Source organism: Lactuca virosa, chromosome 3 (assembly GCF_052849685.1).
Source record: "Lactuca virosa cultivar CGN04683 chromosome 3, Lactuca_virosa_CGN04683_v6, whole genome shotgun sequence".
Classification (NCBI taxonomy): domain Eukaryota; kingdom Viridiplantae; phylum Streptophyta; class Magnoliopsida; order Asterales; family Asteraceae; genus Lactuca; species Lactuca virosa.
Genome location: NC_136428.1, coordinates 140,431,168 through 140,491,775, shown reverse-complemented (window position 1 = coordinate 140,491,775; position 60,608 = coordinate 140,431,168). Strand labels below are relative to the sequence as shown.

The 60,608-nt window shown below is 35.8% G+C and overlaps 1 long non-coding RNA gene and 1 pseudogene across 1 annotated transcript; one reads left to right on the top strand and one right to left on the bottom strand.

Moving 5' to 3' along the window:
* The first annotated feature begins 20,833 nt into the window (after positions 1 to 20,833).
* LOC145162647 (uncharacterized) lies at positions 20,834 to 21,531 on the top strand. The gene is made up of 3 exons (XR_013739225.1): positions 20,834 to 21,128; positions 21,187 to 21,271; positions 21,361 to 21,531. It is a non-coding gene; the product is annotated as an uncharacterized LOC145162647 (long non-coding RNA).
* A 5,936-nt stretch (positions 21,532 to 27,467) lies between these two features.
* Positions 27,468 to 28,831, bottom strand: LOC145164123 (uncharacterized; annotated as a pseudogene).
* Between the last annotated feature and the right edge of the window lie 31,777 nt (positions 28,832 to 60,608).

Here is a 60,608-nt window from a genome sequence, read left to right as displayed (position 1 = left end):
ACTACCACTGGTAGCTTCTGTAGTATGAATCATCTGCGGTAATAATAACATCGAACAAAACGGAACACACTGAAAAGAAACACAAGATACTCTATCACTCTAATGAGCATTTCTTGCGAATACAGCTTAACACATGTTTTACCTAAAAAGATACTGTTTTCGTCATTCGATTTCGATTGATGAAGTCCTCAATTTCCCGACTAAACAGCTACGAAAAGACCTTTCACCTAGTCTCGAAAACCTTCGTCTCTCATAAACACAAATCCGACACGAACCTCCGGGTCATCTCTCGCTGCGAAACCTCAAAACACTCACCAGAGGAGTATTATACCTTCCGAAACCTTACCACAAGCATTTCTAGAAGACCCTTCGGGAATGTCACGCATGCAACAGATAAGGTTCAAGCTCAGAAGCTTGGGACGAATACGGTTAGTCTACCACTACTACGTGTATACGCGAGGATAATGTATAATTAAGATTCTACGGACATTGGATGTGTGCTTCCGCCCTATTTCATGTTCCTTGTCTGGTTGTGGACTTGGGGCAGAGTCACCTCCAACTGTCTTGCCAACCTTAAGTACATACGACCTATATGCGCAAGTTAATGATTGATGGACCAGGTACGAGTCCTGCCATGAACTTCGGGACCAGGTTATCCAGGAGTGCGAGTGGACACCCTATCATATGAATAAGTTAGTCGTGTAAACCGAACCCATATGTTGCCTACCGATCTAATCAGACGAGAAACACTAAAGCAGACCCTATGCAGCGCCCCGAGGAGAGGCTATCACTTATGACTTAGTGCAAATTCGAGAAAGGTTGAAAGCATCTCGGGAACACGGCGAAACCCGAATAAGTCTTATCATCTATATAAATTCGCAGGGTTTTTACTAGTGAATCTATGATGGCTAGTGTAAACATTGTGGCCATATATCATTAAGATTCTATGGACTTAGAATGTGTGATTCCGCCTCATTTCCTGTTCCTTGTTTGGTTGTGGGCTTAAGGCGGGGTCACCCATCCGAATGCCTTGCAATCTTAATGATATACGACTAGTTTACATCAAGCGATTATAAAAGAACTGGTAGGACTTATAATGCAAATTTCATCACAAATTTTTGAAGCATTCGTAATGCTAGTACTTACACATTACATTATAAAATATTCATAGTGGTAATACCAAGTATAAAGCAGAGAGCATAAAGGCACACGTAGAATACACTATCATTCCAAAACAATAACTCCTTTAAATCGACTCGGCTCTAGTTACAATAAGAAATTCCAAGGTCGTCATTTAACACCAGGCGGATTGGTCCCCACCATATCAATTTCTTGTACTACGAAGAATTCCCCTATCTTTCCTCCAAATTCTTGAAGTCCCAGTCGAAACGCTAATTTCGAGACGAAATTCTTTCTAACAGGGGGATGATGTGACAACCGTCAATTTTTGGCCAAGTCAAAGTCAACTAAAGTCAACAAGTCAAACCGGTCAACTCATCTAACCCTTGTATATTAGGGTTTCCATTATGATTCTTATTGTATTACTCGCAATCTTAATATAAAGTATCACTTAGAGTTTTCACGTGTTCGGAAATTTTAAACCCTAATTAGGGCAAGTGATGAAACTACTCGATAAAACATTATTCCTTAACCCTCGGGGGCATATAACAATCATAACAAGACTTAACGAGGTTTACAAACCTTGCGTTACAAAGCCAAACACTCAAAAAGGTCACAAAAGAAGTCTCTCCCAATCTCTTTCGCTCTATCTCTCTCTATCTCAAATCTCTCCCAAATCTCTCCAAGAATGTGAAATCTCTCCCAAATCTCTCCAAGTATGTGAAATCTCTCCCAGATCTCTCTCTGTATGAGAAATCTCTCCAAGAATGTGAAATCGCTCCCAAATCTCTCCAAGTATGTGAAATCTCTCCCAGATCTCTCTCTGTATGAGAAATCTCTCCAAGAATGTGAAATCTCTCCCAAATCTCTCCAAGTATGTGAAATCTCTCCCAGATCTCTCTCTGTATGAGAAATCTCTCCAAGAATGTGAAATCTCTCCCAAATCTCTCCAAGTATGTGAAATATCTCCCGAATCTCTCTTTGAATGAGAAATCTCTCCAAGAATGTGAAATCTCTCCCAAATCTCTCCAAGTATGTCAAATCTCTCCAAGTATGTCAAATCTCTCCAAGTATGTCAAATCTCTCCCAAATCTCTCTCGAAATCTCTCTCAACTTCTTATAATCACTCGGGGCATCCCGACCCTCGATTTAGTCGAAAACCGCTCGAAAACGGAAGTCTACGCGAAAAACAGCCTTAAGGAACCGAACCCTCTTAAGGAGCTGAACCCTCTCAAGGAGTCGAACCCTCTCAAGGAGCCGAACCCTCTTAAGGAACCGAAACCTCCTCAGAACCGAAACCCTCTCAGCCGAAATGGACCGAGGGTTCGGTATATTTTGGTCCCCTGACAATTCCGAACCGAGACCTGACTTTCGGCTCTCCCCTTCCCACCTTCGGTCCGAGAGGACTGCACCTTCGGTCCGAGAGGACTTCACATTCGGTCCGAGAGGCGACCCTGTGTTGGATTAATGTCTAAGTCCATAACTATAATTGGTAAGACTTGACCCGACCCGGCATGGTCCATTTGGGTTGCATGACATCATGCATTTGGATAGACTATAATGAGAGAAATAACACTTAAGGTTTGTTAATATATTATACGTTATAATATATTAATAAGATTATTTAATTAGTATTGATCAAGAATTAATCTAGTATTAATTAAGTGATCAAAAGAAGACTAATTAAATATATGGGTTGATTGTGTAAATCATCCATACTTATATAGTGGGCTAATGCTCCATGGATTGTCGAGTTGGGCTAAAACCCATAAGATGCTCCATGGATGCTCCATGGTGTATTTGTACCCATGGATCATGGAAATGAAAGGCCATGACAATTAGGGTTTACATGGTGTAACCCTAACTATATAATGATCTTATTCTTGGAGAAAATCGGCGACTATGTGTGATAGAAAGGGCTAGCCGATTTGATGAAGTGTTACAATTCTCTCAAGTTATTCCAAGTGTATTTGGTGTTGTGTGAACCATTTGAGGTGTCACACTTGGGGCACTAGGCACTCAAGCTTCATGAAGTCATTCTACATCAAAAGAGGTATGTAATTCTAACTTGATATATTCATATGAATCAATGTTATTATGCTAGTTAGGATGAATACCTTGGAAAGTTCATATTTGCATGTATAATATAGAAAACATAGATCCAAGGTATTTAGGGTTGCATGTACACTTAGGAGTGTTAGAATGCTCAAAACCCAACAGTGGTATCAGAGCCTAGGCTTGTTTTCACTTATACTTGATGCAAACTTATTTTTCAAGGCTGAGAATCTGTCCAAACAGAAAACTCGACGAGTTCTGGCCATAAACTCGACGAGTTCATGTGTTAAGGCATGAACTCGACGAGTTTCCTATAAGAACTCGACGAGTTTGTGTCCCAGACAGCATATCTTCGACTGTTTTGGCTGGAATTGGACTAGGAACATTACCATAAGTTGTTTTTGATGTGGTAATGTTCATGCTAATCCAATTTCAAAGATAATTGTCAATAGATTCATGTTTTGTATTAGTTTAAGTGTTATGCTAATTACATGAAAAAGTTTGATTCCAATTATCTTGTTCATATGAGTTGCTTAGATTAATAGAAAAGGTTGATTGTTTATGTGTCTTTGATCCATTTTAATCTAAGAGTGGATTCTAAAATGTGTTTGTGTAACTTGTCCTCAAGTTACATGAAAAGTCACATTAAAGTTTCTTAAAACTATTAAAAGTTGGCAAAGGTTACAAAATGAAGAGTCTTGTCTTCATTGAATGGTTTTATGACTCCATAACTTGTCCTCAAGTTATGGAGGTTCAAGAGTCACTTCATTAAGTAATAAAATGTGTAACCTTAATTAGTTCCATAAGTTACAAAAATAAAGAAAAATTACATTCTTTCATTAGTTTAAAGTCTTCCATAACTTGTTTTCAAGTTATGGAACTTGAAGAGTTTTTTTAATTAAAACTACTTTAAACACATAAGTTATGGAATTGAATAGTTTTGAATAGTTTCAAAACTTGCCCTCAAGTTTTGGAATTTGAAATGTTTTCCCTTATGAATACTTTAATTCCAAGTTAAGCCCTTAGAATTTTAAAAGTTAAAATTCAATCCTTATACTTTATAATATTATAAGTTAATAATATATATATATGTGTATAAGAGCAAGTCAGTCTTACCATTAGTAGGCCTCATTCACGAAGCCGGTCTATAAGGGGGGTATAAGGTTGTTGCCTATAAAATGGCAGCTTAAGGGGTGTCCACTCTCACCCACCGCTTCCTTGACTGGTGGAGGGTCGTTAGCCGAACAGGTAGGACAATGACTATAATTCTCCCTTCATTAAAAGTATTAATGATAAATACTAAGTAACTAAACACTTATAAATTCCCAATCTTAGTTACTTAGGAAAATGTGAATAAGGTGCTAATCCATGAAATTACACTTTGCACTTTGCTTAAACCGTTAGTGGAGCGTGTATGGTTAACCGGCACACTAACATGGATTTAACAAGGTAGGCAAAAGGTAACTTAATATTTATCATAGTATCGGTGGAGCTCGTGTGGTTAACCGGCACATCGATTGAGGGGTAAATATTAAGGGTACCAAGTATATTTGCATGGTTACTTCACACCTTGTTTTGTGATCCTCGGCATCCCAGTCACAAAACCTGAAGGGCACACTCGAGATTGAAACATGCCATTGAAAAGTTCAATGAATCTCAAAAGATCTAGGAGTTTCAAATCCAATTAAAACTTAATTATATTTCGTTTTTCATGGTGGAAATTGGTGAATCGTCATTCGCCTACCTTCAAATATTTTATAGCTTGGATTACGGCATCCCTCTTCCAAGTTATAAAAGTATTGTGTTGGGTCCTAGCCTTAATATTTCATATTGGGTGTTATATTAAGGACTTTAGATCAACTATCTTGAATATCTCCCAAAAGATGTCTAGCTCAAACATCTATGATCTTCCCAAATCTCTTGAAACTTTACTTCCTCCACCTCCTCCAATTATTCTCCCTAACCCACAAGTTCAAGGTCACTCAAGCCCTAATGGCAAGGCAAGGTCTAGGTGTGATCACATCTTAGAGATGAAGTCACATATTGACAAGCCGGGAGAGTTGGGTGTCAAAGTCTTGAGAAAGTTGGATGTTCAATCACTTTCTGAGTCACATAGTGAGTTCCTTTGGGACTACTATGAAATAGACTATGACATGACCCTTAATGATCTTATCTATTTGCTTGGTCAGCAATGATTTGAGGACTAGTAAAGCAAATTGATTAGGAGATCAACTTCCCAATGGACATTGCCAATGGTAACATTGGATATCTAGAAAAACCTTCTCATCCCAAAGAAAGGGTTTGACCATAGTCAACTAGGTTGAACAAATGGTAAAGAGAAAGGCTAAGTGTGAGATAGTCCCATTACTAAAGAGTCCATATGTTTATCTTGCCAAAGGAAGGGGCATTGATTGCGAAGCTGCCTATTTACCTGAAAGATCTTAAGGTTGATCAAGCCAAGAAGTTTGACTATACTTTAGGTAAAGTCCACTATCTAACTCTGTTAAGTTTCTATTCTGAGACTCTCATTACATGATGTGACTGGGTCACATGTTGATGCTTTAAGAATAAAAGAAAAGTGAAGAAACTTAAAGGAAGTACATGCTGATTCTGATCACGAAGATGGATTTCGATCGCATCAGAATTTTTGAGCTGTTACTTAGGAGTTATGATATATTGCTTAGGAATAGATAACAACAAGTTTTTCATATGCATTTGCACTGCAAGGATAAGTTTTTTCTGCAAAGTTTTGAAATAAAATAAAAGGTTTTAATTTTATATTTATTTTAAATATCCTTACAAGTGGCATTTGTGAAAAATGGTTGTTTATATGATTCCATTGATATCAATATTTGAAAAAAAAATGGACTTGATTCTTTCGTTTGTGGTAGTGTCATAATTTACCAAATAAGGAAAGATTCTCATTCCCAAGGCTTCAGTTGGATAGAAACTTGGAATCATGCAAGTTGAATAGTATGATGAATGAGAACTTTCAAGCATTGGAAAATTAAGACTTGTTCACATGGATGTGTGAATCAAGTGAAGGACTAAAGGGATCGAGTACACATTCTTGTGCATTGGTCATGTCCACCACAAAGCTCGTTAAGACTATTCGTCATGATTTACTAAAGTTTAGTAAATATGGTTATACTTATAAGTTTAAGTATAATTCTGAAGCATTGGAAAAGTCTCGATGTATGGCAGAACGAATGAGAAGAATCAAATTAGGCAGAAAGATTAAAGTTTCTCAAATCTGAAAAGATGGGAGAGTACTTTAGTATAATGTTTTGTGATCATCTTAATGATTAAAGAACCACATCACAATTGGTCTTCTAAGGACATCTTAGTGCATTCTTATGACTAAGAAGGGGAGTCATGAATTGTTGAAATGGTTAAATCAAGAAGATGAGTCATACTTCGTTTCAAAACAAGTCTTAGAGTTATACTCCAAGACTGTAAGTTGAGTGACATATCTTAAAGAAAGGTTTAAAACACTTGTCAAATGTAAGAGTAAAAGTGTCCTACTCTTGTACATTTGAAATTGGTAAGTTGTGATGTTTTGGGTTAAATAAAGACCAACTTAGGCCAAGTGTGTGAAGTGTTTGTCTTGATAAAGAATCCGCACTATCTCTTGTATATTTGGCAAGTGAGTCTTATATGTCAAGAGGACAGTGGGAGCCCTAAAGCTCTTGAAAGTTTCAAGACCTAATCAAGAAAAAAACCTGGAATTCTTCAGTAGCACACGACTTGAGGTGTATAACCTATCGTGTTTACATTTCTGTGCCTATTCAAGTTGACTTTGCATAGGAGTTCTGAAAGTTCTCAATTGGTTGCATAGCTATTTGGAAGCTATGGCATGCCCTTGTGCTGCCAGGTGGCAAGAACTTAAGATTGCACAAGTTCAATCCATATTAGTTTGGATTTGTCACTAACCTTGTCTTGTGATTATGGTTTTGACAAATTCATATGGGTAGGAACTCATACACCATAAAAATCTAAGTGTTATAAGGTTTCTCTCCGATTCATGAAAATGATGGTGAGGAAACACTTTCACTAAGTAGATTTTTAAGTAGATAGTAATCTTTGCATTCTCAAAATCGTTAGTAGAGCACACTAACATGGACTTATGAGAAATAGCAAAGGTCTAACCAATTGAGACTATGATTACGGCATCCCTTTTCATAGTTCTTAAATTGTTTAGACACTCCAGTGAGCTATTTACAATAAGGTGTATGATTTTGATAAAATCTTATCAAAGCAATCTAGTATCATAAATTTGAACTTTGGTAAGAAAGTCAATAAAGTATTGATTTCTAGAAGTCCACTAATTTCTGAATACATGTCAAAGCTAGTGGGAGCATAATTATTATGCTAATAATCATCATGTTAGTGGAAACATGATAATTATGATAAGAATTGCAAGTTAGCAATGCTAATTATAGAAAACAAAAGTTCAACTCGTGAGGTTGCAAGGGTTGAAAAAGTTGTTTTACTATAATTAAGGGAGAGGAAATTATACTTCATTTCAATTCTAAAAGGCTTAGATTGAGATTTTAATCATTTTAGTCAAGAATATATATATATATGAATTTCATGTTGGATTGGTTCAACTTAAGGAAATTCTATATATTGCGTTCTCAAAATTCGGTTATGATTACGGCATCCCTCTTCAGAGTCAAATTTTGAAAACATGGCAAACAAAAATTATTGTAGCAAAAGACTGGTCTAGAATCATGTCTTTATGTGAGACATCATGAATCGTGTCCCATTTGCTTTGGGTACAGGATTGATTGCATGTGCTATAATATTTGTCCTTTCTAAAAATTTTTGAATGCCTGGGGCATTAAGAAGGGAAAAGATCTAGAATTGGATATGACTAAAAGGATTAAGCAATTGTCGAGGACAATCTAAGGTTTACCAAAGATTGGTTGCTCAAGGACAGTTGGAAGTATACTGTTAATATTGGAAGGACCATATTGACATATTCTGAAAAGAGGCATCTCTCGTTCAGAAGTGATAGTCAAAATGAGAATATGGAGTTGTCTCCATAGGTGGAAGTTATCTGTGTAAGATTAGAAAACTTAATGCAAGAAGCATGTTCAAAGCAATATACTTTGAATATGAGACTTAGTTTCCATGGAGTTGAACTCCATTGGAATACCTTATAATGACTGTTGACAAGTCTTTGTGACTTTGTACATATTCATTACAGGAGGGTCAGTGCATATAAGTTTAAAATCTAAACAGATTTCGATAAATGATAGGAATTTGAAATTCTCACATTTTTCGATAGGGATTTGGAAGTGTGAAATTAGAATCATTGAAATTATGTTCAATTAGTCTATTTCACAAAGTAAGGATCATAGACAAACATAGAGTGCATACTTGATGTATTGCAAAGCTATTTCTTAGAAAAACATAGTGTACATGCTTGGAGCATGGGACAACTAGTGTTTTCTAAATTCAAGTATAAAGTTGATAAAACCGAAACAATGAATAATGAGTAATCAGTATGGTGATAAATAAAAAGTGTTTTATTTATATTCATAGTTTGATACCATATTAGATTCATTTATTTTTGTGTTTCATTTTGCATGTTTTGACTTCCAGAATAAACTAGGTTATTCTTCCTGAATGACTAAGTTATTCAAACCATCCACAGTCGGTCATATGTTGGAAGTAGATATGAATCAAGATTGTCATGGGTTGGCTTGTAGAGGTCCAAGTTGGTGGACAAAGTGGTGCTACAACACTCATGAGTGCTCATAAGTTCTGAGTATTGGATTCAACCCGCGCTCATTTGAATCACTTCATGGATTTTATCACGAGTGATCATGAGACGATAATATCGTATATTCTTCAAACCTAGAGATATGAGTTGTTACTATGAGTTGATAGTACATTGATTGCACGAAAACACATTGGTAACTCGATGTTATAAAACGTGCCTTTGTGTATGATTCAACAAGTAGTAGAACAAGCCATATGAGTCGAAGTTTATCCATTCCTTTTACCTTCGGGCTAAAAGCGATATCTGTGGGCCCCTCGATGATTTAGCGATGACACATGTGAGTGCTTGGCCAAGCCAGGACTGATTTGATTTGTTCAATCAGTCAGTCATCATAAATCGAAAATCGGGAAACAACAAATGGACAGAGAGAATGATTTATAATCCATGTCTGAGTCCATATGATATCTAGAATGGAGGAATATATGATCACTTATCTAATGGAAAAGTCATTGACAGAGGTCAGAAATCATCGGCAAGGTCATAGTTCGACGCAAGCTTTTGAGAGCTACGATTGCCAGTCGGTTCTTGAAGTCATACGCAATAATATTTTTAGACTTATCCAAGTGGGAGACTGTTGGATTAATGTCTAAGTCCATAACTATAATTGGTAAGACTTGACTCGACCCGACATGGTCCATTTGGGTTGCATGGCATCATGCATTTGGATAGACTATAATGAGAGAAATAACACTTAAGGTTTGTTAATATATTATAAGTTATAATATATTAATAAGATTATTTAATTAGTATTGATCAAGAATTAATCTAGTATTAATTAAGTGATCAAAAGAAGACTAATTAAATATATGGGTTGATTGTGTAAATCATCCATACTTATATAGTGGGCTAATGCTCCATGGATTGTCAAGTTGGGCTAAAACCCATAAGATGCTCCATGGATGCTCCATGGTGTATTTGTACCCATGGATCATGGAAATGAAAGGCCATGACAATTAGGGTTTACATGGTGTAACCCTAACTATATAATGATCTTATTCTTGGAGAAAATCGGCGACTATGTGTGATAGAAAGGGGTAGCCGATTTGATGAAGTGTTCCAATTCTCTCAAGTTATTCCAAGTGTATTTGGTGTTGTGTGAACCATTTGAGGTGTCACACTTGGGGCACTAGGCACTCAAGCTTCATGAAGTCATTCTACATCAAAAGAGGTATGTAATTCTAACTTGATATATTCATATGAATCAATGTTATTATGCTAGTTAGGATGAATACATTGGAAAGTTCATATTTGCATGTATAATATAGAAAACATAGATCCAAGGTATTTAGGGTTACATGTACACTTAGGAGTGTTAGAATGCTCAAAACTCAACACCCTGCGCAGTCGAACCCCCACTCTCGGTTCCTCTTCTACCTTGGATTCTAGTTCTGTTAAGACCGAGCCTTCGCGACGTTCGGCCCCAATTTCGGAATTTCGCCTTTTTGCCCGGTTTTCGACCACGACTCCATTTTAAGCCTGTTTTTAATTATTTTAACGCGGGATTTTCACCCAAACTCGTATTTTAACATAATAAACCCCAAATATTCATATTTTAACTATATTTTGGGGAAAATCCTTGCCTAAGAATAAAATCTAATTGGTGAGATATTTAGGTGGAGTGTTGACTTATCCTTTGAACAAGGACACAAGCAACCTCCCCATACCTTCATAGTACAACCCCTAGTCACTATTCACCCATACCTAGTCATTCCATAGTACTTTTCCCACCATTTTTCAGCCACACACTTGGTCAAGAGCTGGAAAGCCCTCCTCTCTCCTCACATTTCTCTCATTTTCCACCAAAGAACAAACTTCATTATCTCTCACTTTCTCTCTCTAAAAATTCGAGATTCAAAGGCTGGTCTTGGGTTTTTCCTCCACATTTGGTAAGTATCTTCCTCCTACACTTAGATATTCTACTATCCTTTATCCAAATCATAGATTGCTTACACAAATATCATCATATTTGTTGTTAGATCTTCAAATCTTCAAGCATCTCCCAAGTGTTCTTGAGTTGAACACTTCTTTTCTCCATCATCCATCTACTGAAATCACTCAAGGTGAGTTCATACCCCTACATTTTCATGTTTTCTTCAAGTTTTAAGGGGGGGGGGGGGAATACAAGTTAAAACACCAAGAACACAACTAAACTCAAACAACAGCTTTCATCAGAAAAGTTGAGTCTTATTCACGGACTATTTTGACTATCTTAAACTTAATATCTTTCAAAACTTTGTAATATGAAATTAGTTCAGGTTCATACCTTTAAAATTACTACTTGCACATCTCGATACGATTTTTCTACGATTTATGGTGATTTTTACAAAACTGCCTACCATTTCAGAAACGAATTCGGACCAGTCTGTGAATATTAACATTTTAACACAAGTTAAAGACTTCTAAAAATCATAATAAAAATTATGAATAAAGTAGACACATTTTGTGAACTCTCAGAATTTACGGATTCAGTTTTCGACTTCGTATGATTTTTCTATGACTTTTCTAAAACAGTGTTGAAAGGCTAAAACTCGATAACAGCCTATAACTTTCATAACACTTCGTATTATGTTGAACAAAGTGTATAACAATAAGTTCTAAATATTGAATGTATTTTCTTGTTAGTTTATCATCATAAACTGAAATTTAGTCATTCATGATAAGGTTTACTCATTCATTTCGAACACATATAATAAACTTCAATAAGCATAGTTTAGGGATTTTTACTACATGAAAAAGGTTTTACTCTCAAAACAAATGGGTTTTTCATATACTACATGATAAACTATAATAGTAATAGTTTAAGGATTTCATATCACAAATTTATTCATAAAAGGTGATTTTACTTCCTCCACGGAAGAGATTTAATATCAAACTATGTGTAAACTAGTTAACTTAGGTTGTGAGGCAATTCTCTCTCCGTACGTTCGAGTACGGGATCCCAATTCTTGTAAGTTATAACCAGAGTCTCTTGTAGGGAGAGCGTGATAATTGTGTATAGTTCTATATTGGGATTGACACCCCACCCACACCTCGCTGCTAGCTACAGCCGGACCGGCAGGTCTGCGGGTGACAAGAGTCATAGTATCTTAATGTCTGAAAAACGTTGTGCAGGTTATTTCTCGTCATAGTATGGTTATAGCGACTCACATAGGTAGTTAACAATCTTTCAAGTTTACATGGAAAATTCTACTTTGAAAAGGGGTTTTACTTCTAAACTAAACGAGTTTATGTCGATTTAAACTTGCATGAATTACTTTAAGTATGGTAAAATACTTGTTTATTCTCGGTCCTGGGATTTAGGACTACATAACTTTTATAAGGAAAATATTGGATTTTCTTTGGAAACACATTACTAGTATGAACATTATAAGTACAAATCACACACACACACATTCGCGGTCCTGGGATTTAGGACTACATGACTTTAATAAAGAAAATATTGGATTTTCTGGAAACATATTCTGTCGCTTTTACAAGGAAAACAGTTTCTTTCTCAAACAAAACTCTTATGAACTCACCAACTTAATTGTTGACACTTTTCAAAACTACTTGTATTCTCAGGAAATCAGTGAAACAGGAAAACCTACAGCATTTTGAGGATGGGTCGATAAATCGTCAAACAGTTCATTTTGTCATAATGTAATTGATTTTGAGACATGTAAAATTATTCTATGGTGTAACCTTTTCAATTATATTTATGATGGTTGTATTTACTTTGAGCACTATTATACTCGTTGTTGTGATATTTTACATGAAGTCCTCCACCCCCGAACGTTTCCGCCATCCTTGGTTTGGGGGTGCCATCTTTTTTCTTGACCAACAAAATGGGAGATGAGAAGGGGCTTTGACTAAAGCGGATAATACCTTGGTCTAGCATGTCAGCCACTAGTTTGTCCATTTCTTTTTTTTTTATAATGCTGGTAACGGTACAGTCGCACATTAACCGGCTTAGTGTTTGGCAATAAATGAATCCGGTGATCGATTATGCGACGAGGCGGTAGGGATGTTGGTACCTGGAACAAGTCATGGAATGTATCGAGGAGGTCGTTGATTTCCTTGGGAAGTTGCTGTAGCTGTGTCTCGATCGGGTCATCGATGGTCGGTATAGGTGGAACCTCATGAAGTTCATAAACACTATAAATGTCATCGGTATCCAACAATACTTGCATTTGTTGGAAGCTAATGCGTTTCATACGAAGTGACTCCTCTCCCTTGAGCCTGACCGGTTTAACCTTGTGAACGAATTCCATAGTTTGTAAGGCATAGTCATGTGTTACTTTACCCAACTGTTGCAGCCATTGAATTCCTAGTACGACATCGGCACCCTTCATAGGTAGAACGTATAGGTCTACCACCACCGACACCCCTTGCATGATGAGGTTGACTGTAATCTTCATCCTTTCAACTGTGGTGGGCTGAATAAAATTGTGTGTACTTCCGTTGTCGATCAGGACGTGTGTCGCCATATCCCCAATTGTACCCCAGAGCTGCAATGACCTTGGGTTACCAGGGCCAGCGAGTGAATTGAGTATGGAAATGTCGGCTGTTTCCCCCACATCATCAGTCTCTGAATCCAAGCGGTGCCCTGCTTCATCATTGTCGTCGTCTTCATTGGCCATCATCAGCAAAAATCGCCTCGGGCATTTGTGTCCCTTGACCCATTTGTTGTCACAATTAAAACAGAGACCTTTACTGAGTTGCTCTTGTCGTTCTGCCGGGGTAATCCATTTGATGGGTAGGGAATTGGTGGTTTTATTGACTGACAGTGTCCCGATTGGGTTTAATTTTGGTGTGGTCGGGGCTGGTAGCAAGGCCGACGGGGTGGGATTAGTTTTATTTCCTGTGGGTCGGCTCATGATTGGACTAAACGACGCGTTGGTCCGGTTAGGGTTAGCGGTGGGTTTTGCTGGCGTGTGTTGTGACCATTGATCTTCAAATCGGGCTTTAGAGATGCAGGCAAGTGCAAAAGCTTCGATCAAGGTGGGAGGTTTAGCAACGAGGAGATCACGTTGTAGAATCGGCTTAAGGCCAGAGGTATAGAAGGAGATAAGCAAGCCTTCACTGATGTTGTTGACGCGATTCATCAATTTCTCGAAATCGGCCTGGTATTGAGCCACAGTGCCAGTTTGGAGTAATTTAGAGAGAGCGCCTTAGGGGTCTTCGAATTTAGATGGACCAAAATGGGTGCGGACGTTATCCACAAAACTATCCCACGTGGAGAGTAACTCATTCCTAGTCATGTAGCGGAACCATTCAGATGCTTCACCTTCTAGGTTAAACCCAATGATGCGAAGGCGTTGGTCGGCTGCGGTGTTGTGTAGATCGAAGTACTCAGTGATGGCGAAAAGCCAACTCTCTGGATATGTCCCATTGAACTTGGGTACATCCAATTTCATAGATCGTGGAATGTTGGGCCCGAAGTCACCCCCACTGGTGGATCCTTTAGTCCCGAACTGGTTCTTAGCGGCTTTGAGTTCTCTGGTTAAGGTGTCAAGTTGTGTGTGAAACGAATCGGCTTGCTCCTTGAGCAAGGCTCGGACTGCCTGTTCATCCATTCTCTCAATGAAAGCACCAATTGATACACCTTGATAGTGTATCAAAGTTGTGCCCTTCGAGTGAGCACGTACTCCACACAGAAAATAAGAAAAGAGAAGAAGAATTGCCAAAATCAAGTCTTCGTGGCTTGTGATTATGATTAGCTTAAATAATCACCAAAACATAATCCAAATAAGAATTCAAAACAAGTACTTATCCACTTATTCAAACTAACTTCTAAGCTACCAGATATGATCAAAACAAAAGAAACTAAATGTGGATTCTTCCAAGTCACGTGACATTATCACTCCATGTGATAATCCTTCTGCCAAACAGGTTTGACCACCAACCGATTCGACCTTCTCGGCTCCAGGTCTCTAGCTGTCGACCTTCTTGGCTCCATGTCTCCAGTTGTATCACAACGAAGAAAAAAAATAAAATTATATCTGAAGTTTTCTAGGGATATATGACAGAAAATAAATAAAAAATCATTTAGGAAGTTTGCTAGAGATTAGTTACCGAAAAATTAAAAATAATATATGAGATCTATTAGGGATTAAAGATGGATAAAAAAAGATATGAAGATTACGACAGAACATCGATGGAATATTGTTATCAAATTTGTCGGCAATGTCCTAAATAATTGTATTAAGGGACCATCTTGCGATGGATACTCTATCGTTAACTTTATCGCAAGGAAAAACTGATCCGTCGTTAAAACCCTCGTAAGGTCATTAGCCACACTTTATTTTGCTATGGAGTATATTTGTTGCTAATCCATCACGAACAACATTTAGCAACAAAATAGCGATAGATTCGTCCATCTCTAAAACTCATGTTTCTAGTAGTGACAACTTTTCATCTTCTTTTTTAATTAATACTAATTAACCACTACAACTCAAAAGTTTTATAAACTATGATACGTATAATCGTTAATTGGTTGACATAGTGTTATATATAGTTTTTGGAGGGAGACTATGTTGCTAGGATTTTCCATTGGATTTAATTGGTTATGATAAATATGATTTATATGTTTCTATGTTGTGTATGAAGTTTTTGAAGATCGAAAGGTTAATGAATATCTAAAGTTTTACTTTCAAATTTATTATTTTTCTTTGATGTTTAAAGATTTTAAAGCTTTTAACATTCTTATTACAATCATATAAATTTAATATATTTACATATTTATTTTGTCGTGATGTTTCTTTGACGTATCTGAAGTTTTGAAACTTGCAAAGTTAACGAGTATCCAGAATTTTATTTTCAGTTATATTATTTTTCTTTGATATTTGAAGCTTTTAATGCTTTTAGAATTCTCGTTACAATCATATCAATTTAATATATTTATGTATACGTTTTCTAAGGGTTGAATAATAAGTCAAATTGAAAAGTAGATATATGTATGATAGCTAAAATATAATTATTTAATTCTACATTGCCATATTTGATATTGTATAAAATTTTAGTTTTTAATTTTTTTTAGATTTTGCTTTTAGTTTAGCTATATGAATTTGTACTTTGTTTTTTATTCAATGAAATATTAGTTAAAATATCATTAAAATTAGATAATTGTTAAACTTTGGTAATATAAGACGATATGGTTTTATTATATGTCTATCTTATTGAATGTTTAATAGCCACTAATATAATGTGAATTTAATACGCGTCTAACTTATTATGTACTTGAAATAATTATATTTTTTTCTATCAGCTTTAATATAATAATTAGTATTTTTATAGTTAAAGGAAATGACATAAATATATCTAATACAATAGATTTGTTTATTTAAGTAAATAATGATATACTGACACAATACGTAAATATTCTTCTAGTTTATTGAAATATAAATAGAATAATTCAACCAACAACCGAAGTAAAAAAACATGAAAAATAAAACTAAAACAATGGGACATAACTCTCACCTAAAGCGTAGCAAATAAAATTGTAAAAGAACAAGACTATTAACTGAGGTAATGTCACCGGCTGTCGTTGGTTTGGCGGCGGTTGTCGTTGTTTCTACGTTTTTGCTGAGATGGGTGGCGATCAGGATTCCGTGAGTTGTTGTTATTGCGTGGCTGGGAAGTAGCAGTGTGAAGAATGGTGGGGGATGATGGATGGTCACTGTGATTCGATTGAGAGGGTCGTCGGGTGAGGAGCCTTTGTTCTTCCATTATTAACATGGATATTTCTTGAAGAAAGCTTGGTAGAGGAGAGCTATGACAGATAAGCATGACAATGCTATCAAATTTAGGAGATAGTCTGTTGAAAAGATGAATGACAAGAGTTTTTTTCGGGCACCGGTGTTCCAATGTTTACCAACAAATCAACCACATCTTTCATTCTTTGACAATTATCATTGATGGATCTATCACCAAGTGTCATATTTCCAAGTTCATTCTCTAGCCCAATGGAGCGGGCATCCTTATTATCCCGGAAGAGGTCTTCAAGAGAAAACCAAATCATGGTGGTTGTGGAAGCTGGTTTGAGAATTAGAGTGAGAAGGGGTTGAGATAGAGTACCGTACAGCCACATCTTCACCAAAGTATCAAGATCTTCTCATTTAGTGTCTTTATCAAATGTTGATTTTGAGGTGCCATTGAGATGACCGAAAACACCATAGGCTCTACAACGAGTCTCAAAAAATTCTGGCCATGATTCGTAATTGAGTTGATTGAGATTGAGAATGAGTGGGACGAACGTCTTGATGTTATCCATGTTGTATAGCTTCATGTTTTTCTTGGATGAGTTTCTTGACTCGCCATTAGTCATCGTGGCAAGAGAAGATAAAACTGGTGGGTGGAGATGATCAAGAATGAGAAGAACGATAGGATGAGGCCGAACTAGGGTTAGGAGCGTGACATATCTAATACCACACTACAAGAAACTATGCCTTTAGCGACGACACAATTACCGGCGACAAGACCTTTTAGCGGCGACTCTACCATTTGTTGTCGCTAAAGCCTTCGTCGCCGGTAATTGTGTCGCCGCTAAAGACTTCTCACCCGAATCCGTGTTTTCCCCCTCTGATAGATCTCAGCCGTTCGATCGAGTATCTAATCCAACGGTTGGGGCCTCTTATCCGCACCAACCAAATGCCGACGACATTTGTGTCGCCGCTAAAAGTCTAAAAAGTCGCTGCCAATAGTGGTCTAAAAAATGACGCGGTACCCTTCCCTCCAGATTGTCGCCGCTGTTGATTCGTGTTGCCGGTAAAGCCCAAATTGTCGCTGCTAAAAGCGTCGCCGCTAAAGGCTATCACAGATAAAGAAAAAACGAACGCAATCTGCTCTTTTGCTTCCATTTCCATTTGTATACGCTGCTACACTACTGCTCTTCCAATCGGCCCCCAGTTTGCTATCAATTCATTGATTCCAACAAGATATCTCCCCACATTGTGTGAGATTAGGGATCAAGGGTGGTTAGGGCTTCCTGTGACGCGATTTCTAGCTCCATCTCGGGAAGAAATGTAAGTTGAAGTTCTTATATCTCTTTGTCTTTGTATGTTAAAATCGATTTCTAGCTGTATTTGATGATTAATTGCAAATTATTTTTCAATTTCAGTGTTTTTGGTAGTGTTGTCTTTGGGTTTACGGGTGAGGGTATTTTCGGGTGAAGACCAATTTTTTCGGCGACATATTCGTTGATTTCCGCAACTACAGGTTTTATTATTTCAATTTATTGTGAAATTTGAGTTTAATTGCAAACTATGTGTAGTTGTATCAATTATGTGAAAATTGTCATATGTATGTATATTTGATATTTGTATGTGAATTTGGGGTATATATGCCAATGTATGTGTGTTTGATGTATACGTGGTATATGAGTATTTGTTAGAAGTATATATGATGTTATTATCTATATATGTGAAATTATATGTGTTTGTTATAAGTAGGATGTTATTGTGTGTGTATGTGAATGTATGTATGTTTGTTGTAAATGTGGTATATGAATGTGAAATTTGTGTATTTGGTATAAATAGGATGTTATTATGTATATATGTGAAAGTATGTGTATTTGATTTAAGTAGGATGTTATTATGTGTGTATGTGAATGTATTTGTATTTGGTGTATATGTGGTATATGTATGTGAAAGTATGTGAATTTCATGCTCTTATGTATTATATAAAAGTATGTGGTTTTGGTATAAGTAGGATGCTATAATTGAAAAAAATAAAAATAAATTATTGTTATAATTGGAAAAAAACACAAAAAAAATGTTATAAAATTGTTTAAAAACTTATATACGAATACTAGAAAGTTTCTAGTTTGTTCACAAGCTAACCCCAAATTAACCAATAAGTTCTATAGTTAACTTATGATCTTCAAATTAAATTATAATGTTATATTTCTATAGTTTCATATTTATATTTTCATGTCTTTTTTGTTTTTAAATTTTTTATTTGCAACATATTTATACAATGTTATAAATTATATATATATATATATATATATATATATATATATATATATATATATATATATATATATATATATATATATATATATATATATATATATATATATATTAATCTCGACGGTAAAAAAGAACAACACAACAACCTAATATAATTGTTTAAAGTACAATGCTAAACTTGAAAAAAAAACAAAAAATGTTATAAATAAAAAAATATAAAAAGGTACAATAGTTAGAAATGTTTTTTTATGGATATACCAAATTATTAATTTTTCTTTATTTAATATTTTATTCACTAAAAACTAATTGCTAAACATATTAAAAGAAACAAACAATTTTTTTTTCAATAACCATGGGTATATTTGTACATCTACTATAAATAAAACAAATGTGTGGAAAAATTGATTCGTTGGTTCTTTGACCTTTTTATTTAATACTTACAACTTTGGCCTATATAAATTACAAGTAATTGTAATTAAAATTAATTAAAAAAAAACGCATAAATAAAAAATTTTAAACTCTGTATATTAAACTCTAAACCCAAAATTATGTTTCAGCAACGTCATGTCTATTGATAAAAGTTGGACTACTAATCCATATCGAAACCATCCCGAGTTCCAAGTAGGACTCAAAGCTTTTATCGAGAAGTCCAAATCACACCTTGATAGTAATGGTAAAACCAGATGTGCGTGTGAAAAATGTGATAACCGTTACTTCAAGTACCCGACTGCAGTGGAACGCCATATATTTATAAATGGTTTCAGTAAGTCGTACAAAATTTGGATCTATCATGGTGAATCTTTTATTCCTCCAGTCGTCTTGCCAAGTAACGAAATGGCCGATTTAATCGACGATGTGATGTGGGAGTCGAGAGAAAATGATACCAACCTTGATGAAGGAACCTCGAATACAAGGGGTAGCGGTGTGGATGATGATTTTGCACAGTTGTTGGAAGAAGTGGAAACTAAATTGTATCCTGGTTGCATCTTTTCTTCCCTTGAGTTTCTAGCAAAGTTAATGCATATCAATGTGAACAACAAATGGACTGATAGTTCATTGTAGAAAAGTTTCCCCTGCAATAAAGGACACCGTATTACAACATTTAGGGGTAATTATTTATTTAAAAATATTTTATATGGTTAACTATAACTGTTTTTTACTTGGTTAACTTTTTTTTTTGTAGACAAAGTTTGATTTGGATCAGATGTAGCAGGATGTACAAGCTAATATGTTGACAGAGAGTTTTCAAGCAGCTTTGTTAAAAGGTTATCGAGAACGTAAAGCTAAAGCAAAACAATATTTTATGTTAGTCGGAGGGTATGAAGATATCCCGAGAGCATTAGCCAACCCTCCAGAGGGTATGGAAGTTGATAACCGGAAGAAAGCAGTTGAGTATTTCAGATGTGCGTGTGAAAAATGTGATAACCGTTACTTCAAGTACCCGACTGCAGTGGAATGTCATATATTTATAAATGGTTTCAGTAAGTCGTACAAAATTTGGATCTATCATGGTGAATCTTTTATTTTTCCATTCGTCTTGCCAAGTAACTAAATGGCCGATTTAATCGACGATGTGATGTGGGAGTCGAGAGAAAATGATACTAACCTTGATGAAGGAACCTCGAATACAAGGGGTAGCGGTGTCGATGATGATTTTGCATAGTTGTTGGAAAAAGTGGAAACTAAATTGTATCCTGGTTGCATCTTTTCTTCCCTTGAGTTTCTAGCAAAGTTAATGCATATCAAGGTGAACAACAAATGGACAAAAAAGTTTCCCTTGCAATAAAGGACACCGTATTACAACATTTAGGGGTAATTATTTATTTAAAAATATTTTATATGGTTAACTATAACTGCTTTTTACTTGGTTAACTTTTTTTTTGTAGACAAAGTTTGATTTGGATCAGATGTACCAGGATGTACAAGTTAATATGTTGACAGAGAGTTTTCAAGCAGCTTTGTTAAAAGGTTATCGAGAACGTAAAACTGACGCAAAAGAATATTTTATGTTAGTCGGAGGGTATGAAGATATCCCGAGAGCATTAACCAACCCTCCAGATGGTATGGAAGTTGATAACTGGAAGAAAGCAGTTGAGTATTTCCAAACGGACGAACACAGAATTGCTTCAGACAGGAACAAAAAAGTCTGTGAAATGCAAACAAATGTGAATCGTGTGGGGTCGAGCTTGTATAGCAGTACTTGCTATAAGAAGGTAACGTATAATACAGGTAAGTATTTATTTAAATAATCTAATTTTTAAAGTTAAACAGAACCTTAAGAGAGTGGAAACGTTTCGCAAAGCTCATACCGATGGGGATGATGTATTTTGTTACTGCTGAGGCGGAATAACAATATGTAAGTATTTAATTATAATTTTATCATATAATTAAATGTTTATTTATACTTAATTGTTACTCACTTTTTGGAGTTACATAATCGGTTAGTCGAAGAGCTATTATAACAAACCCAAGGTGAAAGTGAGTTAACACTCGTTCAAGAAAGAGCTGCTTTTGAGAAAGTATTAGGAGAGCGGCGTGACCATATCAGAGGCATCGGCCGTAAAGCTTCTGCTCTCCCGCTGATTTCACACCCATCGCAACCATCACCACAATCATCACAACCATCACAGGTAAAACAATCTACTTTGGTTTTTTGTGGTGATTATTTGCCAAAACTTTGGTAATTAGGATTTTGTCCCAAGTGCAAGGAATAGCAATAGACTTTGGTTTTTTTGTCTTAGTTTAAAAATAGAAATCTACTTTTGCATCATAAGATGCATGTTAATTTGGTAATTTTGGTTTTGTGGTGATTATTTGCTCAAAGGATTGATAAATGGGTTTTTATCCCAAGTGCAAGAAATAGCAATGTACTTTGGTTTTTTTTTGTCTTAGTTTAAAAATAGCATTCTACTTTTGCATCATAAAATGAATGTTAATTTGGTAATTTTGGTTTTGTGGTGATTATTTGCTAAAAGCATTGATAAATGGGTTTTTGTCCCAAGTGCAAGAAATAGCAATGTAGTTTGGTTTTTTTGTCTTAGTTTAAAAATAACAGTCTACTTTGGCATCATAAAATGCATGTTGATTTGGTAATTTTGGTTTTGTGGTGATTATTTGCTAAAAACTTTGGTAATTAGGTTTTTATCCCAAGTGCAAAAAATAACAACGTACTTTGGTTTTTTGTCTTAGTTTAAAAATAACAATCTACTTTAGCATCATAAAATGCATGTTAATTTGGTAATTTTGGTTTTGTGGTGATTATTTTCTAAAAGCATTGATAATTGTGTTTTTGTCCCAAGTGCAAGAAATAGCAATGTATTTTAGCTTTTTGTCTTAATTTAAAAATAGCAATGTACTTTGATAGTTTTTGTTTATGTTTGATAATTTAACTTATAAGTTTATATATGTTGTTATTAATTATGTAGTTGGAAAATCTTCGTGCAATGCTTAACGACCCGACATGTAGGGATGAGCTTTATTCGTTTTTTTAATCCCAAAATAATCGAGGAAACGATGGGAACGAAGATGATGGTATGTAGGGATGAGTTTTATTTGCATATTACACTTGTTGTCACGCTTTGCTACTTGTTAGATTGTGAAATTTTTGGTTGTTTTCTGTAATTACCGGCGACACTATTACCGGCGACATTATTACTTTTTATATTTAATCGGATGTTATGTAATTACCGGACGACACTATTACCGACGACATTATTACTTGTGATATTTAATCGGATGTTATGACTTTTGATATTTAATCGGATGTTTGTTTTGTAATTAGCGTCGACACTATTATTTTTGATATTTAATCGAATGTTGTTATGTAATTACCGACGACATTATTACCGGCAACCAAAATCGTTGATTAAAAAAAAATTAAAAAATGAAAATTGTTATTAGCGGCGACACTATTACCCGCGACATCATCATTACCGGCGACATCATCATTACCGGCGACGACACTCTTTAGCGGCGACAAACTCATTAGCGGCGACAATTCTCATTAGCGGCGACAAGTTGATCAATAGCGACGAAGCAATAGCGGCGACTTTTACCGGCGACGCGTCGCCGCTATTACTATTACCGGCGACAATTTGATCTTTTAGCATCGACTTTTGTCGCCGTTAATTATCTTTTTCCTTGTAGTGCCATAATAACTTAGGTAATTTCCCATAATCGCCATATTGCATTAATCAAAAATATATACATAATACAATATACTAATACGTACACTAATAAAGACATATCATTCTTGATCATCATAATTTGTGTTATGCATGAATATCATCCACTATGCTTAGTACATCGTAACCTTTTGAGATACTGAAACATAAATTGGATATTGTCATATTTATTGGAAAAGACATCAACCGCCTCCTCTCGTGCATGGGCTCTAAAATTTGGAATCTCTAACACTTATTCCTCCAAATCAAAAAGATCATCGCAACAAAAGACAAGCCAATTCAGTCTCTCAAATAAAAAAAAAATCATTCACTCTTCCATCTGTTGGAATTCAAAATCGATTAGCATAACTCTGGAGACTCTATAAGTTCAGCCTCCATTGAAGTACAAAAGACTTTGGATGTGGGTGCTAAAATGGGTTTTCAGCTTTTTGGCTTTGGAAACATGATGAAGTCTATCACTGAAGGTGAGGGTGCTGATACAATTAACCAATGAATTGCTTATCCATCAATTTAATAGGTGCTGGTGGGATTCATAAAGAAGAGTGCATTTGGGAATATAGTGTAGCTTATCAAATTAATTTTGTTGATGCACAAGAAACACAAAGGGAGGACATTAGGGATATTCCCTTTAGTATTTATTGGAACTAGTAAAGAACCCGCGGCTACGCCGCTTTTGGGGTAATATGGAAAAAATCGGCAAACTTTAAAAAATATGTGCAGAAATTGTAAATCACCATAAATAGGGGAGAAAGTCGACAACCCCTAAAATTAGATGTCAAAAGTGTACAACGAAAAGAATGGACATTGGTGGAGAAAATCCAAAAATGTTGTGGCAATAATGTTAAAGTTGTCAAAGTTGGGAAAATATGGTGGCAAAATTTTAAAGGAAGTTTTCTGTGTTTTTTATGTCAAAATGTAAAAGTTTTGACTACAAGGACGAAAAGTGTCAAATTCATTAAAGATTTGTGGCAAAAAGACCAAAATGTAAAACCTTTGACTGCAAGGACTAAAAGTGTCAAAGTCATTAAAGATTTGTGGCAAAAACCTTAAGGCACAAAAACTTAATTAAAAGGCAAAAATGTAAAAATTTTGACTTTAGGGACTAAAAGTGTCAAATTCAATAAACTTTTGTGGCAAAAACCTAAAACCTAAAAAGGTACTATTCCTAAGCTCCTTTGGATTTAATATATATATATATATATATATATATATATATATATATATATATATATATATATATATATATATATAATTCCCCTAATTTTGGTTCTGTTGTAGTGGAGTCAAGAGGGAGATCGGTTGGCTTGTTCTATTACACGAACTAGAGAGAGAAACTATTGTATTGAAATTAGCTTCGTAATCATAGTTCTTACACTATCTATGACAAATGTAACAAACATAATATAAATTTACAATATTGAACCCTGAACTATTTACATATGTACAAAACTATTCCTAATAACCCCCCCCCCCCCCTCAAGGTGGCAGAGGGGAATATGTGTTCTTCAATGCCATCTTGCTCATAAAAGGTTGCAGCTTTGTGGATGGAAGAGGTTTAGTAAACATGTCAGCTAACTGAAACTGAGATCGAATAGGCATGAATCGAATTGTTTTATCCATGAATTTCTCACGAACAAAATGAAAATCGATTTCTATATGTTTGGTACGCTCATGGAAAATGGGATTAGATGCAATCTTAATTGCAGCATCATTGTCACAGAAGAGTAATGTAGCTTCTTTCGGAGGACAATCAAAATCTCTCAAAAGTTGTCTTAACCAAATAATTTCAGTAGTGGTAGAAGCAATTGATCGATATTCAGCTTCAGCTGAAGAACGTGAAATAGTGGGTTGCTTCTTCGATTTCCAAGACACTAAAGAATCTCCAAGGAATATACAAAAACCAGTAATTGATTCTCGATAATCCAAGCACTTTGCCCAGTCAGCATCGCAAAAAGCTTTTAGTGTCAATGAAGATTTGGCAGAAAAGAAAATGCCTTGTCCAGGACTTTGTTTCAAATATCGAAACAGATGGCAAGCTGCTTGATAATGAGGAACACGAGGATTGGACATATATTGAGATAGTTGTTGAACTGAGTAAGAAATGTCAGGTGATATTTAGATAAAGTAATCGACCAATTAATCTTCGATAACGAGTTGGATCATCATATACAGCACCCACATCATTTCTTAAACGATTCCTTGGATCCATTGGAGTAAATACATGCTCAGCACCCAAGAATCCCAGATCTTCAACAAGTTGAAGAGTGTAATTTCGTTGAGAAACAAATATTCCTTCTTTAGAACGAGCAACTTCCAATCCCAAGAAATATCCCAAAGATCCCAAATCTTTAAGTTTAAATTGATCACTCAACTTTTGTTTCAATGAATTGATTTCATTAAGGGAAGATCCTGTAATCAAAATGTCATCAACATAAACCAAAAGAGCAACATATTTGTCCCCGGTACCTTTAAAAAATAATGAATAATCAGATTTTGATTGAGTGAAACCAATCTGAATCATGAAAGTGGAAAACTTCTCAAACCATTGACGAGAAGCCTGTCTTAATCCATCAATGGATTTATTTAGACGACATGCTAGTTTGGTACCAGTTGGACACTTGTAATCCTGAACATTTAAACCAGGAGGAATATCCATATAAACTTCTTCTTTTAAATCCCCATTTAGAAAAACATTGTTGACATCTAATTGAATCAAATTCCATGATTTAGCAGCAGCTATAGCAAGAAGAAGTTTGACTGTAACCAATTTGGCAACAGGGGTATAACCGTATAAGTGTCAAAAAAATCAACTCCTTCCTGTTGACTGAATCCTTTGGCAACAAGTCTAGCTTTGTTTCTTTCAATCTGACCATTGCTTCCAATTTTAAGCTTGCATACCCATCTACAACCCACAATATGTTTGTCTGAAGGTAAGGGCATAATCGTCCAAGTGTTGTTAACATGCATTGCTTTTAACTCATCATCCATAGCTTGGCACCATGCAGGATATTTAGCAGCTTGAGTATAAGTGTGAGGCTCAAAATTAGCAGAAATATTCATCACCATGGCCTTATGAGAAGTAGACAACTTATCATAATTGAGGACATCCTCCAAAGGATACAAAGAAGAATTGTTTTTAGAAAGTTTCAAAGAATTACAATGAAAATCCTTTAAGTAAGTTGGAGGATTTCTGTTGCGAATTAGCCGTGTATTGGGTGTAGGAATAGGTTCAGAAATCTGTAATGGAACAGAAACAGATGGAGTTGTATTGGAAGTAATTTCAAAAGGAATGTCATTAGTCATTGGAGATGGCAGAGTAATTTTGTCAAAAAGACCCATATCAGTAGAAGTAGTAGAACCATTCTTGAAAGGAAATATGGTTTCATGAAAAACAACATCTCATGATACAATAAACTCTTTGGTAGATAAATCATACAATTTGTAAGCTTTCATATTAGGAGGATAGCCAACAAATATGCATGGTTTTGCTCTTGGACTAAATTTAGTTCTTCTTGCTTGTAAAGTAGAAGCATATGCTAAACAACCAAAGCTTCTTAGATGAGAATATGAAGAATGTGTGCCATATAGCCCGTAAAATGGAGTTTCCTTTTGAAAAATCTTGGATGGCAAACGATTGATAAGATATGCTGCAGTTAAAATGCACTCACTCCAAAGACCAATAGGTAAATTTGATTGAAAACACAATGCTCTAGCAACATTAAGTAAATGTTGATGTTTCCTCTCAACAATAGAGTTTTGTTGAGGTTTGGCGACACAATATTTTTGATGAATAATTCCATTGGCTGCAAAAAAATCTTTAAATTCGAGTTCCTTAGCATTATCAGATCTAAAAATCTTGATTTTCTTTTCAAACTGAGTAACAACCATTTGATAAAATGAAGGAATGATAGAGATAATGTCAGACTTGTTTTTGAGCATATATACCCATGTATATCTGCTATAGTCATCCAAAATAGTAGCAAAATATCTAAAACCTTGATAAGAAGGAATGTGATATGGCCCCCAAATATCATAGTGTATAAGGGCAAAGCAGTCTTTTTGAAGAAGATTCATGGATACAAAGGGTAACTGTTTTTGTTTGGCAAGAGGGCAAACATTACAATGAGAAAACAAATCTTGTTTAATTGTCTTAATAGATAAGTGATCTCTTATTGGAAACAAAGATTGTATAGAAGGATGCCTTAATCTACTATGCCATACATCTAAAGAAACATTGTTCACATTGCTCACTCGATCATTCTTCTTGAATTTTTTATCATCCAGCACATACAATTCTTGACACAAATCAGCTTTGCCGATCTTCTTCATTGCCCTCATATCCTGAATTAGAGCATAATGACATGTAAACTAAACCATTAAACTCTGATTCTTGGTTAAAGAACTAACAGAGATTCTGATCAAAAGAAGGAACATAAAGAACATCTTTAAGGACAAAAAGATGATCTATATTGATATCCCCAACAAGAGTAACTGGAAGAGTAATTTTGTTAGGCAAGGTAACTGTGTGGTGATAAACTCTTCTAGTATTAAGAAACATTGCAATTTCGTGACAAACATGTTGAGTAGCACCTGAATCCAATATCCATTTGTGTGACTTTTGCCCAAAATTAACAGATAATGAATGACATTTACCTGTGGTTGTTTCTTAAATGAGGATTAACAGTAATCACGTGATTGGATAAAGCCGACATCACTTGTTGACACTGTTCTTGAGAAAAACCTTTGAACATGTTGGAAATATCATTGTTGATAGAAGATATATGATCCGAAACATCACCATGATTTTGAATAGCAGCCACTCTATTCTTGGATTTATATCCAGGTGGATATCCATGAAGCTTGTAACATTTATCCACAGTGTGACCCTGCAACTTGCAATGAGTACAATATGGTCTCTCCCTGTTATTAGATCTGGTGTTTGTTGCAGGTTTACGAGTCTGAGAAGATGAAGATGATGAAGTTTTAGTAACAAATGTCATAGACTGTTGAACATTAGTGTCACAACTGAGAGATTTTTGCTTTTCTTCTTGGATAATTAATGAGAAAACACGATTGATCGAGGGAAGAGGATCCATAAGAAGAATTTGACCTCTTGTATGAGAAAAGGAATCATCCACACCCATTAGAAAATTCATAATGTGTTCATTATGAAAATATTTGTTGATTTTCTCAACACCACCACAATCGCACTTGTTACAAGTGCAATGTGGCCTGAAATTGATGAGTTCATCAGTGAGTGTTTTGAGTTTAGTGAAGCAAACACCAACAACATCATGATTTTGATTGAGATTCGAAAGCTCTCTTCTGATTTGAAATATGCGTGGACCATTACTTTGTTGAGATCGCTCTTTCAAATCATTCCAGATCTCAAATGCAGTATCAGTGAACATAATAGTAGCATAAATTTCTTTAGATACAGAATTTAGGATCCAGGATATTATCAATTTGTTGTTCCTCATCCAAGCATTGTGATTAATCGCTTCTGAAGGATTTGGTTTAGGCAAAGAACCGTCAATAAATCCAGTTTTATTTTTAACAGAAAGAGCGATTTGCATTGCTTGACTCCAAGAATTATAGTTTTCTCCAGTTAATAATTGTGATACTAGAACAAATCCAGGACTATCAGCATGATGAAGATAGTAAGGATGCATACGATCATCCATAGGTGAAACAACGGAGCCAGAATTGGCAGAATTAGATGATGATGACATTTCGAAATAACACAATTAGTGAAAACAGCTAATTGAAATCAAAAGTAAAAAAAATATCGAAAAAGACGATCGGAGAAGATGATCGGAGATACAATCGGAAAAGATGATCGGAAAATCAACCGAACGGAAAGCAGTTATGCTCTGATACCATATTACACGAATTAGAGAGAGAAACTATTGTATTGAAATTAGCTTCGTAATCACAGTTCTTACACTATCTATACTATCTATAACGAATGTAACAGACAAAATATAAATTTACAATATTGAACCCTGAACTATTTACATATGTACAAAACTATTCCTAATATGTTCTAATTATGGGATGTTTCTACTTTCAAGCATAATCTGATTATCAAAGAAAACTACTTTATTTTGATTTCTGGAAAATGGGCGGGGGTCGATGAAGTTGTGAACATTGTCAATATTTATCCCCGCAATGACCAACCTAAGAGAATTTTTCTGTGGCATCGTCTTATGCAGCTGAAGAATTATTTAGGTTGTATATTGGTTCTCATGGGCGATTTCAATGGCGTTCACAATGCTGTTGAACAATTTTCGGGTTTCTTTTATAGATCGAGCATGTTGACTTTTAATATCTTTATTAGGGATGTTGACCTATTTAAATTCAACATAGGTGAAGAAAGATCACTTATCTGAGTGATGACTGGTTGAAGCTTAGCAAAATTGATAGATTCTTGGTGGGAAATAAATTCATGGAACATTGGCATAACATTCAAACCAAACCAAACTAAATTTCATTACCAAATTCATAAGAAAGATTGGCATAAACCGGACTTAACCGGATCTCCCGAGAAAATATTATGACCATACTCCAAGAATTATGGTGTGTTTTATGTATAACGTTGGGCCTCTTTCATTCAAATTATTTAATTCTTGGCTATTGTTGAACATAATCTATGAAAATGTGCATTATTATTGGGGTGCCCCTGTTAGTGTTTAGAGAATGACTGTTAAATTAAAATTTTGAAAAACGATTTGAGGAAGTGGATGAATGCTGCCAAGTGCGAAGAAAAAAAAATGAATAGCTTTCTCTTATTGATAAAACTAACCTTTCTCTTATTGATAAAACTAACGATCTTGAATCCGTGACTGGAAATAGGACTCTTTCATCCCCTGAGCGGGTGAACTAAAAATCTTGGAAGAGTAGGCTTACCGAAATTGCTGCTACAAGCCGATTCTAATTGATGCAAAAAGCGAGAATGAAATAGGATGTGGATGGTGATGAGAACACAACATTCTCCCACAGTGTTATAAATAGGAATTAGAGGCGCAGAAGAATTAATAGGATTCTTATCGATGGAGAGTGGATGGTGATGAGGCCTTTTCTTTCTTTTCTGCCAAGTCTGATGAGCCGTGGCCTTAGAGACCAAAGTTATGCAATAACAAGCTCAAGAATGTCTCACATGTGAAATCAGATTTCTTGGAGAAGTTGTTCAAAATAGAGAAAGTGAAAGTTGTGGTGTGGGGTAGTGGAAATGAGAAGGCCCCAGGACATTCAAGTTGTTGAAGCTCTTTTGGAAGTCATAAAGTTTGATTTCCTCAATTGCGCAAAGGAGTTTGAGGTATCAAGTTATTTTTCAATGGGTTGTAACTCGTCTTTTATCTATCTAATTCTGAAGGTTAATGACCCTCCTACTTTAAGAGATTATAGATCGGTCAATCTAGTCGGATATTTGTATAAAGTTATCATGAAATTACTTGCCTCTCGACTTAAATTCGTGATTGGCAAGGAGATTTCTCATGAGGAATCGTCATATATTGAGGGTAGAATTATCCTTATTGGTCCTTTGTTGCAAAACGAGTTATACCATTGGTCTATAAAAATCAAGAAAAATTCCTTAACTTTAAAGTTGCACTCTGATAAGGACTTTGATTCTTTGAATTGGGGATACCTTGACTCCATAATGGAGCTAATACATTATGGTAGTAGATGGAGGAGTTGGGTAATGGTCTACCTTTCATCGGGTAAAGCCTCTATTCTTCTCGGTGGCTCTCCTACAAAATAATTTAATATTGGGGGGGGGGGGGGGGGGGGGGGTGTTAAGGCAAGGTGACCCTTATCTCCATTTCTCTTTATTTTCGCAAGGGAAGGTTTTCATTTTTTGATTATAGAATCCTACCTATCTTATTTAATGTATGCTGATGATGTCACATTTATTGAGGAATGGTGCATAGTAAATATGGTTAAACTTAATAGGATTCTTAGATGCTTTCTTGTAGTCAGGGGTCTCAAAGTTAACTTTCATAAGAGCAAGTTCATGGCATCGGGGTTGATAATGTGGAAATTGTTAGGTTGTTGGCCATTCTTAAATGTGGGCATGCTTCCTTTCCTTTTAATTATCCTAGCTTACTTGTTGGAGATAATATGAAGCTTGTTAGGAACTGGGAGCCAATTGTTTCAAAACTCAAATCTAAATTTAGTGTATTGAAGGAAAAAAATCTTTCCTTTGGGGTTGTTTAACTCCTGTTAAATCGGTTTTAAGTCGTCTTCCCTTATTTTACTTCTCACTTTCAAGCTCTAAAAAAAAGAGTTGACACTCTTGAAAGTTTGATAAGGCGGGGTAGCGATGAAAATAGAAAAAATTGTGTTGGGTGGCTTTGCAAAAGGTTATGCATCCAAAAGAATATGGCAGGATTGGTGTTGGGAATCTTAGGATTTGCAATCTTGCTCTTTTTGCCGAGTGGCTTTGGAGGCTAAAAACAAATACTCTTTGTGGTTTAGTTAGATTATGGCATGCCATAATCTATAAATATGTGATGGGATTCCTCTGGCTGGAAAAAAGTATGCATGGGGTTCGGCTTTCAATCATGTAGGTCGAAGAAGATCTTAAGGAGGAATAAATTATTCTTCGGGACCATTTTAAACGTGTCGTTGGCAGGGGCGATAACATCAGTCTTTGGAGGGGTGATAACATTAGTATTTGGAAATATAATTGGATGCCAAATGTGCCTCTAAAATCATTGTTTCCTAAGATTTATGCAATCGAAACAAATAAGAACTGTTTAATCGATGATAGATTCAAGTTTGATAATGCTTAGGGTATGCACTAGAAATAGGATTAGTCTAAACAAACTTGAATGGGAAGGGAAGCCCACGAGTTCGTTGATTTGATACAGAGGATGAATAACTTTGCTTTCTCGGCAAACTCGAACATTTGGACATGGGAAGTTGACCCATCTGGTCGGTTTTTGGTCAATGATAAATTGCTTCCTATAGAAGTTTTTTTTTGATAGGATCCCCACAATTTTGATCTAAAAGAAGATGGGAATTCCCATTGATAATGATTTTTGTGTCTTTTGCAATTGTGTTATGGCGATTGTTGATAATTTGTTTTTTAAATGTTCATTCTCATTATGCACTTTGTCCAAGTTATAAACTTGGAGTAAATTGATTTCCATACCTCCTTCTATGGCGTATCTGGTATGCTTGTTATGTACTTCCCCAGGGGCTTAAAAGTAGAGTTGTTATGTGCTTTAGATATGCCTCTATTTGGTATATTTGGAAGACTCGTAACTGTCAGATTTAAAAAAAAAAAATCATTTCGATCATCAATATAAGGTGTTCGATGAGGTTTAATTACTTTCATTCAATTAGGTCAAAAATAGGTCTAATAGATCGAATTTATGTTGGAGTAGCTGGTCTTTAGACCATGTTTCTTCTCTTATGATGTAATGTTTTGTTCATTTTTCTAGCTTCTTACTATATTTTTAACGAGAAGGGAACGCGGCTACACTTTGTGCGCTTTTTTTTTTTTTTTTTTTTATTTGTTTTTGTTTAGATTAGGTTAGAAGTGGTGAGAAGAGTCAAGCCCAATGCTGTGTGGGGCAGAGGACGGAAAGATGTTTTTGAGCCCGAAGTCTTTTAGAAAAAAAACTGCAGCGAACTTAAAAGTGTTGAGCGTGTGTTGTGCCACGCAGCACTAAGAGGTTAGAAGAGGTTTCAAAAAAAAAAAAACAAACACCACCTTAATTAATACCTACTATCGAAATTGTCTTTTCCTTTGTCAACCTTTCCCACAATACTAGAAAAGGCACTCAGCTCCGACCAAAGTTACCGACAAAATTTTGTGTCGAAAATCACCAATGGAGTTCCAACAAAACTGTGACAAACATAAAAACTATAATTTAGTGACACAGTGCCGACGGAATAACGACAAAATACATTGTGGTCGGAAATCCATCGAAAATTACCAACGTAAATCTAACGAAATAACAAACTTTTGTTATTTTTGACGTTTGTTGGTATTCCGTCGTTAATCACCAACGGATTTCCGAAGAAACTTGTTTTTTACCAAAAAAATTCAATTTTTATAATTTGTATTAATATTTTATCATTATGTATAATTACTTTTATAATTAATAAAAAAATATTTCGTTACTAAATAATTCAATTCTTATTATTATTATTATTATTATTATTATTATTATTATTATTATTATTTACTACTAATTATAAATATTAGTGTTAGTAATTTTCTTAGTACCTATAATTGTCTTTATAATTGATAAATAATTTATCAAATACTTCAATTCTTCATCTTATCATTAATTACTACATATTTTTTTATAATTATCAATTAGCAATAGCATTTTTTATTACACATAATTATTTATCAAATAATTCAATTATTGTTATTATTATTAATTACTATTTTTTATAATTATTAGTAATCATAACAAATATAACGATGCATATATTTTTCAATAGAAATAATCGTTGTTATTTTGTCGAAAACATACACATGTATATATCAATAATCATAAATAATAAAAATAATATTAATAATAGTGTTTATGCAATATATACAAGAATTACGAGCTTAGTGACGACGTCTGTCGCGGCTAAAGGTAACGATTGCCGCCGATTGTCGCCGGTAATACCTTTAGTGGTGGCATGTCGCTGCTAAAGGGTCACCGTTTCTGGTCGGTCACAAGTGCTCTAGGTGTGGACGCTATTATCTTCCATCGCCACTAATGTGTTTCATCGCTACCTCGACACAACTAATGCATGTTGTCGTCGCAACTAATGCATGTTGTCGCCACTAATAGTTGTTTTTGTTTTTTGTTTTTATTGTTTTTTTTATTTAAACTGCACCTTCCAAACGCAGAAAAATAGCTACAAAAAAATAAAAACTGCTAAAAAATACTAATAGCGTAAAAATAGATCAAAAACATTAAGAATTTAATAATACAACATATACCCCAAAATATTAATAAAAAAATTAAGTGCAAAATATGTTATAATTCCAATAAAACATTACATAAATCCTAAAAATATTTACATGTCATCATCGCTAACCTCGTTTCCACCGATATCATTTCGTGCCAACAATGATCAAAACCATTCTTTAATTGTCGCACTACATGTTGGGTCGGCAACCATTGCGTGACGCATATCCAACTACAAAATAAACAATATATATCTTAAAACATTAACACATACATTAAGTGTAAAATATGTTGTGATTCTAACAAAACATTACATAAATCCTAAAAATAGCTACATGTCATCATCGCTCCCGTCGTTCCCTCCGGTATCATTTCGTGGTGGCAATGATCGAAACCATTCTTCGAGTACCGCACTACATGTCGGGTCGGCAAGCATTGCGTTAAGCATATCCAACTACAAAATAAACAACATAATCTTATAAGTGTTGGATTAGGTGTTTAAGCCTATAACTAAAATTGGTATAAACTTGAATTGATAGTAGCATAGTCCTTTTGGTTTGCCTTCAAACGTAGCAATTGGACAGGATGGTTTTTTGGAGAGAGAGGTTGATTTATTATTTGATTAATAAACTGAAACAAATAGTTTATTAATATATTATGAGAATAATATATTAATTAGAAATATTAATATTTAATCAGAAATTAATTAGAATTAATTTTGGGATTACAAGAAATAATTAAAAATACAGGGGTTAAAGTGTAATTGTTCAATAGTTGAACAAGAGGCACTCTAGAACCTTCCTAGAGGCTTGGATGGTTTCTACGGGATATTCTAGGGCTTCTAGAATATCCCATGTGGATAAATATGGAGGTGCATAATTACCAATTTGAAATATTATTATTATATTCATATTAGGGTTATCTAGGACTTCCTTGTTGCACTATATAAAGGCCCCTAGGCCTTTGATTTTTGACACTCATTATTTCCCCGAGGGTTGGCCAAATTTCTTTCCACCTCCCTCCTCCCTCTTAAATATCCTTCCTGCTAGTTTGGATGTGAACCATTAGAGGCACGACGCTTGTGGTGCTTGTTTCCAAAGCTTCAACAACACAAGGATCATTGTTATTTGTTATAATAACAATAAGGTATGTAATCCTAAACCCTCTTATGTGATTTTCGAAAATAACCTAGGGTTCTTATTTTTATGTTCATAGTTATAGGTTCAATAATGAAAACATAGATCTTGTTTTGAGTTGCATGCACACTTAAGAGTTTTAAGTTGGTTTTATAATGTCTAAAACCCATCAGTGGTATCTGAGCATTAGGTTTTATTTTCAATTGAATTGGCTATAATTGGTAAATTGATCAAATTACGGTTTATGGCAATTAAACAATAAAAGGCCTCAAATTTCGAAATTGGTATTAGGGTTTCTTGCCCCTAAGTTGCGAAATTAGGTTAGGGTTTTGAAACCCTAAACTTCCTCCCCAAGAAATTCGAATTTTAGGTAAGGGTTTGAAACCCTTACCTTCCTCCCCAAGTTTTTGAAATTGTAGTAAGTTATTGTAACATCCTGATTTCAAGGTAATTTCAATTTCAACCTTATGTTTGAATAATATTGCATTTTTGATCCTTGGGTTTGAGGAAAGTTGCTAGATTGGCCCATTGTGGAAAATATTTTAATTTTTGTCCATGTGTAGTAAGCTGAGCGTACACTAGGCATACTAGGGCGCGCCCTAGTATGCTGGGGGTACACCTCGTACGCGGGGCGGACGTGAAGAATGTGCAAACCCTAAATTTTAGGGTTTGGTCCGTATATAAATCCCATTATAGCCTCATGCATGTCTTATTTCTTCATCAACCTACCTCTGTGAAAATCGACCCCAAGCAAACCCTAAGTGAAAGAGTGCATTTTGGAGCCCTTTGGGGTGTTTTGGAGGTGTTCTTGAAGAAGAAGAAGGTGGTGAGAAGAGCTTAGAGCTTGGAAGCATCTTGGATCTGAGATTACTTTCTTGATAGCAACCTCTAGGAGGTATAAAGTTCACATATTGATCACTCCATTTTATATATCTAAACATTTATTCCTTTAAGACACTTTTTTCCCAAATATGGTGATTCTTGAGCAGGGCATGTTCTTGACCCAATAATTTGTCCTTTCAGACCTTATGACGGGTCTTGAGTCATAAAAATCTGGTCTTGAGGGTTAGATCCACTCCATGCATGTTATAGAAGGTCTTAATACATTAAGATGTTGATGGTTTTTGTTTTAAGCAGTTAATGGACATTCAAAGTCATATAGTTGGGAATTTATGACTCTTGATGGTATTTTAGCCTCGGATCTGTCTTTGGAAGTGAAGATGTAAAGTATTAAGCTATTAATAGGGAAATGGGATGAACTGGCGTATACGCTGGGGGTACCAAGAGGTACGCAACGCGTAAGCGATCAGTGCCCCGTATGTTGGTGAACCACAGAGTACGCCCCCGCGTATTCGGCTGAGTCGACTCGGTCGGGTTAGCTCAGCTGGGTTGGCTTGGCAATGTGTTGACTTTGACTTTGACTTTGACCAAGGTTGACCAAGTTTGACTTAAGGGTATTTTGGGTATTTTTGATTGTTTTTGAGAATTGGTCATTTGGATGGATAAGTAACGGTTAGAGATGAGATTCGGAGTTGGGACATACTTGAATGGGAAGGGAGCAGATAGATTCAAGTTTGATAATGCTCAGGGTATGCATTGGAAATAGGATTTGTCTTGACAAACATAAATGGGAAGGGAAGCTCACGAGTTTGCTGATTTGATGCAGATGCTGAATAACTTTGCTTTCTCGGGAAACTCGAACATTTGGACATGGGAAGTTGACCCATCTGGTCGGTTTTTGGTTCATTCTATGCACAATTTAATTGCATAGATGGTAATGTGTGCTATTCATGTGGAATTCTAGTTGATAAATTTGATACCGTTGAAGATAAATTGTTTCATATGGAGGTTTTTTTGGATAGGATCCCTACAATTTTAAACTAAAAGAAGATGGGAATTCCCATTGAAAATGAGTTTTGTGTCTTCTGCAATTGTGTTATGGAGATTGTTGATCATTTGTTTTTGAATGTTCATTCTCATTATGCACTTTGTCCAAGTTATAAACTTGGAGTAAATTGATTTCCATACCTCCTTCTATGGTGTATCTGGTATGCTTGTTATGTACTTCCTCAGGGGCTTAAAAGTCCAGTTGTTAGGTGCTCTCTAATATGCCTCTATTTGGTGTATTTGGAAGACTCGTAACTGTCAGATTTTAAAACAATCATTTCGATCATCAAGATAAAGTGTTTGATGAGGTTCAATTACTTTCATTCAATTAGGTCAAAAATAGGTCTAATAGATCGAATTTATGTTGGAGTAGCTGGTGTTTAGACCATGTTTCTGCTCTTATGATGTAATGTTTTGTTCATTTTCATAGCTTCCTACTATATTTTTAACAAATGCTTGATGTTGTAACAAAAAAGTTAATGAGCACCACATATCTGCTTATGGGATTTTTTTCGATGTTGCACTCAGACCGACTTCTTTGGGTGGGATCCTTAATTAATACCTACTATCGAAATTGTCTTTTCCTTTGTCAACATTTCCCACAATACTAGAAAAGGCACACAACTCCGACCAAAGTTACCGACAAAATTTTGTGTCGAAAATCACCAATCGAGTTCCAAAAAAACTATGACAAACATAAAAACTCTAATTTTGTGACAGAGTGCCGACGAAATAACGACAAAATACATTGTGGTCGGAAACGAACGTAAATTTAAGGAAATAATAAACTTTTGTTATTTTTGGAGTTTGTTGGTATTCCGTCGGTAATCACCGACGGATTTCCGAAGAAACTTGTTTTTTAGCAAAAAAATTCAATTTTTATAATTTGCATTAATATTTTATTATTATGTATAATTACTTTTATAATTAATAATAAATATTTCGTTACTAAATAATTCAGTTCTTCTTCTTATTATTGTTATTTACTACTAATTATAAGTAATAGTGTTAGTATTTTTTTTATTACGTATAATTATCTTTATAATTGATAAATAATTTATGAAATAGTTCCATTCTTCATCTTATCATGAATTACTACATATTTTTTATAATTATTAATCAGTAATATCATTTTTATTACACATAATTATTTATCAAATAATTCAATTATTATTATTACTATTATTAATTACTATTTTTTATAATTATTAGTAATCATAACAAATATAACGATGCATATATTTTTCAATAACAATAATCGTTGTTATTTTGTCGAAAACATACACATGTATATATCAATAATTATATATCATAAAAATAATATTAATATTAGTGTGTGTGCACTACAAGAATTACGATCTTAGTGACAGACGTCTGTTGCGGCTAAAGGTAACGATTGTCGCTGGTAATACCTTTAGTGGTGACACGTCGCCGCTAAAGGGTCATCATTGTTGGTTGGTTACAAATACTCCAGCTGTGGACCCTATTATCATCCATCGCTACTAATGTGTTTCGTTGCTGGTAATACCTTGTCGCAACTAATGCTTGTTATCGTCGCAACTAATGCATGTTGTCGACACTAACATTTTTATTTATTTATTTACTTATTTATTTAAACCGTACTTTCCAAACGCAGAAAAATAACTACGAAAATAAAAAACTGCTAAAAAAGTACTAATTGCATAAAAATAGATCCAAACATTAAGAATTTAATAATACAACATATATTTCAAAATATTAATCCATAAATTAAGTGCAAAATATGTTATAATTCTAATAAAACATTATATGAATCCTAAAAATAGTTACATGTCATCATGGCTCCCCTCGTTTCCAACGGTATCATTTCGTGCCAACAACGATCAAAACCATTTTGTAAGTGTCGCACTACATGTTGGGTCGGCAACCATTGCGTGAAGCATATCCAACTACAAAATGAACAACATATATTTTAAAACATTAATACATACATTAAGTGTAAAATATGTTATTATTCTAACAAAACATTACATAAATCATAAAAATAGCTACATGTCATCATCGCTCCCCTCGTTCCCTTCGGTATCATTTCGTGGTGGCAATGATCGAAACCATATTCGAGTGTCGCACTACATGTCGGGTCGGAAAGCATTGCGTTAAGCATATCCAACTACAAAATAAACAACATAATCTAATAAGTTTCGGATTATGTGTCTAAGGCCATAACTATAATTGGTATAAACTTGAATTGATAGCAACACAGTCTTTTAGGGTTGCCCTCAAACCTAGCAACCGGTCAACTATAATTGGTATAAACTTGAATTGATAGCAACACAATCCTTTAGGGTTGCCCTCAAACCTAGCAACCGGCCAGGATGATTTTTTTCGAGAGAGAGATTGATTTACTATTTGATTAATAAATTGAAACAAATAATCTATAAAGATATTCTGAGAATAATATATTAATTAGAAATAGTGGTATATAATTGATATTTAATCAGAAATTAATTGGAATTAGTTTTAGGATTAAAAGAATTAAGAAAAAGTGCGGGGGTGAAAGTGTAATTGTTCAATAGTTGAACAAGAGGCACTCTAGAACCTTCCTATAGGCTTGGACAGTTTCTTGGGGATATTCTAGAAATCTAGAATATCCCATGTGGATAAATATGGAGCTGGATAATTACCAATTTAAATATTATTATTATATTCATATTAGGGTTATCCAGGGCTTCCTTGTTGCACTATATAAAGGCCCCTAGGCCTTTGATTTTCGACACTCATTATTTCCCCAAGGGTTGGCAGGATTTCTTCCCACCTCCCTCCTTTCTCCTAAATATCTTTCTTACTAGCGTGGGTGTGAACCATTAGAGGCACGGCGCTTGTGGTGCTTGCTTTTAAAGCTTCGACAACACAAGGATCATTTTTATTTGCTATAATAACAATAAGGTATGTAATACTAAACCATCTTATGTGTTTTTAGAAAATAACCTAGGTTTTCTAGGGTTCTTGTTTTGATGTTCATAGTTATAGGTTCAATAGTGAGAACATAGATCTTGTTTTAGGTTGCATGCATACTTAAGACTTTTAAGTTTATTTTGTAATGTCTAAGACCCATCAATAAGTTAAACTAACAACTTACCAAAATATAAGAAACATATGAAACAATAAAACTAACAATAACCAAACTATAAATTACCAACATATAACCAAACTAACAAGTACCAAACTAAAACTACCCACATAATACCAAACTACAAATTACCAACATATAATCAAACTAACAAGTATCAAACGACAAATTACCAACATATTAAACTATAATTAAACCAACAATTATCAAACTACAAAATAACAACATATGAAACTATAACCAAACTAACAATTACCAAACTACAAATACCAACATATCAAACAATAACCATACTATATATATATATATATATATATATATATATATATATATATATATATATATATATATAAGATTTTGCAATTGAATAGTTTTGTTTTACCTGTAATTGCGGCGACGACTATGATAGTGGTGGTGGATGTGATGGTTTTTAATAATTGTACATCGACACACCAATAAAAGGTTTACGCCCGATGCTTTTGATATATATGGACGTGTCGATCACAACAAATGTTTTCAAAGGCAAGTTGTACTTCCTCTGGTGTTAGAAATCTTTCTTTAGTTAAAGCTTGACTTTTTCACTCGAACTTTAAAACTAAATCATTATGTATTTCAAAAAATTACATATCATCATAATATAAATAAACACTTAATACGATAAAATATTAAAATTTTAATTAATCACTTACATGTTGCTACTCGGCTATAGGACTATTAAATACCCATTGGCGATCGATATGAGCATCATAAAAGACTTCGAGTCTAGTCTTGTCCCATTTAACATAAAAAATTAGATTAATTATATTTTAAATAAAGAATTAAATATATCATAAGTTACTTCTTGGAAACAAGCACTACTATACAAGTACGGCCACCATTTTTTTTTGCATATTTTTGTTGTTTACGGGCTTCTTGGTTTGCCACCGAACGCTTTTATAAATTCGGTTGTTTGAAAATGTTCAACTGCTTGCGTCCAATTACCAACTGACATACCCTTGGGGGGGGTGGTTGGTGGGTAATGCTTTTGGGATATCTTCAAGCCCTTCGACTCACTTAAAATGAGAAATCGTTGTACTTTTCGGATCTGTATGACGTCTTTGTAGAGACACATTAATGCCCCTGTAGGATCAATAAATAGATTCTAAATTTATGAAATCATATTTTAATGAAAGAAATGATTGCATAAGAAAGTAAATAATTTTCTGATTTGATTTAGAGTAAGAAAGTTTGATTACACCTATTGAGTGTAAGAACTCACAAAAGGCTTACTCCATTTTCTAACTAACATCCATATTTAAAGGTTGACAAAAAGGGAGTTGGTTAGAGAATAACCAATAAGGTTATGATACATAGGCAATGACAGACTGTCAAACAATTACCCACATGTCACCCTAAAACCTAAGTGTTTACATTCCGAAACGTAACTGACCATCAAAATAATACAATGAGGACTAAGATACAACTGTGAAAGCTTTCACAATCAGACTCAGACACAACACATATAGACTTTGAGACCTAACAATCACACAACCACACAACAACTTAATACTCTCAGGATCCAAGGAAACTCGTTCCAAATCAATTTTTCTCTACAAATACGAAAAAAATTAGTTAATTAATAACTAATCACAAACAAACATAAAATATTATCATGAAAATAATTTACCTTCAGATGCATGACTGTGGCATTCCTTAATGTGGGGGAAATATTGTACGAACCAGTTACGCTAAAAGGGATGTTCTCCACCATATATCACCAATCTCATGGGAAAACATAGCACCAACTTTCCCGACAGGGTAAATGTAATATTTTTGTCAAAATCCATTGCCACAGGCTTCCCCTTGTTTTTCAGTAACAACTTTGATGACCAACATAAACAAACCAAAGATGACCAACATAAACGAATTCATTTGTCACATAGTATGAGGGAGTGTATTCATTTAAACTTGGGCATGCTTTGTACCCTTACCCACTACAACCCGATAAACTACTATGAGTTGGAAAGTCATTTATTGTCCATAACAACATAGTTTTCATCGTGAAAAGTGTCATAAGAGCTTAAGCTCTTCCACCAACAGCCTAAGGAAAACATACATGTCCTTTTAAGGTTGCTTATGGTCAGGAATCAATAAGACCAACATGAATGATGACTTTGCTATACAAATCCATGGTGGTAGATTGTATGTAGTAAACACATGTTATATATGGAAAACACATGTTACCAAATGTATTAAAGTCGTCAGCTGTAAGCCCTAGCCGTACATTACGAGGTTCACTCGAGAAGTAGGTGTAATTTATATCAATTTTTTTCTAACTCAATCCATCAACGGCATGACACATTGCACCATGTTCTGATTTTCTGGTACTATGCCAAATCATATTTTGGCAAAGTACCTTGAACAACACAAACGTCGTAGTCTATGGGGTCGCAGATTAGTATCTTAACACCTTATGAGCTACCTTCTTACCATTGGTTTTTTATTAGTCCGCCGACTGTATTCACAAACAGAACAAATCTGCAATGACTTATGTTCTTTCTAGAAGGAAAATAGTTGTTTTTCACACATGTATTGACTCATACCCCATACCGATCTTATTCAGTTTCTTTTTGGCTAGATAATTTGAAACCTTATTGTCTTGTGGAAATGCTGATTGTACCAACTCAAGGAGTTGATCAAATTAACTATCAATCCATTAGTTGTTGACCTACATATGCATCACATTTGCTAAAAAAATTAAGGGAATAAAATGAAGTACAAACATGACATAACTCAATTTCGACTTCCTTTAACAATTGTACAAAATCATCAATGACACCGCTACCCCCTACATTCGATTTCCTTTCATCGAGGTTGATATAATTTTCCTTGACTCCCACATAACGTCATTGATAACATCAGCCGTCTCGTTACTTCGCGCTACGACATCTACAACTGTAGAAATTAGAGGTTCACTGTGATAGGTCCACGTTTCGTACGACCGTATAACACCATGTATATGCACATGAAGTCTCATTTTTATTATGTTCATAGAGTAACGATTATCATATTTCTCAAACGGACATCTGAATTCACCATTATTACCATAGCGTGACTAGGATCTCTTGTTAAAAGAGTCGAGCCCTAGATGGAACTCGGGAGATTGACGATGTGGATTAGTATTCCAACTTTTATCAATACAAATGATGCAAATGAAACATAGTTTAGTTTTTAGAGTTTACTCTATGGGACATAAAAATGAGATAGATTCTTCATAAAGTAGAAAGTTCAAAAAGTATTCCCGAAATGGGAACAAATAATCAGAAACGAATAACTAAAAAAAGTAGGTAGCCTTATATACCCACTTTTTGATTACCATATCTCATATGTGTGACGGAGATTGGTTCCCATATCCATAACAAGCCCGGTAATATTACCATAAACAACAGTGTCCTCTTGGGTTACACGCAAGAACAAAAAAAGCAGAACTGAAAACAGATTTATTGTAATTTCTCATTTTCACGACCAAAATTTTTCATTTTATTTAAAGTAAAACTTCTCAATTATAAAACCATTTTAAGAAAACCATTTAATTCCAATTACAATTCTTGAAAACCGGAGTATTATAATGAACGCAAAATCCTCAATGTTGTAGATGAGTGTGTATTGTCCCGCCTTTCCCTTCCCATAGCCACCGATGATACTTGAAACAATAAACAAATGGGTAAGCATAAAGTTTAGTGAGTTTCCCCCAAAATACCCCATACGATAAACATACAAGCATGCATAATGTCCCACAACCTCCTGGTTGGAATGCCCAGGCCCAATCAGTCCTCATATTGGAATGCTAACAAGCAACAGGTGTAATCAGCCATCAGGTTGGAATACCAAGGGTTTGTTGTCCTACCACTTCAACCCAACCACTCTTCCCGAGCCTCCATTCCTACAACTTACATCCGACCCGCACCGGGTATCTTGCCGACAGCACAAAGCAGTAATGCCTCAACCCAACCTCTACCACATGTCGAAATATAAACAATCAAGATCAAGTAGACACATAATATATGCAAACAACAATCATACAACTCACTATCGCCTAAAAGTACTCACACCGCATATTGTCGCGGTACAACTAACCTCCATGAAATGCATAACCATCAGTAACCAGAGGTGAGATAGCCACCCGAATAGATGAGCCTACTCTAGAACCACAACCAAACAAGGAACATACAAGAAATCCTAGATCAAGAGTTCTCAGGCTATCCTCCATGACTACATGTATTCTCTAGGGCACTCCACTAGATGATAACCAACAACTACAGGTATACATACAAGTCTAACAGATCACTACAACATAGCAACATCCAACATACCAGGATACAATCTAATAGATCACTACATCATAGCAACATGGTACATACCATGATACAAATCTAACATATCACAATAGCATAGAAACATACTAAGTACTAACGTTCCAAGTAATACATGATCATATATACTCAGAGGTGAGATAGACACTCAGACATGTGATCAAACTTTAGAGCCATAACCAAATAAGGAACATGCAAGAGAGCCTAGATCAATAGTCCTCAGTATATCCTACATGACCATATACAGTCCGTATAGCATCCCTATACTAAAAGATAACCAAAACTAGTGGGCCGACATTGGTGCCTTCGACCCATGGGTACAATGAGGCAAAACTCACCTGAATCGAAGAACTCTGAAACGCTGCGATACGATCCCTTTTCAGCACTACATGCCCCAACAAATATGCTAATAACAAACACCAAGTAAAATCTTAATCACCAGCCTAAAACCCTCAAGTATGACCCAAAGTCAAACTTAATCAAAAGTCAACGGTCAACGCTAAAGTCAACCACAGCAGGTCGCCATGCTGTGTACATCCTTAGCCACGTTGTGGCACTAAATGACAAAACAAACGGCCCTTGACACAGTTGCCACGCCGTGGTGACCTGAGTCACGCCGTGGGGACTGGTCTGGGCAGCTTAAACCATTAAGTTACTTTCTTTTCCAACTTCAAGGGTTCCAAAACTCAAATTTGGTCTTTTCTAAGGTACAAGTGGACAAAGTTTCCAACTTTATCTTTAGACCCTCCAAGAGATAGTGGTCTCACTCCTAGTTCTAAATAGGCAAAAACAGCACATACTTTAATCGTTAATCACTTAACCTATAAGACCTATTGACGAAAAACTGTAGAAGGGTTTATTGCACCATTTCTATCATAAAAAAATAGTGGTTTTTAGGCATGCATGTCCAATGCATGCCTTGAACTCTTATTAGGTCAAAACAAAGCCCAAAAGGGCCAAGATTCCTTGCATGGCCTTAGAACTCAATTCTACATCAGATCCAAGGAGCCAAATACTCCAAATGGCCTTGGGATTCATAAAGTTGCAAACTTTATGAGATCCCACCCTCCAAAGTCCATAAGATATGAAGAAAAGGGACAAAAATCCATGATCTATCAACTTAGCAAAGAATAGATTGAGTCTTGAACACTCACCCAAGTCCAGAAGACGTGCTAGAAGATATATGCTTCTTACAAGGTGATAAACCACATTAATTACTTCATTCTCCTTCAAAGAATACCAACACATCACCAAAAATGAACTTTCAAGAGCGATGAAGGCTAGGGTAATGAGATGAAGGGGTGAAGGTTGAAGAAGGTGACCTAAAATGGGGGTTAAGATGCTTAAATATGGATGAAACCCTAAAAATATGTGGGCTTGGGCCTGAACAGGCGCCACACCATGGCCATCCATTGTCACACCATGGTGGCACTTGAAAGTACGCGTTCATTAAATTACATGCCATGCCTTGGGCAACATGCCCCGCGTTGTGGCTGAGCATTTCCTCCAAACCCTTATTTGTGTTCTTAACTCTTGGCCCACCATCTTCGGAAAATGGGATGTTACAATTCTCACCCACTTAAATTAGATTTCGTCCTCGAAATCAGTTCTTAGATTCTCCTATCAAACACCCTCTAAACCCCTTGTGGGCTCTTCAAACCCGGATCCCTTGCCACAAGCTGATATCATTTACATACCAGCTACTACAAACATCGACAAGATAGGTTCCATGCCCATGTTAATGAGCCAATTCGAATAGAGACTGCAGTGGTCTAAATCTCAATTCCCACCACATTCCTTGATCTTCTGACACCTATGCAGATTTAACGAAAAACAAACGATTTAACGGGAAATCATTCAATGAATGAAATATTTCCTTCATAGCTCACGACCTGCAGATCCCAAAATCATGTGCAACCCAAAAGCAACTAAGATATCCGAAAATCTGCACATTTAATCGGTCCAAGAGCTTCTCGGCCAACGTGTCACACCCCCAAACCAAGGATGGCGGAAACGTCCAGGGGTGGCGGACTTCATGTATAGTATCATAACAACGTGTATAACAGTGATCAAAGCAATACAACCAATCATAAATATAAAGGAAAAGAATTACATGGTTTCAAGTGTTACATATTTCAATGATTGATTACAACATGATGTAAAAATAGTTGTTCAACGTCGTAGCGTCCCATCCTCAAAAACTTACGATTACCTGGTTTCGTTGATTCCCTGATAATACAAGTAGTTTTGAAAAAAATGTCAACAATTAAGTTGGTGAGTTCATAAGCTTTTTAGATGAAGAGTTTGGAAACCGATCTTTGTTATGAATTGTGTGGTACCAAGAAAAATCCAATATTTTCCTTACAAAAGTGATGTGTTGTCTTTAATTCTAAGACCGAAAGTGTACAGTACTATCCATACTTATTAATATAAAAAGTGATTTTAAATCGACATAAAACCCTTTTGGATTTGAGAAAATCCCCGTAAACTTTATGTGTTATGTGTTGTCTTAAATCCCAAGACCGAAAGTGTACAGTTCTATCCATACTTATTGATATAAAAAGTGATTTTAAATCGACATAAAACCCTTTTTAATTTGGGAAATATCCCGTAAACTTTACGTGTTGTTAACTCCCTATGTGAGTCGCTATAACCATACTATGACTATGAACCTGCCACGACGTTTCTCAGGCGTCGAAAAAGATAATGACACTTGTCACCTCAGACCTGCCGGTCTAGCTGTAGCTAGCAGCTCAGGTGTGGTTTGCCAAACCCAATATAGATCTATACACAACTATCACGTTCTCCCTACAAGAGACTATGGTTATAACTACCAGGAATTTTAACCTGTACTCTAGGAGTACTAAGAGGAATGTCTCACAATTTACGTTAACAAGTTTACGTGTGGTGTGCGTGAGTGTAAAACCTTTTCTGTGGGAATAAAACCTTCCGAACTATGTTTGTTATGTTAATGAAATCATAAACTATACCTATTATAGTTTATCATGTAATATATGAAAAACCCATTTGTTTTGAGAGCGAAACCTTTTTCATGTGGTAAGAATCCATAAACTATGCTTATTGTAGTCTATTATATGTGTTCGAAATGAATGAAGAAATCTTATCATGAATGACTAAAATTTCAGTTTATGATGATAAACTAACAACAAATACATTCAATATTTAGAACTTATTGCTATACACTTTGCTCAACATAATACAAAGTTTTATGAAAGTTATAAGCTGTTAACTAGTTTTTAACCGTTATGCACTGTTTTAGAAAAATCATACTAAGTCAAAAACTGAATCCGTAAATTCTGAGAGTTCATAAAATGTGTCTAGTTTATTCATAATTTTTATTATGATTTTTGGAAGTCTTTAACTTGTGTTAAAATGTTCATATTCACAGACTGGTCCGAATTCGTTTCTGACATGATAGACAGTTTTGTAAAAATCACCATAAATCATAGAAAAATCGTATAGAGATGTGCAAGTAGTAATTTTAAAGGAATGAACCTGAGCTATTTTCATATTAAACAGTTTTGAAAGATATTAAGTTTAAGATAGTCAAAACAGTCCGTGAATAAGACTTAACTTTTCTGATGAAAGCTGTTGTTTGAGTTTAGTTATGTTCTTGGTGTTTTAACTTGTATTCCCCCCCCCCCCCCCCCCCTAAAACTTGAAGAAAACATGAAAAGGTAGGGGTATGAACTCACCTTGAGTGATTTCAGTATATGGATGATGGAGGAAAGAAGTGTTCAACTCAAGAACACTTGAGAGATGCTTGTAGATTCGAAGATCTAACAACAATATGACGATATTTGTGTAAGGAACCCTTGATTTGGGTGAAGAAGTGTAAAATAACCAAGTGTAGGATGAAGTTTACTTACCAAAGATGTGTGAGAAGCTCAAAACCTCCAGGGAATTTCGAGTTCTTGGAGGGAGGAAGAGAGAGAGAATGAGTTTTTTCTTTTTGGTGAAAAGTGAATGTGATCTTGGATGTGAAGGATAATGATCATTTGTGTGTGTAAGTAAGAAAAATTGTTGAGGAAGTGTGAAAAGTACAATGAATAGGTGAGGGCTGATGGTGAATAGTGACATAAAGTGTGAATAGTAAGCTAAATGTGTCATAACTTTAAGCAAAAGTCAATGGACACCCCTTTTGTACTAAGCCTTAACTCTTAAGAAAAGGGTGGATTTTATTATGAAAATCCTTAGGATAGGATTATTTCGTGGTCTTTGAAGGTTTAAAATAATAAAATATGGGTTTGTATGAAAATCCCGTGCAAAAATCACCAAAAACGGGCTTAAAACGAAGTCGTGATCGAAAACCGGGTGGAAAAGGGCTTACAACGAGGCTTCTCGGATTGGGGCCGAAGTTCGGTCCCTTCTGCTACGGACCGAAGGTGAGTAGGAGCGAAATAGCCAGAAGGCGAAGGCAGGAAGCGAAGGCGAGAGGCTTCGGGTTCTGGTCAGAGGGTTCGGGTTCGGTTCGCAGGGTTCGGTCCTCAGCAGTTAGGTTTCGGTCCTTCTTTGTTTGGCCCGAGAGGTTTCGCCCCTTAAAAGAAGGTTTCGGTTCCTTAAGGTTATTTTTCAAGAAATCTTCCCATTTCGAGCGGTTTTTGACCCGGTTAAGTGTCGGGATGACCCGAAAGATTATAAAATTTTAAAAGAGATTTTGAGAGAGATTTGGGAGAGATTTCTCATACTTGGAGAGATTTCTCATACTGAGAGAGATTTGGGAGAGATTTGACATACTTGGAGAGATTTCACATACTTGGAGAGATTTGACATACTTGGAGAGATTTCACATACTTGGAGAGATTTGGGAGAGATTTGACATACTTGGAGAGATTTGGTTTGCGACCTTTTTGAGTGTTTGGCTTTGTAATGCAAGGTTTATACATCCCGTTAAGTCTCGTTATGATTGTTATATGCCCCCGAGGGTTAAGGAATAATGTTTTATCGAGTAGTTTCATCACTTGCCCTGATTAGGATTTAGAATTTCCAAACACGTGAAAACTCTAAGTGATACTTTGTATTAATATTTGCGAGTTGTACAATAAGAAGCATAACGGAAACCCTAATATACAAGGGTTAGATAAGTTGACCGGTTTGACTTGTTGACTTTAGTTGACTTTGACTTGACCAAAAATTGACGGTTGTCACACAACGCTATCATGCTAATCCTACACAAACGTGCACTACCATAATGAAAACTAACTGGTTATATACTAAACTAGACCACACTCCTACTCGGCTCCGACAGACCTATTTAGCTATCTGCCGACAACACTCAGGCTCACCCCTTATGTGCTAATCAACAACATCACTCAGGCTTACCCTGATCCACTAACCAACAATATCACTCAGGCCTAATCCCAATAACTAATGAACAGTAGCACTTGGGCTTAATAAGACCCAACTGATCCTACCAGGGCTTCGGGCCGTAACTCTGACCTCCAAGCCCCAATCACACAAGAACACACAAGGAAGCCCTCATCACATCCCTCAATCTGCGTCCCTAACATCCTAGAGTCTAACGTAAGCATGCCCTACATATGATAATAAAACTAAAACTAATACGACCCGAAGGAAAGTCCAACAACTGACGATGATCTTGACGCGAAACTGAAAGATCCAGAAGTTGCACGAAACTCTTGAACTTAGAGCAATTAGAATGAGAATCGAACCTTCCCACAAGGTCTTCCTGCTAGGAGGTTCCACTCTCCCCCACTTGAGATATGCTAGAGTCTGGCAACTTGACAGTCCTACGATACTCAATAACTTGAAGTCCACCACTTGATCCTAACCACTGATATCCTTATACATAAGAGAATCTGAACCCTTTCAACATTCATAGATGTTAACACCCATACATTTTGAGGACAATGATAATTAATCCATTCATAAAAAGAAGTTGGTTTAAACAGAGTTAAAACAATATAATTCCATTCAAGTGATCATCCAAGATTACAATTGAACTTGAAACACAAACAGGAAATACAGATGAAGACCAATAATTACAATAATTGCTAAATAAAAGAACTCCTAACTCAAATCTCAGTCTTCGGGACTCCCGTCGTCCCATGACGACTGTCTGATAAGTGCCAAGCTTGGGGTGTAGGATCCAACACCACACTGAAAACGAGGAAAGGGCAAGGAGTTCTGATGTGGCTTTCCTAGCCACAATGGAAACTAACTCACACACTCCTCCTGCAATCTCTACCAAAATCGCCCTTCTCCCCATACCTATGTCACACAAAGGATCTGCATCTCCCCTCAACTGATCCCGAACTCCGACCGGTGGACTTGAATAGCTTCATTGCAAGCAAGGACTGAACCGGAGCCTGACGTCGCTCCATTGCCTGGGTCTCTATCTCAATCTCTTGCCTCGTCACGACAACCTGAAGCGCATTGAGGGTACTGTAACGTTGGGAAGACACAAACTCCTAAATGTTCGTCTTGAGCATACTCAAATACCGAGTCATATGAGCCTTCTATGAAGCAGCAAACTCAGGACTGAACAAAGCCCTCTCGGTAAACATCTTGGTGATCTCCGTCACCGACTCGGCCGTCTGCCTTAGATCTAGGTACTCCTGGGCCAGTCTCTCCCTCTCCACCAGGGGAACATATTTCGTACGGAAAATGTCTTAGAACTGCTCCCAAGTCATCACAACCTTCTACTCATGAGTATAAGAACCAGTCATCAGTCTCCACCAATCCTTCGCCCCCAACCTGAGAAGGTTTAGGGCGGACTTGACCTTCTGGTCATCTGGACAAGAACATGTGAAGAAACAACCCTCCACATAATACAGCCAGCTTATTGCCACAATTAGGTCCTTGAATCCATCAAACTTTGGTGGCTTCGTCATATCAAAGTACCGCTACTGGAAAGCTCTCTCCTCGAACCCCTACAGCAGCAACTGCCGTAGTAGCTGCAACAACAACAGCCTCAGAAAGTGCATCATAACGATCATTGAATAGCTCGATCATGGCAGTCTTGACCAACCCAAACAACTCCAGAGTAACCTCCCTGATCACCTCAACCACTTCTGTAGCAATGATCCCACGGATCTCCTCCTCATTCAGACCTGCCCTCTTAGTGCTGCCAGCTCCAAATCCTGAACCTCCAATAGCCACCATACTGAAAATATACCAAGGAAAGATCAAATATCACAACACAATGCTCAACACACTAGGCCCTACTCATATTAGCTCCTTAGTAGCGTCGGAATTTCTCGTGAATCTCATATGGATCCTATGGTTTCAGCAGTACAAGCCCATACTACCTTCCACACCTATCCATAGTCGATTAAGAATTCATCCCAAGGTTCTAAGTCACTGCACTAGACCACTCCTAGGTTTGCTAACACCCACTTCTCCTACGAGCTACAACTAACTTCCTAGTCACTCTTCCTAGGATTATCCTCACTCGTGCACCACTGGTTGCTTTTGTGCATGCTTGTTGTACACAATCTGAGATCAGATAGACTGTCGAATAATCAACTCTACCCTAAGTCCAAAAATAAACAAGGAACAGGAAGTAAGACTAAGTCGATCATTCTAAGGCTATACAATCCCGACCATATATAACTAATCAACATACACGTAACAATCACAAATCAAGTAATATATTTTAGGCAAGCAACTCCATATATCATAAGGCATCACAGAAATCAAACATTTCTATCAAAGAGTTCCTAAAAGAACCTTAACTTATCCACTAGCATGTTTTCCTAATAGTTCACATATCAGCAAAAGCACAACTCAGTACATATAACAAGTATGGGTATTTTGGGAACCACTTTCCTGTTCGGGCTCGGGCTGATTGTACACACTTCATCTTCCTGTGAAACCGAAGTTAAGTCATGGTCCATGTCCCTGATCCCAAGCCAACAATCAAAAAATAACATGACAAGAGATTGAGTCCATTTACCTAACCAAACCCCTTCATTATAAACTAATTTTCATAACATTTTTTGAAAATTCTCGGATCCTAGTTTGAGACTGGATTCACAAAAGTGCTCCTCCAATTCGCTCAAACCAGGTCTCTGATACCGACTTGTAATGTCCCATTTTCACGACCAAAATTTTTCATTTTATTTAAAGTAAAACTTCCCAATTATAAAAAGAAAACCATTTATTCTGAATTACAATTAATGAAAATTAGAGTATTGTCCCGCCTTCGCATAGCCACCGATGATACCTGAAATAATAAACAACTGAGTATGCATAAAGCTTAGTGAGTTTCCCCCAAAATACCCCATACAATAAACATACAAGCATGCATAATGGTCCACAACCTCTCGGTTGGAATGCCTAGGCCCAATCAGTCCTTGGAATGGAATTCCAACATGTAACGAGTGTAATCAGCCATTAGGCTGGAATACCCAGGGTTTGTTGGCCTACCGCCTCAACCTAACCGGTCTTCCCAAGCCTCTGAGCCTACGACTTATAGATGGCCTACACCAAATATCTTGGCCTACAACACAAAGCAGGACTGCCTCAACCCAACTGCTACCATATGTCGACATATAAACAATTAGGAGCAAGTGGGCACATAATACAGGTAAACAACAATCATACAGCTTACTACCGCCTACTAGTCCTCACACTGCGCACTGTCCCGCTACCAACTAACCTCTATGAAATGTGTAACCATAAGTATCTAGAGGTGAGATAGCGACCAAATCAGATATTCCTACTCTATAGTCACAGCCAAACAATGAACATGCAAGAAGGCCTAGATGAAGAGTTCTCAGGTTATCCTACATGGCTACATGCAGTCCCTAGGGCACTCCACTTCATGATAACTAGCAAGTACATGTAGACATACATATCTAATAGATCACTACAACATAGCAACATCCTACATACCAGGATAGAAATCTAATAGATCACTATAGCGTGGCAATATCCTACATACGAGGATACAAATCAAACAGATCACTACAACATGGCAACATCCTACATACCAGGATATAGATCTAAACGATCACTATAGAAAAGCAACATACTAAGTACCTATAATCCAAGGAATACATGGTATATACTCAGAGGTGAGATAGACACCCGGACAGGTGATCCTACTCTAGAGTCACAACCAAACAAGGAACATGCAAGAGAGCCTAGATCAATAGTCCACAGTCTATCATACATGACCATATACAGTCCCTATGACATCTTTCTACTAAAAGATAACCAAAACTAGTGGGTCAACATTGGTGCCTTTGACCTACAGGTACAATTAGGCAAAACTCACCAGAATTGAAGAACTCCGAAACACTGCGATATAATCCCTTTTCAGCACTGCTTGCCCCCACGAATATGCTAATCACCATAACCAACTAAAATCTTAATCAACAACCTAAAACCCTCAAGTTTGACCCAAAGTTAAACTTGGTCAAAAGTCAACGGTCAACGCCAAACTCAACTATAGCAGGTCGCCATTCCGTGGACATCCTTTGCCATGCTGTGGATACTAAATGACAAAACAAACATGCCTTGACCCAGTCGTAATGTTGTGGTGACCTAAGCCATGCCTTGGGGACTAGTTTGGGAAGCTTAAACCATTAAGTCACTTTCCTTTCCAACTTCAACAGCTCCAAAACTTAGATCTGGTATTTTTTAAGGTCCAAGTGGAGAATAGATCCCTTTAGACCCTCCAAGAAATAGATATCTCACTTCTAGGTCTAAATAGGGCTAAAACAGGACATACTTTACTCATTAAGCGCTTAATCTATAAGACCTATTGACCAAAAACTCCAAAAGCATTTCCTGCACCATTTATGTCATAGAAATTCATACTTTTCAGACATGCATGTCCAATGCATGCCTTAAACTCTTATTAGGTAAAAACAAGGCTAAAAGGGCCATGATTTCTTGCATGGCCTTAGAATTGAATTCTACTTCAGATCCAAAGAGCCAAATACTCCAAATGGCCTAGGATTCATAACGTTGCAAACTTTATGAGATCCCACCCTCCAAAATCCACAAGATATGAAGAAAAGGGACCAAAATCCAAGATCTATAAACTTAACAAAGAAAAGACTGAGTCTTGAACACTCATCCAAATCCAGAAGATGCGCTAGAACCACGCCAATGACTTCCTTCTCCTTCAAAGAATACCAAAAAAGCACCACAAATGAACGTTCAAGAGTGATAGAGGCTAGAGTTTCGAGATGAAGGGATGAAGGCTAAAAAAGGTGACCTAAAATGGGGGTTAAGATGCTTAAATATGGATGAAATGCTAAAAATACGTGGGCTTGGTCCTCAATAGGCGCCACGCCATGGCCATCCATTGCTACGCCGTGGTGGCACTTGAAAACATGCGTTTATTAAATTCCATGCCACGACGTGGGCACCATGCCTCACATCGTGCCTGAGCATTTCCTCCAAAGCCTTATTTGTTTTCTTAAGTCTTGGACCATGATCTTCGGAAAACATGATGTTACATTTATATGAGGGAATTGTTTTATAAATTAAATAATTAGAAAATAATGGAATACGGAATATTCCAGAATGATTTGAATTCCACATATAATTATTATTATATTTGGTAATTATCTTTACGGGTTCAAATCATTACACTCTATAAAGAGGGTCGAAAATATGGTTTTGACCATTTGTGAAAAATACCTTTTAGCTATCAAAGTTCAGAACCCTCAAAACACTAACGAATCCCGAAGTGCAGTTCCCACGACGTGACACCTTGATCACCATGTCCTGGCTTATCGCAGAATCAAGTTTTCAATTTGGTTTGCAGCTCACAGTTCGAGGATTACTTGGATCTGCTTCTACTTTTTTTATTAGGTGCGATTAAACAAGATGAAATCTCCGTTGGCTTCTCTAGTCCCATCAACTGGCTCGTTAAAAGACGAAACCCACTAATAAAGTAAAGGTATGATTCTATCTATTATGTCCTGTAAGTTGCATGGATTGTTGAGTTTGATATGTTGTTTCGAGTCTATTAGATCATAATTGTTGTTTCCGCTGCCTATTATATTGGCCTTTGAGTAGGCTTGAAACCCATCAGTGGTATTAAAGTGTAGGTTAACTTAAGTCTATTGCACTTCGAATTTGTCCTTGATAGTATGTTATGGTTTGTATGTGTTGGGTTTTTTTGTTTAAATGTTTTTAAATTAACTAGAAATTTGCCATGATGAAAACCGAATATGTTTATGCTTGAAAAACGACGATTGCGTCGTTCTGCCTCTTTGCCACGTAGTGGACTTGGTCGATGCTGAATTTTGATCGAGACTGTTTTCGTTGCCACGTTGTGGTCTCCTCTTGGCCACGTCATGGTCTACTGCTGAGAACCCAAAATAATTTCACGTGTTTTCTATGTGCCCTGACATGTCTGTTCATTCCCCACATTGTGGAACCCAAAGTTCTAGAATTTTCTAAATTCGTTCCTTATTTTGGTTGCTCATCCTTTTTCGATTTCAAACACATAAAAACTAGCCTTTATACTAAAATATAAAGTAAATTTGATTTAAATATAAGATTAATTAAAAGACAAAAGATTAGGACTCTAAAAATTTTATTGTTGACATTTTAGTTAATACTATTAAAAGACATATAAAACACAAAAGTATATATATATATATATATATATATATATATAGTAAAATCGTATTTATATGTATAACACTAACACAAACATTGTGTCCTCGCATGTTTCCTAAATGTGCATTGTTAGTCTTACCACGACTAGTCTTACCTACTTTGATTGATATAAATAAGGCTATAGGAGGTATCTTTTATTCCTAATGAGGTTGGCTTTTAAGTGGTATATATTGCCTGCCAACCCCACCTCCTTCTTGCGTTCTGAAGTAGAAGTACCAAAAGGGTTTGGTAGGACAATTGTGCAAATTTAAGTGTATTTAATTTAATAATTAGTAAAACAAAATCTCATTTTATAATAATAATAATAATAATAATAATGTGAATCTTATGCTTCCCATGGAAATTACGCATTGTGGTATATTCTTTCTGATGTAAGCATATGTGGTTTAGCAGCTCGTCAAGAGAAGAATATAGTCAAAGAAAGGTATATGTTGATTGCGATTCTCAAGCGTTACTTGAGCCAAATCTCATTGTAACTTCGCATGGTTGATTCACCATTTGGATTTATGATCATTGGCTAATCCAGTCCTGATTTTAAAATAAGCATTATAAGAAATTAACATGTTGTTGACATAAGTAAATAAATATCATTTTCTAGGAGTCTTATAGAGATTGAGATCGACAATAGTTTGTCCACCTAAATAACTTCATTTTGTAATTTTCGGCTAAATCCACTTTACATTATGAAGCCAAATATGAATCCTATCCTTTTGATATTAGGTAATTATAATAAAAGGATTTATTGATCAAACTAATTGCGTTTCTTTTCTTAATAGATGTTTTAAGGTTTGAGTGTCACTCCTACTCCTGCACCAAACACTTCGTCAAACTCCTCACTACTCTCACTCCTTTTGTTAGTTAAGCTCATTGGCCCTAACTACCTTGGTTGGATTCGTAACCTAAGGCTCACTATGAGGTACAAAAAGAACAAGTATGTCTTGGACGAGTATCTTGAAGAGGAGCTTCCTGATGATGCTACTGAAGAAGAAGTAACCAAACGTGAAAAGCATCGTTATCAGTATAGCGAGGTATCGTGTCTGATGTTGGCGACCATATCTTCTGAACTCCAAAAGAGTTGTGAGAACCTTGGGGTGTACCAAATAAACAAGCAACTCAAACACATGTTCCAAGAGCAAGCTCAAACTGAGAGATTGAAGGTGATACAATCAATTCTAGGTTGCAAGCAATAAGATGGTGGTTTTGTGAGTACCCATGTTCTAAAGCTAAAAGGGTACTTTGACATACTTGAACATCTTGACTTCCCATTCACTGAAGAGTTGGATATTGAAGTCATTCTTAACTCTTTGACTAATGCATACAAGTAGTTCACTATGAATAACTATATGAATGGTTTAGAGAAGAGTATCATGGAGGTAGATGGGATGCTCAAGACTACTGAAGAAAGAATTGTTCCACTTAGGAACACAAATTTCAACCACTCCTAATTTGGCTATTATGGAAGGTGGTGTCAAGAGAAAGAGGCTCTCTCATGTTAATGTTAAAGGAAAACAGAAAGGAAAAGTGGGTGCTCCTAATTCCAACCCTAAGAAGGACATTTTTGACATACCATCAGTGAATGACCCTAAAGAAGCCATTTGCTACTATTTCCAAGAAAAGGGACATTAAAAACGTAGCTTCCCTAAGTATCTGGAGGATCTTAAGAAGAACAAGGCCAAGGGTGTTGGCACTTCAAGTATGTTTACAATTGAATTATATTCGACCTATACTTCTAATAATTGGATACATGACACAAGATGTAGATCCCACATTTGTTCTGACACGTAGGGACTAAGACGAAGTAGGAAGATAATGCATGGAGCGCTTGATTTGATTATGGGAAACAAGATTAGAGTAGTTGTTACCAAGTTTGGAGATTACGAGCTTTCATTACCTTCTAGTTTTTTAGTTATTTTAAAATATTGTTCCGATTCCCCTTACATTGCAAGAAACATCATTTCATTTTATGCATTGTTGCGTGACGGTTTTACTTTTGGATTTGATAATGATAATGCTAGTATTTAGGTTTACAAAGATAATATTCTTTATTTTAAAGCAAACCCTCGCAATGGAATATATGAATCTATGATTGGTGTAATTAGAAATGATAAGTTAATCTTAAACGTTAGTTCATACACATTGGATAAATCATTTTTACGGCATTGTCGTCTTGGCCATATATAAAAGAGGAGAATCGCCAAGCTCCACTCAGATGGAATATTGGAATCATTTAACCTAGAGCTTAACGTAGATTGCAAATCTTGCTTACTTAGGAAAATATCTAAGTCTCCTTTCACAGGAAACTTTAAGAGAAGGACATATCTATTAGACATCATCCATCAGATGTATGTGGTCCATTCAGACACAAGACTAGACATGGTGAAAGATATTTTGTCACATTTACTAATCATTTTAGTAGATATGTGTATATTTATCTGATTAAATATAAGTCCGGGAGATTTGATGTATTCAATAAGTTCTAGAGAAAAGTAGAGAACCAAATGGGCTAGAAAATCAAGTTAGTTCGTTCTTATAGGGGCAGAGAGCATCTTAGTGATGAATTCTACGATCATATTAGAAATTGTGGGATAGTCTCACAACTAGCTCCACCAGGAACACCACAACATAATGGTGTGTTTGAGAGGAAAATAAAAACTTGCTAGACATGGTTCATTGTATGAGGACTCGTGCTACACTTCCAATTAGTTTCTAGGTTTATGCTCTAGAAACTTCTGCTTACATTATAAACATTGTACCAACTAAGAAGATTGAGAAAACACCTAACGAAATGTGGAAAAGGACTCGTCCCTCTCTTGCACAAATTAAAGTTTTGGTTTGTGAGGCTTTCGTTCATCGTGAAGCGCTCGACAAACATGAATCCAGATCCAAAAGTTGTTACTTCGTTGGTTATCATAAAGATTCTTTTGGATACTTGTTCTATAAGCCTACTGAAAACAATATCTTTTTTGCTCGTAGTGCAGTCTTTAACGAGAGATATCTAATATCTCAAGAAACTAATGGGTGCCTAATTGATCTGGATGAGATTCAAGAGTCAACCAATGAAGAACCTGAAGTTGACACTGGACCCCAACAAGAGGTTGAACAACCTGTTGAGGAATCTAATGTACTTCCACCTCCGCCTTGTAGATATGAAAGAGAATGTCGTACACCACAGTTATATGGATTCCATATTACTCAAGAGGATGACAATATGCAAGGCGATAATGAGCCATGCAACTATCAGGAAACCATGGCAAACCTAGAGGATACAAAATGGCAAAAGGAAATGGACAACGAGATTCGGTCCATGTATAATAACTAAGTATGGAACTTGGTTGATCCTACACCTGGCCTTAAAACTGTTGGGTGTAGATGGGTCATCAAGAAGAAGACTGACATACATGAGAACGTACATACTTATAAAGATCGACTGGTTCGTAAGTTTGTACTTAGACCTAAGGAATTGATATGACTAAACTTTCTCACCAGTAGCTATGATTAAGTCTATTAGGATACTACTTTCCATAGTTGCATTTCATGGTTATGAAATATGGAAAATATATGTAAAAACTACTTTCCTTAATAGGAAACTGACTTAGGATGTTTACATGGCTGATTTAGAAGGTTTTGTACATTTCAAATCTCCTAATATGGTATACAAGCTTGAAAAGTCTATTTATAAACTCACACAAGCACCTCGCAGGTGGAACATCCATTTAATTAAGAAAATCAAGGAATTTGGTTTCTTAAGAAATGAAGATAAACAATGTATGTGTATTAGATCTAGTGGGAGAGTAGTTGTCTTACATGTCTTATATGTTAATGATATTATGAAGAGTTTGACTATAAAGGACTTGGGAGAAGCTACTTATATACTTGATATTAAGATCTATAAGGATAGATCTTGGCGAGTAATAGGACTTTGCCAAAATACATACTTAGATAAAATATTGAAGAAATTCAATATCGAATAGTCTAAGAAGGGATTTGTACCTATGTAACATGGCATGGCTTTGAGTAAAACCCAAAGTCTCAGTATTAGTGAAGAACTGGACAGAATGAGCCGAGTCCTATATGCCTCAGCTATAAGATTAATCGATGTATGCCATGATATGTACAAGGTCAGACATATCATACGTCATTAGTATGATGAGATGTTATCAAGCCAATCATGGTGAAAGTAATTGGACCGTAGTCAAGAACATTCTAAAGTGTCTTAGGAGGACTAAAAATATGCTCTTTGTTTATGGTGGTAAAGAAGAGCTAAGCGTCAAAGGATATGTTGATGCAAGTTTCCATATTGACAGGGATAATTTCATATCACAGTCAGGTTTTGTATTCATCTTGAATGGAAGAGCAATGACTTGGAGAAGTTCCAAGCAAGAGAGTATAGCGGACTCAACTACAAAGCATGAGCATATTGCGACCAATGAAGCGGCCAAGGAAGTAGTGTGGCTGAAGAAGTTCATCAA